The sequence below is a fragment of the Gadus morhua genome, chromosome 19 (assembly GCF_902167405.1).
Source record: "Gadus morhua chromosome 19, gadMor3.0, whole genome shotgun sequence".
Taxonomy (NCBI): domain Eukaryota; kingdom Metazoa; phylum Chordata; class Actinopteri; order Gadiformes; family Gadidae; genus Gadus; species Gadus morhua.
The window spans coordinates 861,703-933,791 of record NC_044066.1 but is presented as its reverse complement, the minus strand read 5'-3'; the positions used below and the strand labels follow the sequence as shown (position 1 = coordinate 933,791).

At 42.4% G+C, this 72,089-nt stretch overlaps 2 long non-coding RNA genes across 2 annotated transcripts; one reads left to right on the top strand and one right to left on the bottom strand.

Annotated features, from left to right (window-relative positions):
• Nucleotides 1-35,255: 35,255 nt before the first annotated feature.
• LOC115532573 (uncharacterized) lies at nt 35,256-39,999 on the bottom strand. The gene is made up of 3 exons (XR_003974072.1): nt 39,862-39,999; nt 38,377-38,379; nt 35,256-35,266 (listed from the first exon to the last, which is right to left on the bottom strand). It is a non-coding gene; the product is annotated as an uncharacterized LOC115532573 (long non-coding RNA).
• A 24,708-nt stretch (nt 40,000-64,707) lies between these two features.
• LOC115532417 (uncharacterized) lies at nt 64,708-65,414 on the top strand. Its single transcript, XR_003974025.1, has 3 exons — nt 64,708-64,825; nt 64,924-65,050; nt 65,351-65,414. It is a non-coding gene; the product is annotated as an uncharacterized LOC115532417 (long non-coding RNA).
• The last annotated feature ends 6,675 nt before the right edge of the window (nt 65,415-72,089 follow it).

The window sequence follows — 72,089 nt, the reverse complement described above, 5'->3', positions numbered from 1 at the left end:
GGGTATGAATAGGGTCCCATCCTGCTCTCAGCATCCTCTGAGGAAACCATGTGGTTACGCCAGGTGTTTAATGACAAATTATGCCGCTTTAATGCTGGTACCATATAAATAAACAGCCCTCTGCCAGTCGAGGTAGCAATGCACAGCCTGTCTAGGAGGGCGATCACAGATGCTCAAATGAGTTATGACATCGAGACATCTATCAAACAAAACCTAAAACATGGTTGGATTTGTTGTGTAGTCATGCTAGAATGTGTGTGTGTGTGTTCGTGTGTATGTGTGTGTCTGCCCGTGTATGTCCTCCCAAGGTGTGAGTGGTTTCAGGTGCTGAGGCTGATGAGTGACAGCAGGCATGTTCTGCTCTGATAATGAGGAGGTGTTTATTCACCCAGATTGTCATTGAAGATTAACTGCGCCCCACCCTCAGCTCCTAAACCAAAATCCACTGTACCCACCAGGTCCTTAATGAAATGTATCTGAATTCACTGTACCCACCTGGTCCTTAATGACATGAATCTGAATTCACTATACCCACCTGGTCCTTAATGAAATGAATCTGAATTCACCGTACCCACCTGGTCCTCAATGACATGTATCTGAATTCACTGTACCCACCTGGTCCTTAATGACATGTATCCGAAATTACTATAACTGCATAATAAACCTCATATATCTTTGCGTTCATTCTCCTGAATCTCACTATCCAGGCATTCTTTAACCAATTTTTACTTTCAATGTCCAAACAACTTAATGATGAGGTCAAGGATTGCACCGCACATCCCAACACGTCCCAGGGTTCAGTAATGATGGAGTCACAACTGATCCACACCATCAAAGGAGAGAAGGTCATTCAATACTGTCAAGAATATGAAAATGATACTTTCATGGATATATATTATATTTTAGAGTTCTTTGTCCCTGCCCTGAGGAAGGGAAGTATTCAGAGGAGAGGAGAGCATGCTGACCTATTTCATGGAATTACTTTTTATGATTTTTTTTATTTCTTGGTCTTAGATTATCGTCAAATGTGTTTCAAACTTTCATCTGCACTTAGAGGCGGCGACCAACCATGTACAGATGAAGTAACAAGAGTTATGGAGGCTGTACACACACATGCACGCACAATGGCATGGAAAAACACACAGACACGCACACACACACACGCACACACACACACACTCACACACACACACACATGCACATAAAAATAGTCACGCAGACAGGCACAAACACAACCTCCTGCACACACACACACAAACACACAGAAAACCACTTGTGAATGTGCTGGGAGCGATGCAAATCTCAGGTCTCATTTGATGATTCCTCCTTGTCTTACCCCACACACTGTCAGGAAACAACGACACACACACCCTTTCAGGGACGTCTCAGTGTTGAAACAGTACACACACTTGTTCTCCACTCGGTCCACACTTAACACAAACTGTGGACTAATTTACATTTGCTGACATCCTACTTTATATGTCAGCGGTTTGATAGATAGTCATAGATGCAGTGAGTGTCTTTGATGTTTTGTTATGCTAATAAGCTAGCTGCCGCAGGGTGCATATGCGTGCTATATGCAGGCATATGCACCCTGCGGCAGCAAGCCTATGAGCCTTTTAGTGTTGACAAACAAAGGCTAATTAGATAATTAGATTCATGGAAGCGTACACTGTCAACGCTTTTTCTTGGCGACTGGGTTGCCACAGCATTCATAATGGTTGCAAAACTATATGGTGAACCCTCCATGATGAAGAGGGTATAACTCAACGTGATCACCTCCGCTCAACACATGGCGACGATGACCTAAAGGAATACTGTTCGAATTTATAGCCAGCCATCTTCCTAGAAACACCAGTTTGAAGCAGTATTATAATTAACACAGCGACCCCTGAAACGCAGAGTGAGGGATCCCTCCTACCAGGGATGGTTCAGGGGGCAATGGGAACCATAATGGACACGTAGTATTACATGCAGACATTTTACAGTTTTTTTCAATTGCTTAAACACATTTTGCATGACTTGGCTCATTGTGCAAAACTCAACACACAAGCAAACGAGACACAACACTGAGAAATATACCATTCACATCTATGTCAAATTGAAACTCTTCTATCGAAACCTAACAATCCTTTGTCAAAATGTCACTCTGATGACAAAATGATGCACACTTGTATCATATGAATACACTTTCAGATCAGCAGCAACACACTAGTCTACTTTATATAGAGTACTGCAGTCTTCCATATTCACTGTTTTTATTCAGTTCCACAGAAGGCACGTTTTCACAACAACCAAAAAAAATACTGTACATTATAGTACAGTACTTTACAGTGCAGTAAATTCAGTTTAAGCAAAAATAAACCAAAAATAAACCAAAAATACACAACTGTACTGTAAACACAGAAAAACACTGCAATTGTGCGTGGGTGGGCTAATGGATCCTCGCCTTCTGTGCCAAATCCATCAATGGATTGACCTTACCTCAATGTCTCCGTAGGCCTGTTCCATTTCCTGCAGAAGAGGCATGCAGGCATGTGGTTGGCGGTCATAAACAGGCCATCCAGTAGCCGAAAAAACAACTTCTATAGGGTTTAGAAATGGCGAGTATACAACTTCAATTTGTTTATGGTTGGTGTACCAGTTCCAGACCAAAACAGCCCGATGGAAACTAACATTATCCCAGACAACAACAAACCTGGGCTGCTCTGATCTGTCCTGTTCAGTTGCATCATGAAGTGCATCTAGAAATGTGATGATTGGTTGGGTATTGTAGGGACCTATTCTTGCATGATGGTGCAGTTACCCTCAAAGGCTTATGGAGGCAAACATTGATATATTTCCCCCCGTGCTGCCCCGGGACGTGCACAATTGACCTTTGGCCTTTTTGTAGCTGGCTGATTGATGTTCAATTTTGTGAGGAAGTGATTTGTATTTTGAATAGATGTGTTTTCCCAATGGTACAATGAGATTTAATTTTTGAATGTATTATGTATGAAATAGTGTGCAGGTGCAAGTGTTACACAATTGCAAGTAAAGTTCAAAGCAGCGCTTCTGTTTAAGGTATGGTTACATGTGTTTAAGGTATAGTAACAAAAACTTCAAGTTGTGCTACTTTGTTCTAAGTGTCTATAGTACTAGTATGGTGTGTATGTGAAGTGGTGTGTGTGTGTGTGTGTGTGTGTGTGTGTGTGTGTGTGTGTGTGTGTGTGTGTGTGTGTGTGTGTGTGTGTGTGTGTGTGTGTGTGTGTGACATGGTGACATGACTGGAATAAAAACTGCTTCTCTCTCAGTGTGAGGTCTATAAGGTATTTTCCCTTTCTTTCCATCCTCCCTCTGAGTGTGAAGGTCTACAAGGTCTTTCCCACTTTCTGTCCATCCTCTCTCTGAGTATGAATGTCTTTAAGGTCCTTCTCCCTTTCTGTCCATCCTCTCTCTCATTGTGAATGTCTATAACGGGGCTGGCCAACCAGTCAGAGACTAAGAGCCACATTTTTTACTGTGTTACTGCAAAGAGCCACATCATACACACGGGTACACATGAACATCCCCCCATCCCTTCCTAACACACACACACACACACACACACACACACACACACACACACACACACACACACACACACACACACACACACACACACACACACACACACACACACACACACACACACACACACACACAAAGACACAGACACAGATCTCTGCTCAGCCAGATTTACTGTAAATGTCACACAACCAACATAATGACAGAAATGGACTCCTACAGTACCAAGACCACATTGTGTGCACTGCCTCACACACAAACTCTCAGTTCAACCAAGTCCACAAAAAAATATATAACAATTTCCAATAGCATTTTTCTCTATTATACATGTTACTTAGTGGGACTTCTGGCATTCCTTGCTTTGAACAATTTTAAACAATTTTCCACAGAAAACATTGTGTGCACTGTCTCACACACAAACTCTTAGTTCAACCAAGTCCAAAAACAAAAATATAAACATTTAAAATAGTGTTTTTCTCTTACTTTGCATGTTGCTTAGTGGGACTTCTGGCATTCCTTGCCTTGAACAATTCTCTTCAAATCTGGCTTGTATTCCGTTGTTGCCACTCGAAGCAATTCTCTCACATGCGTGTCAGTCAGAACAGAGTGATGCTTTGATTTCACGTGTTTAAGGGTAGAGAACACAGACTCGCAGACGTATGTTGACCCAAACATTGACATTATCTTGAGCGCAGCCCGTTTGACATTGGGATATTTTTCCAATGGCACACTTTTCCAGAACTCAATCTTTGGCCTTTTCAGTTGTAGATCACAGAACCGGGTCACAAAGCCTTCGTGCAGGTTTTCAACCAGTGTTGCATATCTGGCTTTTTGCTCTTTCAGGGCGGCGCAGCAGGTGTCTTGCCCGTTGGCTTTTAGCAGAGCGGGAAAATGCGTTAAATCTCCCCTTTGAATTTGCGTCTCGAACAGCTTCAGTTTGTTGACAAATGCAAACACACTTTGCACCAGGTCAGGCAGCATGTGTAACTTACCCTGCAGGGTCAGGTTCAGTATGTACAAGTGACACAGCATGTCGACGAGAAAGGCCAGATCCATAATCCACTTGGGGTCCGAGAGCTCGGGATAGTCCTTGTCCTTCTCAGTTTCACGGCATCCAAAAGCTCAAAGAAGCGAGAAAGTACCTTGCCTTTTGACAGCCACCTCACAGTGCAGTGCAGCTGCAGGTCACCTGGAAGCCCTTGGTCCAGCTCAGCGATGAGATTCTTGAATTGCCTGTGGTTAAGCTATGTGTGCAGATGTAGTTGACGATTTCCATCACAGGCCTCATGACGTTGTCTAAATTCAGTGATTTAGAGATGAGTTGCTCCCTGTGGATTATACAATGGAAATTCCAAAACTCTGGAAATGTGTGGTCAGCTTTGCACAGCCCCACAATTCAATTCAATTCAATTTTATTTGTATAGCCCTTAATCACCATTACAGTCTCAAAGGGCTTAACAGGCCAAATATTTGTGACACCCGACCCCACCCATGCCCCCACACGGGCAAGAAAAACTCCCTTGAATCAGCAAGGAAGAAATCTTGAGAAGAAACGCAGTGTAGGGGATCCCTTCTTCCAGGGATGGTCAGGAGTGCAATAGGTGCCACAATTGACATACAGGTAAATACATGCACATCATATTAAAATGGTGATGGGGTTCTGGCCGGTTATCCATGAGGAGAGTCCAGGCATCCAGTCCAGTACCCGCAACACGCTAGAACAGACAGAATAGTGAATTAGAACGGAAAAGTACATTGTGGGAATGTATAATGTAATAAGAAAAACACAAGCAAACAGAGTGGTCATCCCTTCGCATCTGTCGTTTTCACATTCCAAATGCAAGATTGTAGAGGTGCGTTTTGAACTTTCCTTTGAATAGCTCCACAGAGTCAGCTTCCCTGATCGCTGATGGCAGCCTATTCCATAGGAAGGGGGCTCGATAGACAAACACTCTGTGTTTGTCGATTTCTTTTTAACCTTCGGCAATGAAAGAATGCCGGCTCCCGAAGACCGGAGGGACCGAGAAGGACTATAAGGAATGATCAGGTCCTTCAGGTAGGATGGAGATAATCCATGCAAGGCTTTATAGGTTAGCAATAGCAACTTAAAGTCTGATCTGAAAGTTATTGGTAGCCAGTGTAGAGAGGCGAGAATAGGTGTGATATGATCAAACTTTCTCGTTCTGGTCAGCAGTCTAGCTGCCGCATTGTGTACCAGCTGCAGACTTTTTGTGGTAGAGTTCGGTAATCCCGAGAACAGTGCATTGCAATAGTCCAGTCTTGACGAAACAAATGCATGAATCAGTGTCTCTGCATCCGCTGCAGATAACATTGGTCTGATTCTTGCAATGTTTCTCAGATGGAAAAAGGCAATTCTAGTTATACTTCTTATATGTTGGTCAAAGCATAGTTGAGGGTCAAACAGGACACCAAGATTTTTGACGGACGCACTCTGTGGGATGGCAAGGCCATCCAACCACAGAGAGACATCCTCAAACTCTTCCCGGTCCTGCTTCGAGCCGATAATTATCAGCTCTGTCTTCCCAATGTTAAGCTGTAGGAAGTTTTGTGATATCCAGCCCTTCACAGCAGCCAGACAGGACTCGACCCTTTGAATCTGGGCCGAGTCCCCGGAATCTACAGGAATGTAGAGCTGGGTGTCATCCGCATAGCAATGGCAACTAATTCCGAAGCTGCGGATAACATCACCCAGGGGAAGCATGTAAATTGCAAAAAGTAATGGACCAAGGACCGACCCTTGTGGTACGCCAAAGCGTAATTTACAGTGCTTTGATTCTGAACCCTCATGAAGCACAAATTGGGTTCTATATGTGAGGTACGATTCAAGCCAACCAAGAGCCGTACCCCCGAAACCAACATAGTGCTCTAGACGGTGAAGAAGAGTGCTGTGGTCGATCGTGTCGAACGCAGCGCTCAGGTCCAGCAGCACAAGCATTGAGCTTGTATTTTTATCCAAAGCAAGAAGGATGTCATTTACAACTCTTGTAATAGCAGTTTCAGTTGAGTGGAAATTCCTGAACCCCGACTGGAAAGGTTCGAAGAGATTGTTCCTCGTCAGATAATCAACGATTTGCTTTGCTACAATCCTTTCCTGTACCTTGGACAGGAAGGGCAGATTCGATATAGGCCGATAGTTCCTGACTAATTCAGGATCTAGGCCAGGCTTTTTGAGTAGCGGTTTTAACACCGCAGCCTTGAAATTGGAGGGAACAATTCCTGTTGAAAACGAGAGATTCATAAGCGAGAGGATTGCAGGCCCCACCGTTGGAAGAAGTTCCTTCAGAACCCTGGACGGGAGAGGATCCAACATACAAGTTGTTGGCTTTGATGCCTTTGTCACCCTTTCTAGTTCCACCAAAGGAATTGCCTTGAACTCCACGAGAGTTGCGTCAGAGTTCACCATCCTACTTGGCAGGACCCCATCCTGCCCCACAGGATGTGTAGGACAAGCATCAATTTCCTCTCTAATTGATTGAATCTTATTCTCAAAGAAATCCATGAATTCACCTGCCACGATCGAGGAGCCTACGGTCTGAGTCTGTTTCAGAGTGAGACTCCTCACCGTGTCAAAAAGAAACTTGTTTCTCTATTCAAGTTGATAATACTGGAAAAGTAGGCGTTCCTGGCAATAGTCAGCGCACCCTTATAGGTGAGCAGACTGTTATGCCATGCAAGATGAAAGACCTCAAGTTTAGTCGAGCGCCATTTGCGTTCAAGGATCCTGCAGTTTCGCTTCAGAATGTGCGTTTCTGCATTAAACCAGGGGGCTGGTTTTTTCAATGTTCGTTTTTTAGTTACGTTCGGAGCAACTGAATCAATGGCAACAGACAAGGCAATGTTGAGGTCATCAGTAAGGCACTCCACAGAACCACTTTAGTTACAAAGAGGTGCAAGTGAACCAGATAACTTATCTGCCATAGCTGTAATGGTTGCAGGTGTGATGCGGCGACAGCTGAAAGTAGCTTGCTGATCGTAGCAGGGGCAGGATACCACCACCTGGAAAGTGAGCAAATGTGGTCTGATAAAGCTGAGGTGTAGGAGGAGACCACTAGCTGTGAAATGTCTACACCGCGGGTCAGAACGAGATCCAGCGTGTTTCCACCGATGTGGGTTGGGTGCTGGATGAGCTCTTTGAAGCCAAGCGTATCTGTAATGGACAGAAAAGCCCTTGCAAGGGCATCAGACGGGTTATTCACATGAATGTTGAAATCCCCAATAAGAAAAATATTGTCTGAGTATGTAGTCAGATCAGCTGCAAAGTCAGAAAACTTATCAACAAAAACTGAATACGGTCCTGGGGGACGGTATACTACAGCTATAACGAAAGAGTCTGGAACTCGTTTCGCTTCTCGGGGAGCTGAGGTGCAGAGCGCTAGCACCTCAAAGGATCTGAAAATATATCTATTCTTTGGCTTTAAATTAAGCTTAGAATTAGATATCAGGGCTACTCCACCACCTTTCTTAACTTCTCTAGATACTTGGGTGCTAACGTAATGGGGTGGAGTAGCTTTGTTCAGGCCCTTTCAAAGAGCCGATCATGGCAGGTGCTCCATCCGTAGCCATTGCAGTCAGTTTTGGTATTGGGAGACTTGCTTTCGCAAATGCAGCCACCATCGCTTCTTTTACATCTATTCCACGGGTTCGGTCCTTCAATGGCACAATGTCAAGGAGTTCTTCTCTGATATGACACTCACTTGATACCGACCGTGCAAATATTGCCAACTGTGGCTTGTCCTGAATGTCGCAAGACTCGTCCAATGCGACACTAAAATATTCGCATTCTTGAAGATCGGAGTGCAACTGCGATTCAATAGCCGTGTTAATGTCCGATATTCTGCGTTCAACAGTGTGGCGGGACAGTTGGACGTCTGACACCATTCGTTTTAGGTTGTCGTTTTCAGGAGACAAGATTTTAACAACGTCACTGAGGCATTTTATTGTATGGCTTTTCATTGTATGGCTTTTTAGCTTGTGCAATGTTCCAAGCCAGTTGATAAGATGCCAGCATTAGGGTCTCTGAGTGCATCGTAGAGTTTTGGAACATCTGTGTCTGCTTTTCTGCCTGCCTTTTCAAAGCGATTAACTTGTGCTTGCGAAGTTCAGTCCCTTTCCGAAATTCCTGGTCGACGTTAGCATGGAGTGAGCTGAAGTGGCGCTGAAGATTTGAAGCCTTGAATTGCGCTAATGACACCTGGCATATAAGGCAGAATGGCTTCCCATTACGTTCAACAAAAAAATGTAAACTCTCCCACTCTGTCAAATACGTCCTGTGTTCCTCTTCATATTTTCTTTTTGCTGTGCATTTTTTACCTGCCATTTTTGGAGCGTATCCTACTTGACGCAAATTGTTTACTCATGGGAAGGAGCTCCTCCAAGCTGAGCAGGCCGTTTTATGTTGCATCCACACCAAACGTTTGTGAACGTTATTTTGCGTCATCAATTAAAACGTTTGCAAACATGCACACACATACAAAAAGAGAAGAGAAAACTAGGCAACTAGGCAAAGAGCCGCATGCGGCTCGCGAGCCGCAGGTTGGCCACCCCTGGTCTATAAGGTCATTCACCCTTTCTGTCCATCCTCTCTCTCAGTCTGAAGGTCTATAACAGGCATCACCAAATGGCGGACCGGGGTCCGGGTCCGGACCCAGTGACGGTTCTGCCCGGACCCGTTAAAATTCTAATATTAAATAAAAAAAAGTGCATGCGCAGCTAATCTAGTTAATACGACAGGTGCGTCATCAATAGCCAAGCCAATCAAATCGATTGTTTACCTTCCCGCACGCGCTAGACTCGAGTGAGAGTGAGGAGATGAGAGATGGCTTGCTCAAAAGTGAGAAAAGTAGATGCTGAAAACCGAACTATTAAAGATGAATGGACAGAAAAATACACGTTCATTCTGCCTGCAGCCAGTTCTTGCTGTGTCTCATATGCTGCGAAACTGTGGCGTTAATAAAAAGTGGCAACGTTAAGGGTCACTATGAGACCAAACACGGGTCGTTTGAGGAAAGGTACCCACCGAAGTCCGCAGTGAGGGCAAGTAAAATGATCGAACTGAAAGCACAGTATGACAGGTCTACCCGTGTCCTCACGCATACATTTACAGGCCAGCAACGTGCAAATGAGTGTTCATTAAAGATTGCGTGGATTTTGGCTCAACACAAGAAAGCATTCAGCGATGGCACAGTTGTGAAGGAGTGCTTAAATGTGGCAGCAGAGACTTTACTTGACGGTCAACAAAAAGACGACATGTGTGGAAAAATCAAGCAAATACCATTTTCAGCTACAACAACAACCAGAAAATCTGAACTATTAGCAGAGGATGTACTGGCACAGCTTGATGCAGCTGTTCAGAACGCACTATGCATATCCTTAGCCATTGATGAATCCACAGACGTAACGGATAATGCCCAGCTTTTGGTGTATGTGAGATTTCTTCACAAAGAGAAGAAAGAGATGTGTGAAGACCTGTTGGGTTTAATGCCACTTGAGACAAACACAAGAGGAGAGGATATATATGAGGTGATAAAGGAGATGCTCACAAAAAGAAAGATTAATCTGAAGCAAGTAGTCTCAGTCACCACAGATGGTGCACCTGCCATGGTTGGGAGAGAGAAGGGGGCTGTGGCACGGATGAAACAAGACAACCCTGATCTCATAGCCTACCACTGTATCATCCACCAGACTGTTCTCTGTGCTATTCTGTGTGAAGGGTTTGCTGAAATAATGAATACCACGATGAAACTCATCAACTTCCTCAGGGCATCCTCATCCATTCAGCATCGACTGCTAAGAGAATTTCTGAAAGAAACGGAGGCAGATGCAAATGACCTACTGCTCCACAACAAAGATGGCTGAGCAAAGGGAATGCACTGGGACGCTTCTGGTCCATCCGAAAGGAAATAGCTGCTTTCTTACAGCAGCTCAAGAGTCAAAAAGCAACACAGTTTGCAAACTTTTTGCAAGATAAGCACAAGATGGATGTGGTGGCTTTTTTGGTGGACATCACAGGACACCTTAATGAGCTCAATTTAAAGCTGCAGGGTCAGAAAAATTCTGTCTGTGATTTGATGAAAAATGTCTGCTCCTTCCAGATGAAGCTGAACATTTTCACAGAAGATCTCCAAGGAGAGTGTGAGCACTTCCCACAAATGCGGGAACAAATTCAGGGTGAGGGAGACATTTCTCCTTACGTCGGCTTCATAGACAAGCTGATTGGAAACTTTAGTCAACGATTTGACAGCTTCAAACTTGGACACCAGCTCCTCCTGCTGATTGAGAATCCATTCCTTATCAGAGAAATCAGAGGATTTTCAAAGGAGGTTCAACAGACCTTCAAGTGGGCACATCCTGGATCTTTACAGTTAGAGCTCACTGATCTGCAAGCAGATATTGCTCTGAGAGAGCATTTTGAAGCAATTGACTCTGCCACTTCCTGGTTACAGATTGTGCCTGGAACGATGTTCCCTTGTCTAACCAAAATAGCACTTCACACCTTAACCATGTTTGGATCAACCTACAGCTGTGAGACAGCTTTCTCTACGATGAACATTATTAAAACAAAGTACCGTTCCAGGCTCACCAATGAGCATCTTCACATGAGCATGAGAATGGCACTTACCCCATTCAAGCCAAGATTCAAACTGCTGGCAGGACAGTTACATGCCCATTTCTCTCACTAGGAAAGGAATTTGGAAAGGGAGGAAGGTGAGGAGAAAAAGAGAGAGGAGAAAGGGAGCTGCTCAAAGCTCTGCACTTTTCTTTTATTCATTCTGCCCTGTTTTATTTTACTACAAATGTCGGCTTTAGCCTAAGGTCCCCGTGTTATTTTATTTGAAATGTAGTTAATACATGTAAAAAAAAAGGGGGTGGGCAGCTCAAAGGTCTTTTGTTAATTGTTTTTATTAAAGATGCACTTTTATTTTATTCAAAAGATTCTGAATTTTTTGCGTTACTTGAAATATAGGCCCTGAGTTCAGGCTGCCCAAAGCTGTTTGCACTTTCAAAAGATTCTGAATGTTTTGCGTTACTTGAAATATAGGCCCTGAGTTCAGGCTGCCCAATGCTGTGTTTGCACTTTCAAAAGATTCTGAATGTTTTCAGGCTTACTTGAACTATATTTTATTCAGAAGGAATTCAGTCTCTGTTGTCTGTTATTGATAAAAGTATATTACTTTGAAAACACTTGAAGTTTGACAATAAACTATGTAGAAATGTACGTACGTTGTTTTTTATTTACATCAGGGTACACTATTTCGAGAGACAATATAAGATTCAGACCTTTGCTGGGAGGAAATTTTAGTAACTGGACCTCTTTCAATTTGAATTGAATACCCCTGGTCTATAAGGTCTTCCTCTCTCTTCTTGCCTCATTAGGTGAGTGCTGCATGCAGCGCTCAACTATTGTTCTTCATAAGTTTTATTCTTTTCTTTCTTTATTATTCTCTACAAACTTTGGGACATATCTCCTTCCTCAATTTTTCACCAGAGACTCCATTTAAGTTTTTAAATATTCAGAATAGCTTGGAATTGCGCGCTTCTTTTCAGATTTTAAAATATTTTATTCTTTTTAAGATATTCTACTTTTAAAATATTATCTTTTTTTTAACATGGGATTCAATGGGAGGACGGCAGAGCCGTTCTCTGGTACCTCAAACTGTTTAAGATGTAACTAAATACATTTTCAACCGTTTATCTTCGTTCAAACCATTTAAAGGCCCACTATGCAAATTCGGGCATTTCTTCGCTGTTTTCTTGGTTTTGGCACGCACATTTCTCTACACAGCGCCCCCTACAGCTTCGTAGTAGATATTTCACAACACTGTCGTAACAACTCGTTGACGACCCTTCCCCATGCACTTCTACGCGAGCCATGTGCATTTGTTTTCAAATGCGTGGAGCCATGTCCGAAGTAGATGTTCATAAAGTGTAGGCAAGGTTATACATTTTTAAAATGGTGTATTTGTATTGCAATAAACATAAATCCATCCTTTTTTATAGTTGACGGGGAGAATTTATATCCTAGATTATAATTGTTTTATCTTAGGTTGAACAGAACAATCAGTGTAAGAGGTTTGGCCAACATAATAATCTAAATAAACAAGAACCTGGATTCGGGGATTCAGTCTGTATCTGGGGGACGAGACAGACGAACAGCAAAACACCCATGGAAACAAAGGTGTTTATATGGTTGCAACCAAGCAAGCTAGAAACATACAGGGCTCACAACAAAACGGTCGAGAAAACAATTTTTACAGGGCTCACAACAAAATGGTTGAGCCAACACATTTGTACAGAGACTATCAACATCAAGAATACCACGAAGACAAAGGCCACCCAAGGGTACTTTCAATTTCAAAAGCAACACGGCCGAATCGGCGTCTGATTTGCAGTCTTCTTTTTCTTTCAGTTCACGCTATTCCTGAAAAGCTTGCCCAACGTTTACTCGTGTCTGGCCTCTCTGTCGGTCAGTCTCCCTTTTCTCTTCTTCTGTTCCTCCGACATTGGGTTTCTCTGTCTCTTTTTAGTCGGCTGATCTATGATGAATATAACAATCCCTTAGTGACTTGTGTTTATATCGAGCCGGTTCTGTGTTTGGGGGTCTGTGTCGTAAAGCAATTCGTTACTTCGCGAGACCCGAGACTCCCGCGAGAGAGGGCGGCGGGTCGCCGGCAGAAACATATTCCTTTTCTCCGCCAAGATGCGCAAGGGTGAGTCGAAACAATGAACAATCGAACAAAAATGCATAATAGAACCATCGCAATGACTCTTAGCCTGTCATATTAAGGTAAATCAAGCCAAAAAAGTTGCATAGTTCCCCTTTCACTCGTGTCTGATCTCTTTTCTGGTCCATTCTTCTTTTGTTCCACCGACGGTCGCCTCTTGGGTCCCTTATCAGTCGATTGATCCATGATGAATGCAACAATTGCCTCGCAACTGGCTGTTTATATCTAGCCGGTGCCATGTTTGGGTGTGTGTCTGTGCCGTAAAGCATTTTCGAAACTACAATCTGACTACATTTTCGAGGATACTTCCGCGGCGTCTCATCCGGATTGTCTCGGTCCGAACAGATCAAGTTGGATATGCGCTTTTTCACTGGAGAGGCGACATGGGTAAATGACACACCCACCAATCGACCCAGAAATGGATGCAGAACCATCAGCATAACTCTCAACCTGCATACTTAATGTAATTTTGGCTAAAAAAGTTGCATAGTGGGCCATTAACAAACCTACACAATTGTATCTTCAATAATATTGTAACCGAGTTCCTGTTAGGGACTCTTATTTTGAAGGAGCAGAACGGAAGTGTCTGCGTGTGGGTCGCTGTTTTGACTGTGTGTTGGGAGCGCGAAAATAATAAATAGGATCGCCCCGCTCAGTGAGTGGAGTTGTTTGAGTCTTCTTTTATATATTGCCCAAATAGACACAACAATAAAACGCTCGGTTACAATATCCAAACGGGATTTCGATATCATTTAAACTTTCTTCAGAATCAAAGTTTTAGTTTCAAACCGTCATATTCTACCGTTGGTCCCATTGAAGCCGTCTGCCCATTCTTTCACAAAAATTACTAAGACATCGTAACTCGGTCAAATTTCAACCGTTTACCATCATTCAAACCGTTAAACAAATCTACACACTTGTATCTTCAATAATATCCTAACGGAATTTCGATATCATTTAAAGGCTGTGTTGCAGGGTTTATTTTCCAACTAATTTGTGCAGAGTACAACTGCAAGGACGATAATATCATCTTGGTGCAAAAAGAAAGATTGTTGTGCAAGTAAAATATTCAATGTGGATAATACTTGGTTAAAGTAAGTAAAGCCATGGAACACAGCGTAAGTGAAAGATAACATTTCCAACTGAAATAATTATCAGTTGGTCGTTATCAGTTGGTAGCGCTGTCTTACTATGAGAAACAAATAAAGGTAGATATCTTACAATTTTGACACTTGACACCTCTATTTATATACTAGACTATAGACTGCTTCCAGAGCAACGACTCGAGGCGGGTGTGGCAGGGGGTCCAGCACATGACCCACTTCAGAGCCAACAGGCTCTAAGCCGACGGGGATAACCCACAGCTTGCGGAAGAGCTGAACTCCTACGCACGGTTCGAGATGGGGCCGGGGAGGGGAAGCCACATCACAACCCCCACACCTACTTGCCCCCACCAGCCTCACCCTCACAGAACACGAGGTGAGACGCACGCTGAAGGCGGTGAACCCCAGAAAAGCAGCAGGGCCGGATGGGGTCCCAGGACGGGTGCTGAGGTGCTGACCAGCTGACCGGGGTCCTCTCCCAGATCTTTAATCGGTCCCTGTCCCAGGCCATCGTCCCACCCTGCCTGAAAACCTCTACAATCATCCCGGTCCCAAAGAAAGGCACTGTGAGCTGCCTCAACGACCACCGCCCGGTGACATGAAGTGCTTTGAGAAGCTAGTCCGTAGTCGCATCATCTCATCCATGCCGCCCAGACTAGACCCACACCAGTTTGCCTACCGAGCCAACAGGTCCGCAGAAGACGCCATCGCGACGGCTCTCCACTCCCCCCTGTCCCACCTGGAGGAGAGGAGTAGCTACGTCAGAATGCTCTTCGTGGATTTCAGCTCGGCGTTCAACTACCATACTTCCGGACAGGCTGGTGTTTAAACTGACAGACCTGGGACTACCACTCGACATCTGCACCTGGATTAAGGACTTCCTGTCTGACCGCCCCCAGAGGGTGCGGGTAGGCTCCCACACCTCCACAGCCCTCAGACTCAGCACCGGGTCCCCTCAGGGCTGCGTGTTGAGCCCCCTGCTCTACTCCCTCTATACTCACGACTTCATCCCCGTTCACCCCAGCAATGACATCATAAAGTATGCGGACAACTCCACCGTGGTGGGCCGCATCTTGGGGGGAGACGAGACTGCATTCCGGGACGAGGTGTAGCAGCTGAGCAAGCAGTGCAAGGCTAATAACCTGCTACTGAACCAGCTCAAAACCCGGGAGGTCACCATCGACTTCAGGAGGAAGAAGACCGCGATCCAGCCCCTGCTCATCGACGGTGGCTGCGTGGAGGGGGTCGCAGCATTCTGCTTCCTGGGGGTGCACATCCAGGAGGACCTGTCCTGGAGGACCAACACCACAGCCATCATTAAGAAGGCACAACCGTGACTCTATTTCCTGAGAGTCCTCAGGAACTACCACCTTAGGGAGGAGTTGCTTGTGACCTTCTACCGCTGTTCAGTTGAGGGCATCATCACCTACTGTATGTGTGGTTCTCCAGTTACACAGCGGCAGAGAGGAAGGCACTACAGCGGGTCGTTAACTCGGCCCAGAAGATCATCGGCTGCCCTCTCCCCTCTCTGGAGGAACAGTACAACACCCGCTGCCTCAAGAAGGCTACCAAGATCTCCAGGGATCCAACCCACCCGGGTAACGAACACTTTGTGCTGCTGCGCTCAGGGAAGTGGTTCAGGACTATGGCTGCACGGTCAAACTTATATCTAGTTTCTACCCCAGGGCCATACAGGCGTTGAACGCTTGCCAACACCTGACCTCGTACTATCACGCACACGCACATAACATGTGGCATCTACTGGGGAAATGTGCAATTCCCTACGAACCATCTATTTATTTATCTATTTATTTATATTATTATATTAAATATTTATTTATTTTTCTAATGACTAATTTTGGTTTCATGTTTTTTCAAGTCATTCAACTGCACTTTAACTCAGTTTTAGTTAGATTTATATTAGATGTGTCAGTTTTAGTTAGATTTATATTAGATTTATATTAGATGTATCAGTTTTAGTTAGATTTATATTAGATGTTAGATTTATATTAGATGTATCAGTTTTAGTTAGATATGTCTTTTTTATCATACTGTAAACATAGTTTATGTATGTTTACATATGTTTATGTATGTTCTAATATAAATCTCACAGATCATTGTGCATTCAGGATTTAATGATATTCAAAGAGAACAGTCAGAACTTCTGAAGAGGGATTACACTGATCTATTGGATACACTGGACAAAATACACATCAAGTCTTCCATCAGTGGACCCATACCAACAGTTGACAGGGGAATAAACAGATTCAGTCGTCTACTTGCACTGAATACATGGCTTTCCAGAGTCTGCAATGAAAGAGGAAGGGACTTTATTGACAATTTCAACTTATTCTGGGGGCGCAAATATCTTTTCAGAGCAGATGGCCTACACCCAAACAGGTTAGGCTCAAAACTGTTGAGGGACAATCTTCTCTTCTCGCTTTACGCACAGGCCACAATCTTGCCATGATCTGACGCACAGGCCACAATCAGAGCACAGGTTGAGAAGAAGCGAGACTACAGCCTCCCCCACACAACTACTCTGCCACTATCTGACACACAGATAGCAGACAGCCAACAGACCTTGAAGAGAGACAACAGCCCGCCCGACGCAATCAACACTGTGCCCTCCCCCATCGCTGATGCTGGCTTGGCGAGGAACGGCCACCCCCCTCCTCTGCATTCCCCCATCGACGATGACCTCCAGCCTCATCTCTCCCATAGCCACAACAACAACTCCAGCTCCGATGTCTCCCTTTGCGATTTTCCAGCCGAATTTAAGAAACTGGAATATGCTGGCATCAAACTTGCATCTGTGTCAATGATAGCATCGCCACGTCATGGCCGCAGGCTGCTAACACCCAGGAGGATGGCGCCCCACCCCCGCGCCCGTACTGATAGTAGTCCTGAGTATTACTGAGACAAAAAAGGGTTCAGCCGTAGACACAGTATAAAGGAAGTTTCACATAATCTGCTGAACCCAAGGTTGCCTACGTCAAAGCAGGGCAACTTTCGCATTCATGCTGTAACCACTAAGAGAGTAAACAAAGGGAAACTTAGACACACTGCTAACCTCACAAATCTCATATCTATTGCCTCCAAACCAAAAACAACCTTAAATCCTATCAACAGCACCATCAGGATGGCTCTACTTAATGTGAGGTCTCTTAATAACAAATCATTTTTAGTTAATGATTTTATTAACACTTCCAAACTGGATTTTATGTTTTTAACTGAAACATGGCTGGAACAAAATAACAACCGTTCTGATAGAGACAGCTCCTCCCGACTATAACTTTTTTGATGCATGTAGATCTGGAAAAAGAGGTGGAGGGGTTGCTGCTATATTTAAAAATGTATTTCAGGGGAAACAGATGTTATTTGGTGATTATCCATCGTTCGAATACCTTAGTGCTGTATTGAAATGCTCCCCCAGAGTTCTCCTATTAATTATTTACAGGCCACCCACATATTCTGCAAATTTTTTCGATGAATTCACAGAATTATTGTCTAGCATCTCCACAGAATTTGACTGTCTAGTTATAACTGGTGACTTCAATTTTCATACTGATGATTTGAATGACAAGTGTGCAAAAAAACATTTTACCATTTTTGACACATTTGAACTGTCTCAACATGTGAAAGAGGCTACTCATTGTAAGGGGCACACTCTAGACCTGGTTATCACAAAGGGCCTCAATGTTTCTGATCTCTCTGTGACTGATCCTTCCTTGTCTGACCACTTTTGTGTTTTCTTTAACATATCTTTTATTCCCGACATACAGACAAAATCAAACACTGTCAAAAAATGGTATATCAATGAAGATTCTAATGTACTTTTTAAAAAGGCCATCTCCTTGCTAGCACCTCTAAACCCATGTTCTGCTGATGATCTTGTAGAAAACTTTAATTTGAAAATTTTGAAAGTCATAGATGTCATTGCACCTTATAAGGTTAAAACGATTTCTGGAAAGCAAAAGGCACCCTGGAGAAAAGCTGCTTCTGTAACAGCACAGAAAAAGGAATGCAGGAAGGTTGAACGCATCTGGCGTAAAACCAAACTTCATATTCACCATGATATCTATAAAGAGAGCCTCCGTGCCTACAATTTAGACTTAAAAAATGCTAGAGAAACATTTTTCTCCAATATCATTAAAACCAACACTAATAATGCAAAAACCCTATTTGCAACTGTTGACAGACTGACCAACCCCCCAACAGAAATTCCACCTGATCTCCATTCCACACAGAAATGCAATGAGTTTGCAGCTTTTTATATTGATAAAATTGAAGGTATCAGACGCGCCATCAATATCTCCACGTCAAACAAAAATGTTGGACTACCACCCTGTTCAGGCAAAAACTACGTGGCAAGGATGGCATGCTTTAATGTTATAGACTCTCAAAATCTTGTGGAAACTGTGACACAACTAAAGCCATCCACCTGTTGCCTTGATACTATACCTACCAACCTCTTTAAGAATGTTTTCGACTGCCTAGCAGTAGACATATTGCAGATAGTTAACAACTCTCTCCAGTCAGGCAAGTTCCCAAAAGCTTTGAAAACTGCAGTTATTAAACCCCTTTTAAAAAAGCGGAGCCTAGATGCCTCTATTATTAACAACTACAGACCAATATCAAATCTACCCTTCATAAGTAAAATCATTGAGAAAGTTGTCCTCCAGCAACTAAATCACTTCCTGGCATCAACTGGTTGCTATGACACCTTCCAATCAGGATTTCGACCCCTGCACAGCACTGAGACCGCCCTTATTAAAGTTGTAAACGACATCCGTCTTAACACAGACTCTGGCAAAACCTCAATACTAATGCTACTTGACCTCAGTGCTGCATTCGACACTGTAGACCAGCGTTACTCATTGCACGGCTCACGAGTCACATGCGGCTCGTCAAGCTATAATTGGTGGCTCGCATGGTAGCTTCCTATGTGGTAACACAGCCAATACATTTTTTCAAATGTGCTTCATAAACGTACAACATTGCACTACAAAAACGCAAACATCTGAATTATACTTGTCCCTTCACCCAAATAATGAAGGAGAAATTAAAAGTATTAAGCCTTAATGGTGATCCCTAAAGGGGGAATTGTCAACCTGTCAAACCTGGCAACGCAGCCCGCAAGCGTGTGGCATTGTTTACAACACGTGACCTCTCAAAATTTAAAGGCGGGCTACGTAAGCTCCGCTAGCTCCGCACGCTCCGCTTGCCAGCTGAAATATGAAATGGACCGGTTTTTAATAAAAAAGGGACAGAAAAGAACTCAAAAACCAGACGAACAGACAGACAGTGTTGCTAGTGGAGTGGATGAGGGAAATAAGTCTGAGCACAAAAATCAGCAGGAAGACATCGGAGAGGGGACGGGCAGAGAAACGGCAGGTGTAATTAAAAAACGAAAAATAAGAAGCATACAAGATGAGCACAGAAAATTTCAAGAGAAGTGGACGGACGAATTCCTGTTTGTTTTGCACGGTATGAACCCTCTATGTTTGATTTGCAAACAAACCCGTGCCGGTTTCAAACGAAGCAATCTGGAGCGCCATTTCAAAACGGCGCATCCAAAATTCAATGAAATTTACCCGCCTGGCAGTGAACTAAGAATTAAGAAAACTGCACAGCTCACTGCTTCACTGTGTGAGCAGCAAAATATAATCCACCGCACAACCTCCACTGCAGAGCGCTTAACAGAGGCGTCTTATGAGATAGCGTGGATTCTGGTGCGGGCTAAAAAACCTTTCTCCGACTCAGAAATAGTGAAAGACTGTTTTTTGGCTTCAGCAGAAATACTGTTCACAGACTTTGACAACAAGGACGCCATCCTTAAACAAATAAAAGGGTTACAGCTGTCAGATTCAACAATAATGAGGCGGATGGAAGACATCGGAAAGGACATACGTGACCAGTTGTTGGCTGATCTGCGCGCTGCATCGTGTTTCAGCATCGCAGTGGACGAAAGCACAGACGTCACTGACGTTGCTCAGCTGTGCACTTGGGTGAGGTTCCCAAAAGAAAACTGTTTTCAAGAGGAAATGTTGTGCTTACTACCACTCCATGGCCAAACAAGAGGTGAGGATATTCTGAATGCACTTTTAGTATTTTTTGAGGAAAATAATCTCAGCTGGTCCAAACTTGCAAGTGTGTGTACTGATGGTGCTCCAAGCATGAGAGGCAAAGAGAAGGGTCTTGTTGGCCTCATGAAAAAAAGAGATGACATTCCCAATTTCATCAGCTTCCATTGCATCATTCATCAGGAGGCACTGGTATCAAAGCTCAGAAACAGTGAATTCCAAAATGTGATGCAAAGGGTTGTGCATGTGGTCAATTATATTGTTTCAAGAGCACTAAACCACAGACAATTCAGACAGTTAATCCAGGACTATGACACAGAGTACAGCGATTTAGTGTTGCACAGTGAAGTAAGATGGTTGTCCCGTGGAAGGGTGCTGGAGCGATTTCTGAGCCTCCTTCCTGAAATCAACAGTTTCTTGGACAGCAAGGGGAAACACGAGCCAGAGCTGAAAGACCCACACTGGATCATACAGCTGGCCCTCCTTACTGACATTACCTGTCACCTGAACACTCTCAACTTGCAGCTCCAAGGAAGAGACAAGCTTCCAAGTGACATGCTGAGGGCAGTCAGAGCATTCCAAAACAAAATAACTGCTCTGTGGATACCTGACAGAGAACTCATCCACTTCCCTAAACTCAGAGCAACAACCAGAAGTGACCCATCTCTGCAGCAGCATTTCAGCTACAGCAGATTTGTTGAAGTTTTGGAGGAGCTGAAGGGTGAGTTTGAATCCAGGTTCAGTGATGTGACTGAATATAAGGAGATTTTCAATTTTATTGAAAACCCCTTCCATGTGGATGTGTCCTCCCTCACGTCAAACATCACACAGCTCTGCCCTGGTGATCGTGCTGCTCTGGAGAGTGAAATAATTGAGCTGCAAACAAACAACATTCTCCAAGTTGAACTCAGAGCAGGTGTTGGCCACTTCTGGAGTTTGGTTTCTGAAGCAGACTTTCCCACTTTGAAACCACTTGCACAGAAAGTGATGTCTTTCTTCATGAGCACATACACCTGTGAGTCAACATTTTCGACCATGAACACTATCAAGGGAAAACAGAGAAACCGACTGACCCATGGTCATCTTGAATGCCTCACTGTGATTGCAACAACCAAATACAAATACAACATGAAGAAAGTCAAGGACATGCATGCCAGCTTCCGCTCATCACAGTATTAAGTTAAATCTGGTCTTAAATGAAAATCCATTGTTATTACTTTTTTGTTGTTTTGTTGTTACGGCCTGTGGGCCGATGCCTGCAGTTCGGTTGGTTCAGTGTGTCACTTCCTTGCAGTGGTAAGGGTGAGCTGTGTGTTTTAAGCCTTGATGTCTCCCTTTCAGTGGAAAGGTGACTGTGGCCAGGGAATCTTTTAACATTGTTCTGTTGGTTTCCTGGTTCTTTTTTGGAGGCCGGTATTTTGTGTTAACCGATTGCATGACTGACTATCCTGGTACCTTTTTGCAGGCCAGCGTTTTGAGTTCAACCTGACGGTGTTGTTAATATAATAAACTCCTGTTTTTTAACAAGGCACATGTCTCTTTTTCCTCTCTTTCGCTGACCAGTCCTGGGAATAACATAATTGTATTACTCCCCTCATCCCCTTAAGTCTGGGACGTAACACCAATTTATGTGAAAAAATGCACATTTGCAAAGGTGACTTAGCATGTTGTCATAAAAGTGGCTCTCCTTTTGATTTTGCAATGCCAATGTGGCTCTTGTCAAAAAAATAGTGAGGATCACTGCTGTAGACCATACATTACTTCTGGAAAGGTTAGAAAACTGGGTGGGGCTTTCAGGCACTGTCTTAAATTGGTTCAGGTCCTACCTACAAAATAGGAACTACTTTGTTTCCATTGGCGACTTTGTATCAGAATCAACCAACGTGACATGTGGAGTCCCACAAGGTTCGATCTTCGGACCCTCTTTATTCAACATCTACATGCTCCCACTAGGGCAAATCATGCAAAATAACAATATTGACCATCATTGCTATGCTGATGACATGCAAATCTATGTATCGCTATCACCAAATGACTATCAGCCCATAGATCTGCTGTGCCAGTGCATTGAGCACTGTGAAGGAATGGATGTGCCGAAATTTCCTTCAACTAAATGAGGACAAAACAGAGATAATTGTATTTGGTTCTAAAACGGAAAGGCTTAAAGTAACCCAACACCTTCACTCTCTGTCCCTGAAAACCTCAATCAAAGCCAGAAATCTAGGGGTTATCATGGATTCAGATTTACATTTTGACAGTCACATCAAATCAGTTACAAAATCGGCATATTATCACCTTAAAAATGTAGCAAGACTTAGAGGGCTCATGTCCACCGAAGACTTACAAAAACGTATACATGCCTTTATCACTAGTAAGCTTAATTACTGCAATGGTCTCCTCACAGGTCTCCCAAAACAAACTCTGAGGAAGCTTCAGCTTGTTCAGAATGCTGCTGCTAGAGTTCTAACAAAGACCAAAAAATTTGATCATATTACACCAATTCTGAAATCGTTACATTGCCTTCCCGTAGGTCAGAGAATTGATTTTAAAATCATGTTGCTAACCTATAAATCCCTACATGGTTTAGGACCAAAATATTTAACTGATATGCTTCCACTACATCAGCCTTCTAGACCACTAAGATCCTGAGACCAATCTGTTAATTATCCCCAGAGTAAACACAAAACATGGGAAAGCAGGATTTAGTTACTATGCAACAAATAGCTGGAATAAACTCCCAGAGGATTTAAAACTTGCCCCAACTCTGAGCACCTTTAAAACAAGACTGAAGACTTTTATGTTTGCTATAGCTTTCTGCTAAAATCTTAAATACATTGCACTTTCTAAAAAGCTTTTTTAACTTTGCCTTTATTTTCTATTTTAATAAAATGCCTTTTTCTATTTTACCCATTTCTTTGCATATGTTTTTCTTTTACTTATCTATTATTTTATTTTATTGTATGACAATGTTTATATGTGAAGCACTTTGAGTCTGCCTTGTGTATGAAAAGTGCTATATCAATAAAGTTGCCTTGCCTTGCCTTGCCTTGCCTATGTTCCTTGTCCTCTTTTACTTTAAGCACCAGGAGGGAGCTCGGTAACACTTTAGTTTGATAGTCCACTGTTGACACTCAACAAGCCATCAGTAGATATGCAGTTGCATGTCAACAGTGAATGAGTTGACATTCAACCGAACTATCTCAACTGATAAGCAACATGTATTCAACTAACTGTAAGTTAACTATAAGTTGCACTATTAGTAGATGGTTAGTTGATATTTGACAGAGCTTGTTCAACAGATAAGAAACATGGATTCAACTAACTGTCTGTTAACTATAAGTTGCGCTATTAGTAGATGTTGTTTTGTACACGTAGCATGCATTCAACTGTCAGTTAACTATTAGTTGCATTATTAGTAGATGGTTAGTTGATAATCAACAAAGCTTTCAACAGATAAGAAACAAGCATTCAACTAACTAAGTTAACTACACGTTGCATTATTAGCTGGCGTTTAGTTGATATTCAACAGTGAGTTAGTTGATACTCTACAGAGCTTGTCAACAAATATGTAACATGCATTCAACTAAGTGTTAGTTGACTATAGTATATTTTTATTTCGTTCATTTATTTTTACAAAAACAGTCTGCAACAGACATTGTGCTTTTTACTACATGTTCTTTACAAATATTCAACTATCAGTTGAGTGTCAACTTCTAGTAAGTTGACTATCAACTGCTGTTATTAACCAATTCTCAACTTACGTTTCATATGGATCAACTTACCCTCCACTCACAAGGAACACATCTAATGAATGAACATTCAACCCTCTGTTGATCAGATATGTTCATTGTAAAATAAAGATGAGAATATTTTATCAATCAATAGGCACCCTGTGTAGGTGACAACCTGTTGATTGTCATATGACTGTCGACAAACTATCAGTCAATATTCAACTAAGCATTAGTAGAGAGGTCTTAGGACTGTCAAATTAAAGTGAAAACAGTTTAGTGTCTACACACTATTAACAGCAAAACAGAGAAAATAGTTGATTCTCAACAAACTATCAGTCGATGTTCAACTAAGCATTAGTAGAGAGGTCTTAGGACTGTCAAATTAAAGTGAAAACAGTTTAGTGTCTACACACTATTAACAGAGCAAAACAGAGAAAATAGTTGATTCTCAACAAACTATCAGTCGATGTTCAACTAAGCATTAGTAGAGGTCTTAGGACTGTCAAATTAAAGTGAAACTGGATGACCGCAAAGTGAAATAAACAACACATAAGCAGCATATCAGAGAAGAAAGCAACTTTATTATTTTAAAAAAACTAAGAGTCAAAAGAAACAAGAATACTATATACCGTTTGAACAAATAAAACAAAAACATTTTTTTTTTTTTAAATAAACTAAGAGTCAAAAGAAACAAGAATACTATAAACCGTTTGAACAAATAAAACAAAAACATTTTTTTTTTTTTTAAATATATGAAAACACTCTCCCCTTTCTCCTCTGTCCATTTCAGCCTCAGCCTCTTTTGGTGAATGGTATCAGTTTCTTTTTCTTTTTAAGTTCTTCAATCTTCAAAGAAAGCTCTCCAATTATTTTTGAGTCGCAGACCTTTGATAAATGGAGGAGCGTCTTTTTGCCCTTTATCTCCTCCAGGACACTTCTGTCAGCTATGTAGAGTTCCGCGATTGCGGCGGTGTCCTTCACAGCATTTCTTGAGACGCCTGCCTTTGCGAATGCCCTTGACATTGTGTGTCCCCTTTCCATTATTCGAAGGACCTGGCGGTACCGCTTCACCACATCCGATATGGTTGTCACTGAAAATGGAAAAAAAATCCATTTCATCACTCAATTTGGCCCACCTGATTGTGTTTACCTGCTCGATACTGCTCAACAGTTGGCAAATCATTTGTTTGATCTGTTTTAACAATTGATTTCCGGAAAAGAAAAATGTTGAATTGATAAACAATTCGGTTATTTCAAAAAAAAGTACTGGTATTGATAAAAAATGAGTTAATAATGGTTAAACACAATACAATTCCAAAATGGTCAAGGGGTTCACAAACTTTCAAGCAGCACTGTATATGTAATTTCTGAACCTAAAGAAATACAGGACAATTATATAATTTACTTTACCACGATATCCTTTGGCCTTTGACTTCTTCGACTTCTTCGACTTTTTGCTCCTTTTTTTTGCTTTTTTCTTGTGCTTCCTCTTTTTTTTTCGGCCATCAGAGGAGGAAGAGCTGCTGCTGCTGGAATCTGAGTCTGTGCTGGAGCTGCTACTTGCGTCAGTGTTTGACTCTGGTTCGGGGTCAGTGTTGTCCACTGTGTCACCTAGGAAATGACGAAAAGCAGAAAAAAGCACTTAAAACAACTTTTAAGGGTAACTTTACCCCCAGTCTCAGCATAACTTGTCACACTGCACAATTTTGAAAAATGCGTTCTGACCAAGGTTCTGACGGCTCAGTTAGGAAGGAGGTGGCTGTAAAGGACACTGGGTTAATCTAGCTGTCACTCAGGAAGATCTAAATGATATAACTTCCTTGAAAAGCAGAGTGACAGAGAGTCTAAGGGCGCTATCGCTACACGATGTGAGCTCATATGTCACACAGATGTGTTGTTTGAGGTGGAGGATTTTTCTGATTTTAAATTGTTGGAGGGCAATTCGGAAGTAGATGATGTATCTTGATAGTAGTGTTATGAGACAGAGTAGCCTGAGTGAGTGAGCGAGAATGGCAGTGTGTTGTTGTTTGAGGGATTTCAGTGAGTGAATGGACGAGCGAGGAGAGCGAGTGGTAGCATGTGTCTGGGTGTGTGAATGCAAGCGAGAGAAAGCAGCATAAGCTAATGCAACCAACTGTAAAGTGAGTGCAACGGGAATAAAGTAAGCCTGTCAAGAATCGGTGTCCTCCTCATTCCGAACCACTGCCGGTAGAGTTAAGGGTGTTACCGTAACAGTTGTGTAATTTTTAAAAGAGCGCAGCTGGCTGGCTTTGCAGCGTTCACCTGTAAGGCGCAGGTGTGAATAGTGCCCACCTGATATGCTGATGTCTATCAGATGTTGTGACGTAGAGTGACCCTCATACAATGGGTGAACTCCAATATTGTGGTTGTTGTAGTGAAGCCACATACATTAGTTTTTTTTCGATCGCTAACCTGAAAAAAACCCACATTGAGCTCCAGTTGTGGGCACAACTGGAGCTCAATGTGCAAAAATCTAACTACAGTCTGCACTACCAACAGTCACTGGAGCTGAACAGTTCACATCACCTGCAAAATAGGCTCAGAGCAGTAAACACTATGAACCAGCCTCATCGCGATGACACATGTCACTCAGAACACATCCACACTCTCACTGCCACTCTTCTCCCTCCACCAACCTTTCTTCCTTGGTCCATTTCCAAAAGAAAGTATTTTTGCACTTTCAAGTCTCACAAGTCACTCACAAGTCTAAAACAAGACACCTTGTGTTTCAGTTGAAATAGCAATCCACAGTAGGGCTTTGACTTTTGCCCAAAAGTCATATTCGAAGTTCGTTTGTTTATTAATATTAATATTTGAATATATTCGAATATTTATTAATAGTATTTTAACCATTTAATGCCTTCAGTAAGACCTGGGCTGAATCCAAATACTTAGTACATACTATTTCTGTTCAGTGTCTACTGAACAGAAGCGTTCTACGCATAGCTGAAGACCATACTACACTGTCAAGTGTAGTACGGTCTACAGCTATGTGTAGAACGCTTCTGAAAGCTTCCGAACACCGCCGAAACTCCACCGGATGTTTGGAGATGACGTATCTCCCCTCAGATGCCGGCAAAACTACCTTGATAAGTTACCTGTTTTCCGTCTTGTCATCGTTGCTATAAAATTAAAAATGTCTCTTTTTACTTGATGACTTACTTTACTTTTTTACTCTTTTTAATGACTCTTTTTTCGCCGCTTTCTACGACGTCTTTCTAAGCCGCTGTTGGTAGTGTCGGGTCAGCCATCACTTCTTCGTTCGTTACCAGACTCCGGTTGCATTGTGGGATAGCGTAGTGACCTACCGTTGTATACTGTGGCGGTAGTACCAATGGGTAGTACGCATTCTTTAACGTTTTCTGTACTACACAATGCGTACTGAGCATTCGGACGCGCTATATTTGTGGCGTACTACAAAATGCATACTATAAGTATGAGTATTCGGATTCAGCCCTGGATTGGGTTTTGCAAGGTTTGTTTACTGGCGTTGCTATGGTTACCGGTCTTGTGTGTTTATTGGGTTTCTGATAAATCGCTGTCTAATCAATACTTCATTCACTACCTCTTCCGTGGTCATTACAATATTATGAATAGACTGCGTCGGGTTCTCCGACGTCTCTCCTCTTGGCCTGCCGATAACAGGTTTGAATATTAAGGGCTGCCTAATATTCGTTGATTTATTTTTTGATATTCGAATTACCGGTATATTCCAATTACGAAGTTCGAAATCAAAGCCCTAATCCACAGTGTTTAAAATGCACCAGGATGAAGTCCATTCTGTTTTGAATGTGTGGTTTACAGTTGTGACAGCAGTGTGTTAGCATTTGATCAAAGTGCTGAAAATCCACAGTGTTGTGCAGGTTGTGATATAAGCCATGAGATAAGTGTGTAGAGTTCTGAAAATTGTGTTTAAGCAATGAAAAATTAGCTAGTGGTTGGTCCACAGGAACTGTGGTTAAGCGATCATAAAAAACTGTATTTAAGTCCTCAGGTAATACTATACTCTAGCTTTACAAACCTTGCTCTGCTGAAGGCCTTTGCTCAAGCTGCTGCTTCAGTAAAGCATTCTCCTCCTCCAGCAACTCGATCCGGGTCTGCAGCTCTTCTGACCGCTTCTTCCATTGGACTTTGCCTAGTTGAAAAATAATATTTTCCATATTAACAACTGCAACATATGACATGATAGATAACAAATTCATGTTAGTAGAGTATATGAGGCAAACTTGTAGGAAAAGTAAAATGTTGATCTATAAAACATACTAGGGATCGACCGATATATCGGTCGGCCGATATTATCGGCCGATATTCGCGTTTTTTACGTGTATCGGTATCGGCCGATACGCGGCCGATTTTCGCCGATTTTTTTTTTTTTTTACTTGTTCTACCTCACCTGTTTTTACTATTTGTTAAATATAGTTTTTTATATTGAAGTTCAATAAATGTTCCTTTTTTTTAATTGAGACTTGTAACATTTGTTATCAGTGTAATTTTTATGATTGAGGGAGCAAAATAATAAAAAAATAAAATAAAATAAAAAAAAGTAGTATCGGCTCTAAATATCGGTATCGGCGTATCGGCGTATCGGCTAAGGCTGATGAAAAAATATCGGTATCGTATCGGCCCTAAAAAATCCGTATCGGTCGATCCCTAAAACATACTACTGAAGTCTCGACTGGACACACTGACAAGCATAGAAGAAATTCAAATCTCCGCATGAAGCACATGACTCTGCACCTGCCACTGTCAGGCAACTCGGAGTCCAACAAAAATAATCCCACACAAGGATCAATTCTTCCCCACCATAATATGTGTTAAGGTGTGTTTTTCTGCACAATCCTCCTCTCTCTGGATGTGTTTTACATAGCGTGGTTCCAGAGTACGCCTGTTTTAGGCACCTGAATACTGTGGATATTGTCTTTAATAATCGTGATTACACTGTCAATCAAAATAATCGTGATTATGATTATGATTTTTGCCATAATGCACATGCTGATATGTTCAGCGATCAGATGGAGAGGAGCGTCTCCCGTAGCCTACAGTGCCAACAGGTTCACGCTGCGCTTTGCATGAAGTGTGTGTGTTTTTATTTTTCTTCCCAACGGGACCGTCAATACTGTCCCAGTGTCAGTTTGGAGCTGAACTGCTCCGAACTGACACCCAGCTGATACACAGCTAAATCAGCTGTGTTTCAGCTTGAGCCTATTCTTCTCGCGAGCCGCGCGTCCAGCAGCAAAAATACAGTAGGCTATACATTATGTTTCACATCGTAGGCTACAAACCACATAACGTGGCATTGACATAGGGCTACATATTATAAACATATGAAACAACAATAATTAGATGTTTTTCTTCTTTATTTATAGGCTAGATGTAGGCATTTTTATTATTTTTAACCCCATATTATATCAATGATATATTTCGCAGTTTTTATTTCGATCTTCCTGCTTCTCTCCACCCCAGAATGTCTGTCCAATGAATGAATGACCTCAGATCACGTGTGGTTTTGCTTCGTAATGCTGGTTCACTTGCAAAAGGGGCAGTATGAAAGTGGACCACACCAAACAAAAAAAATCTAAATTCTATTTGGTCTGGACCAAAGCAAGTGAACCAACGGACTTTCCATGTGTGAATACACCTTAAGTCACACCACTAAATGCATGAGTAATACCATCTGATGACACTAAAATGCGCCTTCATAGGCGCTCATAGGCGCACAGGTCACACGAGACAAAAACCTGCAAAAATTATGTAGATAAATATCACTGGTAAGGGCTTCTGTTTTTGGTGAAATACAGTTGCTTATTTGCAGCTGAATTATTACTTTGAAAAGTAGTCTAGCCACCGTCTCGCAATTAAACGCTTGTGGTGGCGTTAATAAAAAGTCCCACAATTTTATGGTTCATGGTCTAAAGCTAATTATGAGCCTTTGGTTGATATCCAGACAATCCTCTATTATTCAGTTGGCAATGACCACCCGCAACACTGCTACATGCGCCAAAGTATGTGAATATCGAGACGGGAAGAAAAGTCTACGATGTCGCCAAGCAGCTATTAACGTCGTCACCCCCCAGCTAAGCAAAGCTAACGTTACTAGCTCTTGCCGAGCCCGGCCAGAAACGGTTTGAGTATTACAATAACTTTACAAATGTGTCAACCCAACTTACCAGCAGTAGGCATATCGGAGCTTTCTCCTTCATTCCCCCGCTGTCCTTTTGCCCGGGTAGAGCGCTCAGCAGGCCTTTCCACCATAGGCAGATTCATATTTCCAGGCGTGGCAGATCTTAACTGGTGAAAAATCATATGCTGGTATTGAAACAAGAGATAGGCCAAACATAAGTGGTTCACACATACAAGTAATGGCGCCTGCTTTCGAAATAAAACAATAACTGTTGAGAGAGGGTTGATACTTACCATAGCGACAAGATCCAATTTATTTTGCGCGGACTAATAGCTTCTTTCAACGGCACCGAGTTGGCGGTGCGGCTTAGCCAATCGGACGGTAGAAGCGCTTGATTATTATGATTGAGTCAGGCATCAACCAGGGAATCAGCCCAACCTTTGCGGTGGGAGGTGTTTCGATGTAAAAATCAAGCGTACCTCCACATATTGAACTAATAACAGAAAAGTGCGCCAGATTTTCAAATCAGGGCCAGTAACATCAGTTATTTCCTCTGACCACCGGTGCTATGGCTTCGCTTGTGGGAACACTTTTGAGAAAAGTGAATGTCAAGGAGTCAAAAAAAACATCATTCAAGTTGATAACATGGTTGCAAAAGAAAAGGTTGCTGCAAAGAAAAGTGAAATGCAAAAACTGCAGACACAAAATGAAGATGGTCTACTACACACAGTCCACAGATCTCCACATCTGGTAAGTGTGCTAATGTTATTAATTATTGTTAACTCATGGGCCCATCAGTTGTTTGGCAATCGGCACAACCATTTAGGTTGGAATATGATATTATTGCGAGTTTCCGCGCCTCCACCGCGCAGCAGCTGGTCGCCTCCCTTCATTTCAAAGAGGGAACGCGGCAGAGGGGAGGCGGTTGCCCTACCGCTCAGCTTTCCCAAACTGTTCTCTCGACTTTATTATTGGTAAAAGCTCATACAGAGACTATTACACCGGTATACATGTTTTAAAAGAGCAATACATGTGATGAATTTCTGGTCAAGCTATCCCAACGAGGATGATTTTTTAAAAAGTCACTTTTCGCTTTTCGTGTTTTGATTTCCAAACGGATATGGATTGAACGGAAGATACACTGATTTTGGGGCCATAGGATTTGGGGCTGTCACGTTAAAAATTGTACCGGGGGCGAAAATTGTACCGGCCTACGTCATCCATAGTAATCCATTCCAAACCTGCCTGGCAACAGACGATCGCAATGGGGGATCGCGTCGAATGACGTGGAAGGTTCTTGAACATTCGCGAACTCGTTCATTGAGAGCGACAAGACAGATAACACTTATTTTACAAATAACATTTATTAGCGTTCCTAACTTTATATTTGTATTGTATTGCATTTTATTTATCTATTTCCCTACACAGTAATAGCTAAATGTTATGGGGATAACGTGAATAATAATAATAAAAAACAGTTAGTAAATGCCTGCTCACCTATCTACCTATCTATCTATCTATTAGCTATCTATTACCTATAATCTATTCTCTAAATTTAATTAAGGAAATTAAATTAACACAAGCTAGCTAGACTATGAACACATTAAACACTTAGTTTACTAGCTAAATTCGATTAAACAATTAAATGCAATACAAATATAAAGTAAAAACAAGTATTATCTAGCGCGATCCGTTATCTGTATTATATTATTTCGTCTTCGGCAACATGAGCGCAATTGAAACCTGCCTGGCAACGAACAACCCCTTACGTAATCTGTTGTGAAGACGTAGGCCGGTACAATTTTCGCCCCCGGTACAATTTTAACGTGACACCGCCCCAAAAAAACAAATGCTGATATTGAAATATTTGTATGGTAGCCCTTATTAACAATTCCCATTTTAATCTAATATATGTAAGTAATGAATCAAATGCTAATGAATGGTTTGATTGATTCAATGTTATTATTTCAGACATATCAAAAAAACAAAATGAAATGAAAAGCATGAAAATACAATAGACAAAAATTATGTTCAAATCAATTCACAAAAATAAAAGAAATTAGATATATTTAATTGATATGCCTGAAACAAGTAGGAAGAACTATACACTTAATCCTACCCCTTTGTAATGCATGATTGAAATGATGAATAAGCTTGTACACAGCGAATAGCCGGAAGCATGTAGCTTGATATGTAGTATCAAGCTAGTTTAAGTTTTAAGATATCTATTTGATCAAGTTATAATTTATGACATGATCGTCAATAAGGGTTATTTACATCGCCACAATGTTTTAGGCTGAGCAGTTTGTAGACAATGTATGTATGTATATGTCAAACTTATAGCCATCATTTAAATTTCCAATTTGTTTGCAATTTTCAGGGAGTGCCGTCGTAAAAGATGTGGACGTTTGAGGAGAAGTGTAAGGACCAAGTCTCTTTTCTCAAACTCACACTGTAGTCTCTTCACATGGATGAAGTACATTCACAGGTAATCATTTTAGGTTTTCTCCAACTCCAGTATTTCACAGATTACAGCTCTAGGTTCAGAGTGTGAAATGTTTGTACAATTTAAGCTGAAACTATAGTTGCAAGTTGCAACAGTAGTTTTTCAGTAGAAAAAGCTTTGTGACAAAAGTAGACTTACGGATTGATCAAACAAGCACATATTTTCTTTGTTTATGTAAACAGTTCTGATTAAATCTTTGTTTTCTTTGTAGATTTGCACAGGGTTTGCAGCTACGGCAGGTAGACATGCTTCAGGATGGCATCACTAAAAGCACTGCTACACTCTCAATGATGTCTAAAAAACTGCGAAGAATTTGCCTAAAAAGCCTTAAAAGGCACAGGAAAGAAAAAGGCCAGAAAATCGGTGGAGTTAACGCTATCGTCCACATTGACGAGAGCAAGTTCTGCCATAAGCGCAAGGTATATTTGTAATATAATTCACTAAATATGGGGTCATTCAATTTCAACTCATCAAAAACCTGATCTTTCCTCAGTTCTTGTTTTGGATTTTATTATAAACTTAATGTTGAAATATCAATTGTCTTCAAGAGAAATCTTTAAGCTTTACTTTTAGATTAATTATTGTGGAAGTTTGGCTCTATGAACATAATTTCTGAATTTTCGGAATTTGTATTTAAAGCCTCACCATTCAAAATATTTTCCCTGGAATGGTTTTAACCACACTTGAAAAAAAATATTAATTTAAGTACTTGATGATGTCAATGCAATCAAATAAATAGCACTATGTACTGTATTCACATGCAAATCGGCATATTGGAGGGGCCGATGAAAAGTTACAAGGTCATGACTTGTGTGCTGTATGCATCTTTCAAGAAGTATGGAAGAAGCCTCGGAGTGTTTTGATACTATTTGCTATAACCAATATATGCCTTAAGAAAACATGGGCTACATTATAGTTTTTTCAGGTAGAGCAAGTTGAAATAAGAAATAAAATTAGACCGTATGCTATATCATATCAAGGTAATCATGCAACTTCTAGGTAACTGTCAGGTAGTTCAATGCATGAAAGAGTTATCAACTCATTCACTGTTGACATGTAACAACACATACTAATAATAATATGCATTCCAAACTTAAAAAAACAAAAGTTTTTATATTACTCCATTATTTATATCATTTGGAAATTAGCATAATCATCCTACTTCTCACTGGCAGTAATATAACATTGATTATGTATATGTTTGACTGTAGGGTATTATTTATTTTATAACATTAATATTGTGTTTTGGCAGTACGGAAGAGGGCGCTTCGGGAACAGCTGGAGGAGAAAAAGGACATGGGTCTTTGGAATGCTCCAAATCAAACGGTCTGACAGGCGTCCTATTCTTCGCCTCGCGCAGAGACGAAATAAGGAGACCCTTGTTCCTATCATCAAAAAGCATGTGAAGCATCACAGTCTCGTCGTAAGTGATGAGTGGAGAGCGTATGCCAGTCTCGCCACAGAGGGCTACAGGCATGTCAGGGTGAACCACAGCCAACATTATGTTGACCCTCAGACAGGACTCCATACTCAGAACCTCGAGAGAGCGTGGCAGACCTATAAAAAGGAAATTTGGAGAATGCGGGGGAATCGGTCGGAGAAGGCCTTGAAAGAGCAGCTCTGCTTTATTGAGTGGACCTACTGGTTAGCGAGGAAAAATTCAGAAGGTGTCCTTGGCAGGCTTGTCAAGGACATAAGGCGCTCCTATCAGAAATAGGAAGCAGAGCTTGGCATTGATCAAAATAAGCTGAAATGGACAGAGGAGAAAGGGGAGTGTTTTAATTTATTTTTAAAAGAAAAGTTTTTGTTGTATATGTTCAAACGGTTTATAGTATTCTTGGTTCTTTTGACTCTTCAAACTCTTCCTTTGTAAAAAGAGTTCTGTTAAAGATTCGTTTTTTTTTAATAATAAAGTTGTTTATTTCACTTTGCGGTCATCCAGTGTTACTGATCAGTTGAGCAAAACTTGTCTCTATTTTGTACAGTTACTAGTTTGTAGTTTGTCTACTGTTCTCATCTGTTTTCACTTTAATTTGAAAGTCCTAAGACCTCTCTACTAATACTTGGTTGAATATCGACTGATAGTTTGTTGAGAATCAACTATTTTCTCTGGTTTGCTCTGTTAATAGTTTGCACTCACCAAACTGTTTTCACTTTAATTTGACAGTCCTAAGACCTGTCTACTAATGCTTAATTGAATATCGACTGATAGTTTGTTGAGAATCAACTGATAGTCAACTATTTTCTCTGTTTTGCTCTGTTAATAGTGTGCAGACACTAAACTGTTTTCACTTTAATTTGACAGTCCTAAGACCTGTCTACTAATGCTTAATTGAATATCGACTGATAGTTAGTTGAGAATCAACTATTTTCTCTGTTTTGCTCTGTTAATAGTTTGCACACACTAAACTGTTTTCACTTTAATTTGACAGTCCGAAGACCTGTCTACTTATGCTTAATTGAATATCGACTGATAGTTTGTTGAGAATCAACTGATAGTCAACTATTTTCTCTGTTTTGCTCTGTTAATAGTGTGTAGACACTAAACTGTTTTCACTTTAATTTGACAGTCCTAAGACCTCTCTACTAATGCTTAGTTGAATATTGACTGATAGTTTGTCGACAGTCATATGACAATCAACAGGTTGTCACCTACACAGGGTGCCTATTGATTGATAAAATATTCTCATCTTTATTTTACAATGAACATATATGATCAACAGAGGGTTGAATGTTCATTCATTAGATGTGTTCCTTGTGAGTGGAGGGTAAGTTGATCCATATGAAACGTAAGTTGAGAATTGGTTAATAACAGCAGTTGATAGTCAACTTACTAGAAGTTGACACTCAACTGATAGTTGAATATTTGTAAAGAACATGTAGTAAAAAGCACAATGTCTGTTGCAGACTGTTTTTGTAAAAATAAATGAACGAAATAAAAATACTATAGTTAACTAACACTTAGTTGAATACATGTTACATATTTGTTGACAAGCTCTGTAGAATATCAACTAAACACCAGCTAATAGTGCAACGTGTAGTTAAATTAGTTAGTTGAATGCTTGTTTCTTATCTGTTGAAAGCTTTGTTGATTATCAACTAACCATCTACTAATAATGCATCTAATAGTTAACTGACAGTTAGTTGAATGCATGCTACGTGTACAAAACAACATCTACTAATAGCGCAACTTATAATTAACAGACAGTTGAATCCATGTTTCTTGTTCAACAGATGTTTCTTATCTGTTGAACAAGCTCTGTCAAATATCAACTAACCATCTACTAATAGTGCAAGTTATAGTTAACTTACAGTTAGTTGAATACATGTTGCTTAGTTAGTTGAATCCATGTTTCTTATCTGTTGAACAAGCACTGTCAAATATCAACTAACCATCTACTAATATAAGTGCAATAAGTGCAACTTATAGTTAACTTACAGTTAGTTGAATACATGTTGCTTATCAGTTGAGATAGTTCGGTTGAATGTCAACTCATTCACTGTTGACATTCAACTGAATATCTACTGATGGCTTGTTGAGTGTCAACAGTGGACTATCAAACTAAAGTGTTACCGGGAGCTCTTCCAAATTTCGATTTACCTGTACCTGTACCTGAACTTTGACAATAAAGATCCTTCATTCATTAAAGTTCAGGGCGAATATAATCGAATGATACCGAACAAAACACTCGCAAATACACATATGGCCACTAGATTGCGCTGAAGAACACGTGTTCTGATTAAAGGTAATTTCCCGTTTTCCTAATAAACCTTCTCTTAGTCATTGATTGTAAACACCATGTTGAGTTGCAAAATTAGGCCCAGACACTGGATTATCTTTTTATGGTTGTTTTATGCGATCAGAATCAACTTTGTGGACAAAAATCACAAAGGTACAACATTTTTAGTTGTTCAAATAAAAGGGGACGTTTCTTCTTAAGTTATTTGCGAGTTTTAGTCACAGAATGATATGGTTTGGACTGTCGGAATAAGTAGATGCTCAGCTTTCATATAATGTATAGTTTGTGAGGGTCCAATTTCGTGAAAAAAATCGCTATTGCTGTGCATGAGCACAGTTATGAAACCCAAAACCGTGTTCTTGCATATGACTTTCCTTGGTAAATTGCCTCAATCTAAAGTACTTCCAAACCGCACTCCTCCATCACTACTCCATTTTCCTTCTCTTCCTAAACCGGTCGCGGAGGCGCTGCACTTGAGATGCTAGCTGTGTTGGCTATCCTTTAGCTAACACCGTCGAATCACTGCCAGAGACCGCACTGCGAGTGAGTGACCGAAGGCGGGGCTATATTTGCACTGAAGCGATGCGTGTCTGTTAACTCGCTGTCCGAGAGAAGAGAAGACAGCGCGCTGATCAATTGCAAATGCATCTATTTTCTGCGATTTTGCGGAACAAAAGGTTGTTCTGCAGTTTTTACACTTGAATAAATAGCCTTTATATTAACATCCACCCAAAATCCACTTGCCTGTTCGGGCAACCAGATATCAATCTCAACTTGGCCACATATTACTTTTAGTTGCCCCGGGCAGTGTCAACCCCTGGCGGTGGGCCATCATAAATGTTATTTGTGGTTCTTGCCACCTCTTAGTCGCCGTAGTTCTAGTACTAGGCTGAGGAGGCTACCTTCCACCGCGTCTCCCCAACGTGACGTCATCGCCGAATGGCTTAGAAAACATCCGTTACTGCCAAAAACGCCCAAAACTGGGCTTTAACACTATTTTGGAGACATTTTATAAATTATACACATATTTTGAGGGTTTTATGTACCCATTCATCAAAACTTCCGGTTAACCTGCACGTAGGCCTTTAAACTTTATTCAGAATCACAGTTTTAGTTTCATACCGGCTTCGTTTTCAGTTGGTCTCATTGATTTACGTTGACGCTGGAGCGTGAGGAGCATGACGCTGGAGCAGTGTTGCCCGATTGGGCGGTTTTTCTCGCTGGATTGGGCTACTTTTGGAGGACGTTCAGGCATTGTTGCCAAATTGGCTGTTTTCCTCACTCTATTGAGCTACTTTTAATCACGCACGGCTCGCTATTCTCTTAAAGACACACACACGCACGCACGCACGCACGCACGCACGCACGCACGCACGCACACACACACACACACACACACCAGCAATGCAGGGCAATACATTTGACCTTTTACATCTCTGCATTTGTAGCAATGCTTTGCGCTTTTCATTCAGCTGTCACTTTATTTGTTTCCAACCATTTACTTTTTCTAAAATGGTGAGAAAATGATGTTTACATTGTTTACTCCATTTAGACTTTTGAACTTTTGTTCAAATCTCTTCACTTGATTTAAGCCTATTAACGTTTCTTTAAGTCTTAATCTATGTGTCTTTATTAAAAAATATTTCCAACCTCACTTTGTACTACAACACTCACCGCATTTTCTGCAGGTGCAGAGTGCTGTAATTCAATTTTTTTCAATTTTTCCTTTGACTCACTTGTTAAACAGGCCGTTTTCACCGTCTTATTAAACCTATTTACAGCCTGGTCCAAAAAAACGTTCTAGTCAATATGTTTTGTTCATATCTCCATGACAACACTGAGGGGGGTTAATTCTTTTTTGCAGGCTAGTTTTTATTTGCCTCTCCTGGAACCGTCACCTTATCGTGGTGGAGAGGTTTGCGTGTCCCTGTGAACCTGAGGGCTGTGTTGTCTGGAGCCTTGTGCTCCTGGTATGGTCTCTCATGGCAGAGTGGTCTCAGGTGAGGGGCCAGACTAAGAATGGTTCAAAAATCCTCAATGAATATCGTAAAAAGAGGAGAAGTGACCCGGCCCGGAGGAAGCCCGGGGCCCCCGTCTGGAGCCAGGCCCAGACGGAGGGCTCGATGGCGAGCGCCTGGTGGCCGGGTTTGCCACGGAGCCCGGTCGGGCACAGCCCGAACAAACTACGTGGCACCCCCCCTCTCTTCATCTCATGGGCCCACCACCTGTGGGAAGACCCGTTGGGGTCGGGTGCGCAGCCACATGGGTGGCAGCGAAGGTCAGGGGTCTCGACGGACCAGACCCGGGCGGCAGAAGCTGGCTCTGGGGACGTGGAACGTCACCTCGCTGTGGGGAAAGGAACCGGAGCTTGTGAGGGAGGTGGAGCGCTATCAGTTAGATCTGGTGGGGCTTACCTCCACGCACAGGCTCAGCTCTGGTACCGTACTCCTGGATAAGGGTTGGACTCTATTCTTCTCCGGAGTTGCCAAGGGCGTGAGGCGCCGGGCGGGTGTGGGGATACTCATAAATCCCCGGCTGAGCACCGCAGTGTTGGAGTTTACCCCGGTAGACGAGAGGGTTGCCTCCCTGCGCCTAAGGGTTGTAGGGGGGAAAACTCTGACTGTTGTTTGTGCGTATGCACCAAACAGCAGCTCAGAGTACTCTGCCTTCTTGGAGACCCTGAATGGAGTCCTGTATGGGGCTCTAGTAGGGGACTCCGTAGTTCTGCTGGGTGACTTCAACGCCCACGTGGGCAACGATGGAGACACCTGGAGAGGCGTGGTGGGGAGGAACGGCCTCCCTGATCTAAACCCGAGCGGTCGTTTGTTATTGGACTTCTGTGCTAGTCATGGATTATCCATAACAAACACCATGTTCGAACATAAGGTTGCTCATAAGTGTACCTGGTACCAGAGTACCCTAGGCCGAAGATCAATGATCGATTTTGTGATCGTGTCATCTGATCTGAGGCCGCATGTTTTGGACACTCGGGTAAAGAGAGGTGCGGAACTGTCAACCGACCACCATCTGGTTGTGAGTTGGATCAGGGAATGGGAGAAATTTCCGGATAGACCTGGTAAGCCCAAACGAGTAGTGCGGGTGAACTGGGAACGTCTGGAGGAGGCCCCCGTCCTAGGTATCTTCAACTCACACCTCCGGCGGAGTTTTTCCGGCATTCCTGTGGAGGTTGGGGGCATTGAGCCGGAGTGGGCGGCAGTGTTGTTTTCGTCAGGCAAGACGAAAACGAAAATGACGTCGTCAGACCTCGCTCGCGCGCAGCTGCGCCTGCACGCACACGGCACACACACACTCATACACTACAGAGAGAGGCTGGTGGACGAGGCACACACACACTCATACACTACAGAGAGAGGCTGGTGGACGAGGCACACACACACACACACCATGGCAGCAGCAGCGGTGCCGGGTGCGGGTGGTCGTAAAAAGAGGGAGTCGGATTTGGTGTATCGGACTAAAACTAGACTAAAACCTTTGGAGTTTTCGTCGGACTAAAACTAGACTAAAACCTTTTAAGTTTTCGTCAGACTAAAACTAGACTAAAACTTTCAAAGATAGAAATGACTAAAATGGGACCAAACTAAGAAGCATTTCGTCAAAAAGACTAAGACTAAAACTAAATCTAAAATGCCTGCCAAAAACAACACTGGTGGGCGGTGTTCAAAGCCTCCATTGCTGAAGCTGCGGTGGCTAGCTGTGGCCTCAGGGTCTTAGGCTCCTCAAGGGGCGGTAACCCTCGGACACCGTGGTGGACACCGGTGGTCAGGGAAGCCGTCCGATTGAAGAAGGAGGCCTTCCGGGATATGATATCCTGGAGGACTCCTGACTCGGTTGCAGGGTACCGACAGGCCCGAAGGGCTGCAGCTGCTGCCGTGTCGGAGGCTAAGCAGCGGGTGTGGGAGAAGTTCGGAGAGGCCATCGAGAAGGACTTTCGGTCGGCACCAAAGTGTTTCTGGAAGACTATCCGGCACCTCAGGAGGGGGAAACGGGGAACTATCCAAGCTGTGTACAGTAAGGATGGGACTCTGTTGACCTCAACTGAGGAGGTCGTCGGACGTTGGATGGAACACTTTGAGGAACTCCTGAATCCGAATAACACGCCCTCTATGTTGGAGGCAGAGCTCGAGGTTGATGGTGTTTCGTCGTCAATTTCCCTGGTGGAGGTCACTGAGGTAGTCAAACATCTCTGCAGTGGCAAAGCCCCAAGGATTGATGAGATCCAGCCAGAAATGCTAAAGGCTCTGGGTGTTGAGGGGCTGTCATGGTTGACACGCCTATTCAACATCGCGTGGGAGTCGGGTACAGTGCCAAAGGAGTGGCAAACCGGGGTGGTGGTTCCCCTGTTCAAAAAGGGGGACCAGAGAGTGTGTGCCAATTACCGGGGTATCACATTTCTCAGCCTCCCTGGTAAAGTCTACTCCAAGGTGCTGGAAAGGAGGGTTCGGCCGATCGTCGAACCTCAGATTGAAGAGGAACAATGCGGTTTTCGCCCCGGACGTGGAACTACGGACCAGCTCTTCACTCTCGCAAGGATCCTGGAGGGGGCCTGGGAGTATGCCCATCCGGTCTACATGTGTTTTGTGGATCTGGAGAAGGCGTATGACCGGGTCCCCCGGGAGAAACTGTGGGAGGTGCTGCGGGAGTATGGGGTAAGGGGGTCTATCCTCAGGACCATCCAATCCCTGTACTCCCAAAGCGAGAGCTGTGTTCGCGTCCTCGGCAGCCAGTCAGTTTCGTTCTCAGTGGGTGCTGGTCTCAGATGATGAGACCAGCAGATGATGTGGTCCTTTATGCAGATGATGTGGTCCTCATGGGATCATCGGCCTGTGACCTTCAGCACTCACTGGATCGGCTGGCGGCCGAGTGTGAAGCGGCTGGGATGAGGATCAGCACCGCTAAATCTGAGGCCATGACTCTTAGCAGGAAACCGATAGATTGCTTACTCCGGGTAGGAAATGAGTCCTTAGCCCAAGTGAAGGAGTTCAAGTACCTCGGGGTCTTGTTCGCGAGTGAGGGTACTTTGGAGCGTGAGATTGGCCGGAGAATCGGAGCAGCGGGGGCGGTATTGCGTTTACCGCATCGTTGTAACGAAGAGAGCTGAGCCGCAAGGCAAAGCTCTCGATCTACCGGTCGATCTTCGTTCCTATCCTCACCTATGGTCATGAGGGCTGGGTGATGACCGAAAGGACGAGATCGCGGGTACAAGCGGCCGAGATGAGTTTTCTCAGAAGGGTGGCTGGCGTCTCCCTTAGGGATAGGGTGAGAAGCTCAGCCATCCGTGAGGAACCCAGAATAGAGCCGCTGCTCCTTTACTTAGAAAGGAGTCAGCTGAGGTGGTTCGGGCATCTGGTAAGGATGCCCAATGGGCGCCGTCCTTGGGAGGTGTTTCAGGCACGTCCAGTGGGGAGGAGACCTCGGGGAAGACCCAGGACTAGGTGGAGAGATTATATCTCAACACTGGCCTGGGAACGCCTCCGGATCCCCCCGTCAGAGCTGGTCAATGTGGCCCGGGAAAGGGAAGTCTGGGGCCCCCTGCTTGAGCTGCTCCCCCCGCGACCCGACCCCGGATAAGCGGACGAAAATGAGATGAGAGATGAGATGAGAGACGAAATGTAAACCCATTCTAACCTTATTTGATTTGAGGTTAGAATGTATGAATAATTAGGGGCGGGGCCTCTTGAGTGACAGCTAGCCACTGACCCTCACCTTGCCTCGGAGGCTAGTTTTCAGGATAAGCATGCTATCTCCGTCATCTTGTCCTCGGCTGCGTTCATTCCTATTGTTCATTCCGGTGCCAAGATGCCTTGCTCTGCGGTGAACTGTACCAACCGATGGTTTAAAAACGAATGAGCTACGAGCTAATTCGGTGTACGTCACCTAGATGGGCGTATCTCCCTCCTGCCGACGTCACATCAATGCCCTTTTTTGGTTGAGGGAATGAGGAGGAGTCAAACTATGACAAGATGGCGACGCTCATAAGCCAAGAGAATTGGATGCAGTTGGAATAACTGAGTTCTGCCCGGATGCTACATCCATTTTATATACTATCTATGATATGGACGGAGCGAAACAGTAGAGAAACCGAACATGGGTCTATGCAGAGGCAGAAAGTGGTGTCCTCCCAGCCTCATTGGACTCTGCTCTTGCGGGGAATATCACAGGGAATTAGACTGTGATATTCCCCACGATATGTATATTTACATATATATATAGACCCTGACTGCAGCTCTGATCGCCTTAGAGAGAGACCCACATTAAAGTTGAAAGACCTCCTAATAATGACTCCCCCTTGAAGCGATGCGAGAAGGAAGAGGTGAGGATTGAGGGGTGGGGGGGTGGTGGAGTGAGGGGTGGGGGGCTTGGGGAGTGAGGGGTGGGGGGTTTTAGGGGTGAAGGGTTGGGGGGAGGAGGGGGTGGAGGATTGAAGGTTCGGGGTAGGAGGAGTGACGGCTGGGGGGATGGAGGAGTGAGGGGTGGGGGGGTAAAGGAGTCTGTGGTGGGCAGTTGGAGAGAGGGGTGTGGGGTGCAGGAGTGAGGGGTGGAGGAGTGAAGGGTGGGCGCGTGGAGGAGTGAGGGGTGGGGGGGCTGGAGAGAGTGGTGGGGGGGGTTGAAGGAGTGGGGGTGGGGGGATGGTTGGAGAGAGTGAGATGGGGGTGGAGTGAGGGGTGGAGGAGTGAGTGGTAGGGGGGAGGAGTGAGTGATGGGGTGGAGTAGTGAGTGGTGGGGGGATGGGTGGAGAGAGAGGGTGGATTGGTATAGAGCGACCCGGCAACCTTCCTGACGGCCCCCCTTTGACTACAGATGGCGGCGTCTGGACCAGGGTGGTGGATGATGGTCCGGTGCAAAACAACCACCGTGGGAATGCGGCGGGGCTTCCAGTCATGGGCGTAGCGGTCGTCGACGTGGGTTATGCCCATCTTCTAAAGCTGAAAACATCAGGGCGAGGCACTCCCACTCTGACCTACCTGCTAGGTTCTCTGGAAATAAAACATGATCATAATATATAATAATAATAATAATAATAATAATAATAATAATAATAATAATAATAATATGGTAGAAGGTGGACAGCTTCTCTCTGGCGAAATCAGTACGGGCGTCTGACTGAAGGAGTTCAACGGTGATGAGGGTTAAACTGGTCAAGAATTCAACGGTTAAACGCTGTAAGACATGATGGATGGCACATGAGTACTAATACAACATTACACTTAACCACACACACACAGACAGTCACACAGATAGACAGACACAAACACAGACAGACAGACAGACAGACCGACAGGTAGAAAGGCAGGCACACACACACACACACACTCACACACAGACGCAGGCACACACACACATACGCACATATAGAATCACACACACACATACACAGAGCAATGGGAACCTTGGCAGAATGCTGGGAGATATACAGAGAAATTCTTGATGGACTGGACCAATATGTGATGACACAAAAATGTTCTGAACAATATTTGTGTCAGGCTGAATAAATTAATAGATTCTGCGCCAAGCCTAACCCCATGTGAGTCTCATCTTCACACAGACCGATGAAAGACAGAGGAGCTCTTTTGAACGGAGCGGATGAGCAGGAGGAGAAGGAGAAGGGGAGGAGAGGAAGAGGAGGACAGGATGAGGAAGACAGGAGGAGGAGGAAGAGGAGAGGGTTAGAGATATAGAGAGACCGAGAGGGGGGTGGGGGGGTAGAGTGGGAGGGGTCGGAGAGACAGCGAGACTGGGGAGGGAGCGAAAGGCGGGATTGTGAGAAAGCAAGAGATAGGGAAATAGAGAGAGAGAAAGAGAGGGAGAGGGAGAGGGAGAGAGAGATAAAGGGAGAGAGTGAAACAGAGCGAAAGAGATAGAGAGAGAGAGAGAGAGAGAGAGAGAGAGAGAGAGAGAGAGAGAGAGAGAGAGAGAGAGAAAGAGAGAGAGAGAGAGAGACAGGCAATTACAGTTCCAGTGTGTCCTCTCAGCGACTGGGACCCCTGCTGGGACAGTAATCCTTGGCCCCTGCCAAACGGACAGCACAAAAACGACACACTGGCACAAAACTGACACAAAACTACACACTGACACAAAACTGACACTAGCCGCAGACACATCGGCTGAGATGGACAGAGCCATTACATAACAAAGTATGATACGACACAGCACAGCATAACATAGCATCACATAGCATAATGTACCATGACAGAGCAGCACGTGACATACCTGCCCCTTATGCAACATAACATACGATAACATGAAACCACTCAACATATTGAATAACCAATGCTAACCCATGGACTGAGATTGAGACTGATTGGCTGAGGTTAAACAGCCAGCTCGATGACATCACATACCATGACATCACATCACATCACATGAGGTCAAGATTATAGAGCAAAACAGAATGGAATGGAATGGAATATAATAAACATGACATTCCATGACATCACACAACATCCAATGATAGAATGTAGTAGAATATGACACAGCATCACGATGCAGAGTTATAGTAGAACCGAATATGTAAGGAATGAGCGACAGTAACACACCATGTCATTTTCTGGTGTAAAGCGACCTCGGCGTTGCCCCTTTTTTCCCAAATTATTTTCCAATAAGATGAGAGCCGAGAGTGATTTATTCCAGTCCACATTAACCGGCAATGATCAGATATCAATTAATATTTATGGGAGCCAGAATTGCTTCGGCTGTCAAAGCAGTCAAGTGGCTACTTAAACAAACCCCACCTGACTGGAGGCCGAATATGCTTCCATGAACACTGGATACGTCGCATTTCAACGTAAAATGGCGTGTTATACCTACATTATCCACGTGTGCCGCTGTGGATAATGGGATTTGGGTTTCACGGGGTTCGCGCCAAATTGTGGACACGATTGTTGAGGGGGGGGGGAGGTAGACTGTTGTTGACCGGGGAGGGGGGGGGGAAGACACATTTGTTGAGGGGGGGGGGGGGGTGACATGTTTGTAGGGGGGGGGGAACACGTTAGTTGAGGGGGGGGGAGACACGTTTGTTGAGGGGGGGGGGGGGGGGGGACACGTTTGTAGGGGGGGGGACACGTTAGTTGAGGGGGGGGGAGACACGTTTGTTGAGGGGGTGGGGGGGGGACACGTTTGTTGAGGGGGGGACAAAGAGAGTTGGTTTTTATTGAACGCTCGACAACGAGAGTTGGTTTTTATTGAACGAGACTTCAACACGTAACAGCTGCCCAAAACAATGGACACGTCACTCTCGGTGACGGTGTCGACATCAATGAACACATGAACAATGAACATGTTAATAGAACAACACGCAACCACAAAACATCCCGAACCCATTAACCCCACTTAAACCTAACAACAAAACAAGTTAACAAAAGCCCCTTTTGTCAACTGACAACCCCAACCCCCAGAATCCCCCGCGGCTCCGTAACACGGCGTCCACACCCATGGTCGCCACAATATATATATTTTTTCATTTTACATTCCCCTCTGCCTTGGAGTGACCCTGAACACGTTTTCTTCTCCATTCAAAATGAATGGGGGAATAGCACCAACAGGGGGCCATACGTTCTCCTGGCATTTGGTGAAATTGTTACGTAGCCTATATAAATCTTTATTATCTGAATGGGAAATGCAATATTTTAGGACCGATTCACCGTTAAACGCGTTTCTGATAACATTTCTAGCGAGAAATATACTTTTTACTTGCATAATCTTCAGTCAGTGATTGTGTCTGATCTTTAGTTTTATAGTTATTAGGATTAGTTATTAGGACGATTTTTTTGCAGAGGGATAACGTATGTTGGCCAACCCGGAAGTGAGCGTCGCCCTGGGTTCCCTTGACAAATAGCCAACGGGTTTTCCATTGGATTTTGGATTATTGCAGAAAAATTTGCACCTTTGAAGCACCTCCTCAAAAATTGAAAATAAATAAATAAATAAAAATAACCGTGCTCCAAAGAACGAAATGTAAACCAATGCATTCTGAATGGGAGTGTTTCTCCGATTTTTCCATGCTACACATAACGAAATGTAAACCCATGCAAATAAAGGCTGCATGGTCATAATAATTTAAATATCATTAATCTCCTGAGTGTGTAGGGTGGTGTATTTTTTTCAACGGGGCTGCATCCAGTCACTTGACCGTCATGGTTGCTATGGTGGTTGCTATCGACCGCCCCCTCTAATCCTTACATGGCTCTAAAAACCACGCAGCAAAGGAGCTGCCGTCAATTGTGTTGTTTTTGTCGTAAACTGGGGTCCGACGGTTAAAAAATAGACAGATATTCCGAGGTATCCTTAAAAGTCAGCTTGGATGTTTTTATTTTCTGCAGTTTAGAATTCTTCTATAACCTATTTTTGAAAGTAATACACCAAGCTCATTGATTTAACGAGGCAGGGTTATTTGAAACAATTTATTCAATAAATATTTGTGAGAGGTCATTCCTTCTCCTGAGTTTGCTTCCTATTTATGTCTAGTGTACACCCCTACTTGTTTAAATTTTGGTTTAAATTTCGTTCTTTGGAGCACGGTTATTTTTATTTATTTATTTATTTTCAGTTTTTGAGGAGGTGCTTCAAAGATGCAAATTTTTCTGCAATAATCCAAAATCCAATGGAAAACCCATTGGCTATTTGTCAAGGGAACCCAGGGCGACGCTCACTTCCGGGTTGGCCAAAATACGTCATCCCTCCACCACTCTACTGTAAAAACAAATGTTCAAGTTTAATGATAATGCGTGAATTTATTCTTTATTCTGCCATAGTATTTATTTAGGGGGGGGTGGATGGTGGATCCAGATCTGTTCCGGAGTATTTCAGCACCTCGGGCAACAGCGCAGGGTTGCCAGGTCCTGCAAAAAACTTGCTGCCCACATACCGTTCAAAATCCACCCAAAATGTCCTAGAAGCATCCCAAATAAAAAAGATATTCCATTTTGGCCAATGTTTTGAAAGTAATAATATTTACTTTCAAACTTGACACGTTTGTAGGGGGGGGGGACACGTTTGTAGGGGGGGGGAACACGTTTCTTGAGGGGGTGGGGGGGGGACACGTTTGTTGAGGGGGGGGACACGCTCGACAACGAGAGTTGGTTTTTATTGAACGCTCGACAACGAGAGTTGTTTTTTATTGAACGAGACTTCAACACGTAACAGCTGCCCGAAACGATGGACACGTCACTCTCGGTGACGGAACATGTTGATAGAACAACACACAACCGTATAACATCCCGAACCCATTAACCCCACTTAAACCTAACAACAAAACAAGTTAACAAAAGCCCCTTTAGTCAACTGACAACCCCAATTCCCAGAATCCCCTTCAGCTCCGGAACACGGCGTCCACACCCGTGATCGCCACAATATATATATTTTTTCATTTTACATTCCCCTCTGCCTTGGAGCAAAGCGTGACCCTGAACACGTTTTCTTCTCCATTCGAAATGAATGGGGGAATAGCACCACCAGGGGGCCATACGTTATCCTAGCATTTGGTGAAATTGTTACATAGCCTATATTAATCTTTATTATCTGAATGGGAAATGCAATATTTTAGGACAGATACACCATTAAACGCGTTTCTAATGACATTTCTAGCGAGAAATGTACATTTTCCTTGCATAATTTTCAGTCAGTGAATGTATGATCTTCCATACACAACCCAGTCGCCAAAAGCATACATTGACAGTATACGTTTTCGTGAACACTGGATTACGTCGCATTTCAACATAAAATAGCGTGTTATACACACACACACGCACACACAGGCACACACACACACACACACACACGCACACGGTGCATTTCGCTGCTAAAAAAAAAAAATGTATTACAAATATCATTACTTTCAAAACATTGGCCAAAATGGAATATCTTTTTTATTTGGATTACAATGGATTTGACAATGGAATTGTTTTAGGAAATTAATTACACAAATATATTGCAATATAGTTAATCATAATGCAGTTAATAGTTTAATATTCGACAAAAATAGACTGAACTATATTTGAAATTATTAATTGCATCCCGTTTAACAATAATGCAATATATTAGCAAAGTTACCTGCAGTATGTAGCAGCCCACCATTGGCAACTACTACTACAATCAGGTGACAAAATGTATTTTTTTGTGATTTTTATGATTTATTTCCAGAAACAATTCCATGGTAACGTCTCTGCCACCAGTCGGTGAGTCTAATTTGCTGACGGTCCATAAAACAGGTAGCAGCCAGAACGTAAATGATGTTGTTGCACAGACATCGATGGCGCCACCATGTGTTTGTGATTTTTCGCGATACGGTGTCCTAAACCGTCCTCAACATACTAAGCCCGTAATGTATTGCACTTATGTTGATGAATCCGATTGGGTGGTAAACCGAATATCCGGCGAATATCTAACCGGAGGCTAACTTGCACCTGTTGAGGTGGCATGCTCCGGTAGAGCTGCTCTTTAGCATCGCGCTAACCGGGGCTAACAGAGCCTGTCTCTTCCCGTCCTATTAACTGTACTTATGGGAGAGAGCCCGATTAAATCCGGATATTTTAATAAATTGGGTGTTATAGGTTTTAAACAACATGTCTGAGTTATTTGAATGACAGAAGCTCCACTAGCTCGATTCTAAAGTGCTAACCGGAGCTAACAGCCTGTCCCCTCCCGTCCTATTAACTGTATTTATGGCTATGCCTTTTTCTCTTTTCAATATGACCAAACACAATTGCCAGAGGACCAGCATCCTTTTTTAACTGATAAACAAAATAATCTTTGAGTTCTACATGTTCTAGAAATGTTCATTAATTGATAGTCCTAATGTTTATTTTCTTGTCTTCTGATTCTTTATTACAGTATGGAAGGGGAGATTTGGATGTACCTGGTCAGGTCTTGGTCAGCCTTCAAATCCCAGATGTGGAGACTGCAGGGATACCTCACAGAGAAGACACTAAAGAGTCATCTCTCATTCATCGAGTGGACTCATTGGTTTGCGAATGACCACAAAGATGCTCCCATAGGCAGATTGCTGCATGGCATTCACCACTTATTCAAATTGAAGAGGTTGAAGCAGTCTTCCTTGTGGTCACTTGCCATAACAATGTCATGTGTTTTATGAAAACACCATCAGTAACATTTAAATTGAGTTGATGTGGACGGCTCTTTTTTTGTCCGATTTCTTCAGTGTTCAGTGCCTGTTTGTGAGATATGCATTGTTTGAAAGATAAGCCTTTGATTTTGTTTAATTTTAATATGCCTTTCATCAACAGTGGTTTGGGGTTTTATAACAACAATTAAAGTGCTTAACTACTGGTGAACGATGTTGCAGAACATATATGGTTTGTGTTGATTGCATGGAAAAGGGAAAAACCAGTCACAACTTATATGGTAAGAGCCTGGTAATACCATGGAAACAAACTAGGCTTCCTTTTACAGTACAGTTTCAGCTTACTTACTGGGTAAATTGTCGTGTTTTACTTGGTAACGTCGCAGAACGTACATGGTACAAGTTTGTGTTGACTGCATGGAAAAGGGAATAATGTATTACAAATTATATGGTAAGAACCTGGTAATACCATGGAAATAAACAAGGCTTCCTTTTACAGTACAGTTTCAGCTTAATTACTGGGTAAATTGTCGTGTTTCACTTGGTAACGTCGCAGAACGTACATGGTACAAGTTTGTGTTGACTGCATGGAAAAGGGAATAATGTATTACAAATTATATGGTAAGAACCTGGTAATACCATGGAAACAAACGAGGCTTCCTTTTACAGTACAGTTTCAGCTTAATTACTGGGTAAATTGTCGTGTTTTACTTGGTAACGTCGCAGAACATACATGGTACAAGTTTGTGTTGACTGCATGGAAAAGGGAATAATGTATTACAAATTATATGGTAAGAACCTGGTAATACCATGGAAATAAACGAGGCTTCCTTTTACAGTACAGTTTCAGCTTACTTACTGGGTAAATAGTCGTGTTTTACTTGGTAACGTCGCAGAACGTACTTGGTACAAGTTTGTGTTGACTGCATGGATAATGAAATGTATTATAAATTATATGGTAAGAACCTGGTAATACCATGGAAACAAACGGCTTCGTACCCAGTATTTAAGAAGATGTACCATAACACTAGAGGAAAACTGTTCCTGCAGAGGTTGTTACCAGGTAAGTAATTCCATAGTGGTAAATCGAATAAACCCTTCACTCTAAACCCGAATAAGTTAGCAGTACTCAAAAAAAGTTAGGTAATCAGTTGCCACAATTATTTTGAGTTCATAAACTCAAACATTTGAGTATATCAGAGCTTATATATTTGGAGTTTATGGTAAATGTAATTTTAAATTATAATGAAATTAAATTTACTGATTAAGTCAACTCAAATATTTTCAGGTTCTGCTACTCAGAATTTTTATTTATCTTTCTTATTGCAATAACTGAAGTGAACTTAATAATTTCAAGCACGAAAACTCAGGATTTTTAAGTTTCATTAACTTAACATTTATTCGTTTTTTCAATCAATCTTTTGATTACTCATAACTCATTGCAATAACTGAAGTGAACTTAATAATTTCAAGCACGAAAACCCAGGATTTTTAAGTTTCAATAACTTAACATTTATTAGTTTTTTCAATCAATCTTTTGATTACTCATAACTCAAAAACATAGACTTGCACAAATCAAAATCATTTACCTCCAAACGTAAAATATTTGTGGCAACTGATTGCCTTAAACATAATAAGTACACTTGACTTAAAAGTCAAACAAAAGAAACCCACATCAAATTAAACGGTTTTTTTTTCTATTCAGATGTTTAGTATAAACTTTTCTTGCCCAGTCTCTAAAAAAACATAAATAAAAAAAAATATTTGTCGCAAATAGCTTATAAACTGTTGATACAACATTAGCAGCGGGGCATCAGCAAGTCTTGGGTGGTGACCAAAAATTTGAGTTTAGAAAGATTATTTGCCAACACCCGTGCCTTTTAGCACAAAATGAAAACAATATTTGAAAGACAGTAATAGCAAAAAAGAGAATTAAAGAAACAATTACAAAGGCACACTTGTGGACATCTGCTTGTAAACTTGCAGTGCAGCAATGTATAAACTAATTGCTTATAAATTCTTCACAACTAGAACTGCTAAAATTTCAAAACTGTACATTTACATGTACAAAGGCAGTGTGTAGCCTTCTTTGGCTATCTGGTTCAAATCTAGCAACTTCAGTGTGCACTGTATAGCTTTAGAAAAGTAATTCAAACTCGAAAATCAGAATAAAAAATATTAAGACAATAAAAACGTGTTATTTGATCCATTTCCATAACAGAATAAACATCCCATCCTCAGAAGAAAATAAAGTCACTATAACACTGCTTCCATCTAGAAAGGTGGCTACTTTACTGAAGTAAAGCAGCCTGAAACTCTGAGTTGTTTATTTATTTATGAAAATGTATAAATGAAGAACTTTATTTTCTGATAAAGAATTATTTCCCAGAACTATATAGTACACATTTTAAAAACAAAATGCCATAGTGTATAAACACTTAATTTAACCCTGCATTTCAGTTAAACAAAAAAATTTACATTAACCAGTACGAAGACAGTGTGTACTTTGTGCCATTTGGCTAAAAACAAGTTGAGTAGAACAGCAACTTTAACATCTACAGTTGAACAGTAGTCAACATGGACCTGACATATTCTCATTGTGGACTGTGCTTTAACAGAGTGAGCCATCAGAATCCACCACTCCTTATTGTATCTTGAGTTACACATACAACATCAGGTCATTTTTAAGAGTCTGCAGCTTAGGTGACAGTTTAGAGTCATCAAGACCAAGTAAGATTTTCTGTGTGAACTCAAAGGTGTTTGTCAGTCCCTCGGGATAACTGAGATGTAGTGCATAGATCAGGCCGAATATTACCAGGAAGGCATCTGCAAGCCTGGGGAGGATGACAACCACATCACCCTCTAGGACGACAGAGACTCTCACTGGGTGGTAGTGAACTGGGCTTGTTGCATCATCGCTGACAGTTGTAAGGAGGACCACTGATGCATCCCGCAGGTCTGGCTCATCCATATCATCCTAAAAAATGAAAAGGAGATCATATAATCACATTTACTGAAACTATGGCTGTGGCCATTTTGATTACAGTTGGAGGTCATATAAATAACAAGAAATACACAAGTCTGAAAGACTCCTGTTCATTCTGTTGCGTTGTGCTCTCATTGCTGAGAAAGTGAGATGACTTTTATGTGTTCCACTGTTAGGCTAATGAATGCTACTTTTCTTTGCAGTTGATTTTTTTTGATGCCGTAATGGGCCCAAAATGACACTTCACACTTATGAACATCTTGCCAGAGGTTTGAAGTTGAAATACAGGTACATATACAGGAATTCTAGTGTGTTGGAAATGAAATGAAAATATGAACTGGTTAATTTACAGTATAATAGGCATGATATCTCTTTACTTGGACTTACCACACATGTTCTGAAAAATCCAGAGACTTCCTCACGTAGATACACAGGAAGGGCATGGAGAACAGTGGTACGCCTTGTGTGGACATCATGTAATTCCTAAGAAGATTAAAATAGTGTTGTGACAAGTTTACAATTCTAACCCAATGCCAAACAGTCCCAACTAATTATTAGTTAATTAAATTCCAGTATCTGCACATAAATCCACTAATAATCTGCTGACTCATCTGGTGCAATTACGGAATTTAAAAGCTTATTTGAAGCATTAAACTCCCAACATTACACTAAGACTCTACCTCTGAAATGTACTGTATAATCACCTGTGTATCATGGACTTGTCTGCCAAAGCATCTGCCGTCTGTCCAGTTTTGGAGGCTTTCTGCCTAAATAAGGCCATCAAACGAGGAGTGTGGCGATCAAGCTCCGCGTAGAAAGTGTTAGGTAGGTTCTGGTTAGTTATCCGTTGGAACTCTGCATACACCTGCATTGTAGAAAGGACAGTAACAGCAATTATTTATTTTATGATGAATGAAATTAGGCAACATTACAGACAATGTCATCAATGACATACAGTAGCAAAGATAAAAACTGAAAAATAACCTACAAAATGAATTTATTTATTAAATTTATTTAGCAAAGATAAAAACAGATGAAAGAGTTGACCCATATTACTTCAGACTCCATATGAAGAGCAGGCCAGAGGTCCATTAGCTCTTTCACCGCAGGACTCGTCATCACAATGGTCTGGCGTCACAAAGCAAACGTGTTCTGCATCATTTTACTAATAAGGGGTAGGTTTCTATCAGTCTTCTTTACTTCCTCAACAATAGCCTGCCTCAAAAGGTCAAGACTTGAGGGATTCTCTCCTTGAGGAAAGTTAGGCAGGAAGTTGACCTCTGCACGCTTAGGTCTTTTGATATGTGAGTGTGAAGGTTCATTCTCAGGGTTTTTTCGGCTCCTTTTCCCAGCATTTACAGCACCCTCCTGACATCCGGCTCTTCTCATCTTGGTCCTGTAATTGCCCATTTTAAACTTGATGCTGTTCTTCCAGCCATTCCATCCATTGTCAGATCCTGCTTCTTTTAAACAGGGGTGTTTCCTTACAAGAGCTTCAGCCACCATTGCTACCTCTTTATCACTGGGGTATGCCTTAAAACCATATATGGTGGATGCCAGTTTGTCTAAAATATTGTGCTTCTGGTCCCTTGACAACTGAAGAGGTCTTTCATTCTTTTCAAATTCAGCATTCCTATCTCTAAGTGTCAGCTCAACGTCAAACGCAAATGTAGGAATTTGAAAAGGACCTGGAGGCCATCTGCTCAGACGTTCTGGGGATGACACATCTGAAAGGGTATCAGTTAATGCACAAGAACTGGAATCCCGTGTAAGTGAAATATGAACACAGGCTTTTTGTGGTAACTCCTGGATGTCAACAAGGCACTTGAGTTTTCCATCGAAGTCTGGATCTTCGTATTGCAAACTGAAGTCACAGTCCAGTTCCAGTTGTCCTTTTAAAATCTCAATCAGTGCATCAACAGAGGCTGGACGGGAGCTGAGTTTTAATTTTCTTACACGGTCTGCCTCGATGACACGAAGGATCATGTTTTGTGGGGCTTCAGCTGCCATCACTTTAATAAATGAAGAGATTCTAAGGTTAAAAACACATCAGCACACAGACATAGTGCATTTATAAGTCTTACTAATTGTTTATAATCATTAATGACAACCTCCAATGTGTTCAGCATTCATAATGCTTTATACCTCCAGGCCAAAGTGACTGTGTTTGAAAGAAAAATCTGAGACCTGGGTTCAGTACATGATGTCACAGTACATTATGTCTACCATGACATTGGCCAGTTATATTTGTGCTTTTAATGCATTATAGACATGTTCTTTAGAATGTGTTACCAAAGAGTGCAATTCCAAAATGCAGGTAATGTATGTTGATGTAGCTATATAATGATTGGTTATACTGAGCACATTTTCCAATAAATGAACAATTAATGATTTATGAAGAATTACTCACCATAGAGTGGTCTTAACTTTGTCTCACTTGTATGAACTTCTTGGGAGTCAACAGCAGCAAGCCATCAATCTTGTATGCAGAGAGTGGGGTTGTATCATTGAAGTCAGACTGCAGGTGGATAGACTGGCTTCCCTGTGTGGCTGACAGCTCATAGGATCGAAGATGCTCTTTATACCAGGAGTCAAAATCACAACAGAGAAAATAAACCATGTGATTCACAAGGTAGATCTGTGTTAGTCTGCAAAATTTTGACAGTCCCCCACTGTTTCCAACTGACACAAACATGCCACTAGTATAGTCTGTGCCATCAATGGTCACCTTTGATGTACAATAGACAGTGTCACTAGTTGTTTGTCCTCTAATGTGAGCCTGAGCTACGTCTGGTAGAGCTGAAACCAGAACAGAGTCAACCCTGGATGTTTGTGTTTTTGGTTTGAAAAATGATGGTGAACCAAGGTGAAATGCCATCATGTTTTGGTGTGTGATTGCCAGTGTCTTCAAGATATTTTTGAAGTTTTGAGCATCATGCACCACTCTCTTAAAGAAACGATGTTTACCTTCAAATCGCATGGTCCAAACATGCACCAGGGGCCCGAAGCACTTAATTAAGGTTGGATAGTGCTCCACATAGTGATGCTTAGGACGAAGCCTCAACTCAGGGAAACCCTCTTGTAGGATCTGTCTGTGGTCACTGATTTTGCAAACAAAATAGTCCAATGTTTCATCAGAAAATGATGGGCACAATGCTAATTCCACCAACTCTTTCAAGTCCATCAAAACCTCCCATGCAACATTACCCTCTGGTACTTTACTGCCTACAAGTAACGGAAGTAGTCTTAACAGCGTAGCATTTTCATTCCCGTTGCCTCCTATTGTTCCCCGGGTCATGAATGTTTTGGGAACTGGATGAGGTTTTTTTACTTTATCAGTGTTCTGATATGGGAATGATGTGATCCTTTGGTTCAAATACTCTAAAGTGAAGTACTTAAGCAGAATCATTTCTCTAATGCAAAGTGCCAGTTCAACTGGAACGATTCCTTCCAAAAAAATCGTGTAGTAGATCTGGAGGAAAACCTGTGATAGGGTGGAAGTGCTCAAGTGACTCACGCAAGACACAATCAGCTTTAACCCCAAATTGGCTCCTTGAACTCTCATCTTGGAGGACATTTTGTACATGAATGTCATGACTCGCTTTGGTTCTCTGTACAAATTCCTCCTTTTTTACCTCAGTTGTTTAAACTGTTCACTTGTGGCCATGCAGAATCTGCAAACATAACCTGCTCTGATTGACTCCAAAAAGCCACCTAACCCATGTGCAGCCAGATTGTCAGCAGAAACACAGAAGATGGTGCCTTTCACATTCTGACCAACAGATTCAATGAAAACACCATCCTGTTCAAGTGTGTGAATATCACGAACCAGTGGAGCAAGTACAGCTGCATATCCATATTTCTTGAGGTCTGTCACTTTAGCTAGCATGGCCAACTGTATAGTGTGCATTGCTGATCTATACTTGGGCGGCACATTTGCTAGGACCCAGTATACAGCACAAAGTTTGTGAACTTTACGTGATGTGCCGAGAGGGTTAGCGATTTCAAGATCGTCAATGTATAGCTGTATTGCTAGGTGTAGATCTTCTGTTGAGAGCAATTCATTTTCCTGGAAATGAGAGCCATCACGATATGACACATAATAACCAGGCTCAGTGTTTGGTTCTCTGCTCTTGCTCAGGATATCTGTGTTTTTAAACAGCTCCTGAATCATTTGAAGGATTGGAACATACATCATGGTATGACCAGGTGCTTCTAAATGGTACTCTACTGGCATTACCAATGGATAGTTGCGCTCTATAAATGTCTTTCTTCGCTTACAAGAGGACAACTCTGCACCTTTGGAGGTAGCACTAAAAACAACATTAGAGTCCATGACAGCACTGACAACTTCATCGAGTGTGGAATCTGTTATATTGTGACCATGTCCCTGCAATACATCGTTAATTGCATCCTTGATCAGTGGCTGAGATAAAGAGAAGATCTGATTCAAGTGATCAACTATTTCTTGTGTAGCTGTGTTTGACACATGAAGGATAGTTTGCATCTTTAGAAATAAAGATGCTGCATTAAGTTTGAGCTGATCTTTTAGCTTTGAAGTATCATCCTGCATTTCTGTGCTCTGAACTGGACACTCTTCATCCAAATCAATAGTGACGTTAGAGCTGGTGGCTTTGAGATTCTGATTATGCTCATAGACAATGTCACTACCAAAGTCTGACGCAAGACTCGCTTGATGCACTCTACTTTTATGGGTGTTAAAGGAAGAGTATACATTTGTGCTATAGTTGCAACCTTTGTATGGACATACCACTGTCTCATGCTTTTTTAAGTGTGTTCTTATGTGACTGAGGAGTACAGACTCAGAAAAAGGTTGCTGAAATGTGCATAAAGGACACTTGAAAGTCACAAGTTCCTGAATCTCCTTTGCACTGCTGTTATGTTCTTGTGTATGATATCTTGACAGATGAGTACTCAGTAGGGCTGAACGATTTCAGGAAAAAATCGAATTGCGATTTTTCTGGCAGAAATTGCGATTTCGATTTTCTTCACGATTTTCTTCAAATCAAGCTTCAGTGCAATATTCCCAATGTACAGTAATATTTACAAACATGACATCTTACAATTAAAACATTACATGCCATTACTCTAATGCAAGAATGAAAACTAAAGTTAAGAATTGATTTCAAATGTATTTATTAAGAAACATGCATGTAAACTCAAGTCCTTGACCAACGGCAGTTGTTACAACTGAAGAACTAAAATAAATATCTTTGACTATCTTAACTTAAAGTAGAGCTAAACAAAATACAAAAGAAACCTTACGGTAAATGAAATTGAAAAGTAATGGTAATAAAATAAACTCTTACTAAAATAAAATGACCCTACCTGTTCCCTTCTGGAAAATATGTTAGACATAATAGGCGGGCTATGGCTCAACAACACATATTCTGTAAACAACATTGCATTAAACATAGCAAAACTAGCAAATCCTTTTTGAACAAAGTGCAGAACAAATATAATCTCAAAAGTAATAAATCAACAATAACACTGGCTTCCCTGACATCTCTACATCACTCTTTACAGATTTTTCGTCAAGAAAACCAGCATGTCAACCTTTGATGGTTTTAGACATGAGCGCTGACATGTGACAATATTGCCACTAGCACTAAACAATCTCTCTGATGGCGAACTGGTAGCTGGTATGCATAGGAATTTACGAGCCAGTTTGCTCAGCCGTGGAAAGTTAACATTGTGCATTCTCCACCAGGCCAGTGGATCTTCCTCTCCATCAATAGTAGGAGTCATCAGGTAGTTGTCCAGTTCAGCTTTGATGGAATCTTCCAACTGCGTCGTGGAAGAAGGAGGGACAGCCTTGCTCTTGAAGAAGCTGCCCAATGACCGCTTTCCCTTCCCTGTGGTGCATGGCTCTGCCTCTGCTGCACCCTGGGGCATGGGATCTGTGGTGCTGACACGAGCCCTCTTTTCCTGAAAAACACAGATAAGAGCTGTCAAAGTTTTGAAGTCTGATGTGATATAGAGCAATTGGGCCTTCTATATAAACGTTAAAAAATGACAGTAAAAAATATATCACTTGTATTGATGTGGCATTTTGTATTACTAAACTACACAAAGAAAGAGGACAAGTTACCTTTCGTGCCACCTGTTCCATTTCAATCTTCACCCTTTCTTTGATGTCTCGGACATTCTCTGCACTTACGTAGTCAGTCTTGAATCTAGGATCAAGGAAAGAGGTAATGTCCAGTAGCTCCTGTGTGGCTGGGTCGCTGTATTTGTCTTCAATGTAGCCAAGAGCTCTTGTTTTGATTTCCTTGGTAAGATTTGTGTCAACATCACTTTCAGTCAGGGGTTGATGTTCTCAGGAGATGGAGCACTGGCTTCAGGTATGACACACTCACATAGGCTTCACCGGACAGGGCATCTGTAAACTCCTGTAGAGGACCAAGGGCGTTGTTGATCGATTCGAGGACATCCGTGTCCTGCCAAGTGGGGACCAGGTGACGTGTCTTCTTGTCTTTAGACAGAACCTGAGACAACGCCTTGCTCTGCTCCAACACCCTACCAATCATTTTTTGCCTTGAGCCCCATCTCGTTGGACACTCTGTTATCAGTGAGTGCTCTGGTAAATTTGATTCTTGCTGTGCCTGTTTCAGTGCCGACTTCTTTTTCCAGCTGTGAGAGAAGACACCAACCATCTGTTTGCACAGTCCTGTTGCCCGTTTCACTCTTGCGTCATCTTTAACAGCATTTTCTGGACAAAAAAAGAACATAACGTTAAATAAGAATTATAGGCTGAAAATGTAAGGATAATGGTAAACTTTTCTAGCAAGAGTAAAAAGTAAATCCAAGTAAGGAAAGGAAAGCACATAACATAGTATTCATTATCCACCATTGATGATAAATAATCTGTTATATTAATTATTCAAACTAGGTATTTGTAATGGCTTCAAAAAAAAACTATGCAGACTATACTGAAGACAATACACACAAATTAAATCCGAATGAATGACTGAATTAAGAAAAACACACACAAACGCACATACTCGCACAAATTTACAGAAACACACACTCTGACACTTACCAATTGCAAGATGCAGCCTGTGTCCAAAACATTGAAGCCTGGTCCATTGATTAAGCTCCATAGCTTTGATGAGGTTTGCTGCATTGTCGGTTGTGATGCACGTCTGGTCCTCTTCTTTCAGACCCCAGTTTGACAGACACTCTCTCAATCCCAGCGCAATATTCTCTCCGGTGTGGTCAGTGGGAAAGTATGCTGTCTGCAGGCAGCGACTTTTTAACTCAAAGTTGTCATTTATGAAATGCACAGTCAGGCTAAGATACGGCTCGGTCGTTCTGCTTGACCACATATCGGTAGTTGTGGCATAATACTCCACATCCCTTAGCTCTGTTAGCACTTTTTCTTTACACTCCGCATACAGCTGTGGGATGGCAACCTGACTGAAGTAGGTGCGGGAGGGGATCGCGTATCTTCTGTCCAGCGTGCGGAGGAGATTTTTAAATCCGTCTTTGGTGACCGTGTTAATGGACACCATGTCCTTGGCAAGATAGTATGTTATGGCAGTCGTTATCTCCCGGTGTATTCGGCTGCCCTTATCATACGGCGTTACACTGGCAAAAGAAGCTGTAATTGTAGTCTGTTGGCTACTATGGGCCTGCGTATCCTTTCCGCTAGACTTTTCACCTGACTTTTTCGTCATGCACCTGTCGTGCAAATGCCTGTGGTGATTTTTCAAGTGCCGGTACAAATTGGTTGTGTTTCCGCTGGATGTTGCAATTTTAGCGCGACAGGTTTTGCACAGTACGTGTTTCTGGTGCACGTCGGCAGCCTCAAACCCGAAACACTCCCAAATGACCGACGTGCTTTTTTTCTTCGGGATTAAATCCCCTAACTCCGCTTCTCGTTCAGCTGAAGCCATTTCAGAAATGAAGGAGAGCGTGGAGCAGGTTATACTGATTGGTTAGCGTCACTGTCCTAGAGCAGCATGCTGCTTCTGATTGGTTGGGAAGAGTGTAGGGGGACGGCATGCAGCCCACGTGTAAAATAGTTGACGACAGATCTCGGGTCAGTCAGGAACACGGAAAAAAACGCGGCTTTGGCGATTGCGTCACTACAATTATATTATATTAATTCCCGTCTCTACGTTGACGTGTGAATGCACAGTAAAACCGAAAAAAACGTGGCTTTGGCGATCCCGAGATCGCGTTGTCTGAAATCGCGATTTCGATCAGAAAACGATAAATCGTTCAGCCCTAGTACTCAGTGCACTATAGGGCTGTCAAAATTGCTCAAAAATGACATTCGAATGTTCGTTTGGAAAAAAATCACGAATTCGAACTATTCGAATATCTGGTTGCCTATTTTACGCAGTTGCCGTCAATATGTCAATAATGCGACAAAACCATGGTTCAAATTAGTGGGATATATATATCATATAAACAGCCCAGTAACGTGGAGGCCTAATCATGAAAAGCCACAACTTTGTATCGCTTGCATTTCACCACCACACCTGCAAGCGCGCAAACTATAGTAATCTGAAGAAGACGCCCGCTTCTGAATGTTACAAAGTATGCTAGTGGTAACGTTCCTTGCTTTGCTTACCATTTATCGAGAAGGCCTATTAAAATCGATAAAGAAAAAAATGCATGTCGCCTACGTCTTCCACCATGCCAGCGAATGGGCCAGCACTACGCACCGTTCGGATTCATGAAAAAAAAGCTGTCTCGGACTTTGCCGAGAACATTGCGTTATAGCAGCTTTCACCAGCCAGACTACTAGCTCCCTGAGCTCTACTTCGGATGCTTATTGAATGGCATAGCCGAGCTGGAATACCTATATCCAAGTACGGAAACCCCGAGGGGATAAAATACATTCGCTCTTCACAATACTAGTCTGTTACACTTGTACCGCGGGAGTGTTTTTTCACATTCGAATATTATGAGGGACATCGCGAACAGACAGAGGCTCATTCACAAAGCAGATAGAGGCGCTTGTACCGCGGGAGTGTTTTTTCACATTCGAATATTAATTTTCAGGTTCGAATTCGCGTTTTTGGATACATTTCGAACGAATATTCGAACTTCGAATATTCGTTGACAGCCCTAGTGCACTAAGTGTCTGAAATGTGCACATACAATCATCATGGAGGCATGGGAGTGGGCTACTTTTTGAAAAGTGGCTGTGCTGCAGTCTACAGTGTTTAAATAAATATGTTCTAGTTGTAAAAGAAGCTGAACACAACTTACAGTGCCAAGTCATATTTGTCGCAGCAACCTGAAAACACATACAATTTTTATTTTATTTTACAGGACACCCGTCATGAAATTTAAACCTCCATCAGAACTATCAGAAACGGCAGTCATATTCTTCATAAGAGTACAACAATACACCAACATTGAATAAAACAAAGTAGATGTTTAAGATGCCTGATAGACTATTCAAAACATTTCATTACACAAATAAGTCAAAGCTAGGTAAAGTTGGGTTGGTAGCACTCATAAATTCTTATCCTAGCAATAACAACAACAACAACAACAACAAAAATCACACACACAAAAAAAACAGAATGAATGAATGACTTTCAGCTAGTCTAATGGTGCGTTCAGACCAAAAGCGTCTGACGGACCAAAAAAGTTTGAGAACCCCTGGTCAAAGACGTGTGAAACAGTTACGGCCGAACCGGTAGGCTCTGGCGTTAACTGGGGTGTGGGGAGAAAACAGCCGTCTTTAGTAAAGAGGTGTTTCCCGCTGTCACACGCTTCTCCCTCGCCCCGTAATAGCCGGCGCTTGTTGGGCGGGACATCGCCCCATGAGCCCGCTGCCCGAGGCCATTGCTGGCCGCTCGCCGCGGCCTGCGATGGAGGCGGGCGGGGCTGATTAGCCGGGCGAGGTTGCCTTTCAAAAGGCAACGAAGGGCTGGCACGATCAATAATACGAGGTTTATGGTCGGCCTGCCTATATGTAGCGGGAGATGCGCGCGAAACAGTTATGGCCGAGCCGATAGGCTCCGGCTTTAACTGGGACACGTGGAGTTAGCTTCTGCTTTCAGAAGCTAACTCCATGCTAGCTTGCTAACCTAACGGTTAACCGTTTTACATTGCAAACGTGACTCACTTCGTCCGTTTTAAAAACACGTTGAACCTCCAGAAACAAACATTCAAGAAAGTTTTATGTTGACTACTTACATTCACAACTCAGTGTTACCGTGCTCCAGTCGGTTAGTCACCCGCTCTTCTCCTCCTGGGCTCCGGTGACGGTCAGAGGAAGTGCACGCAAATACTAAAAAATAAAATATGTGAGCGCTTCCGGTGGAAGACTCACATATTTTTTTTTATTTATTTATAGCCAACCTTGTTACATGCAAACTAATAACAATGAATTATTTATAAACGTATTTAATAACGTGTGTGTGATAATTTATTCAAATCTATCTGATGCAATTGATTTATTTCTTAATTTGTTCTTGATTTTTCTTTATTTATTTGTTCTTTCAAAATAAGACATAAATTCATGTTTAATCCATGTAGTTTTAAGTAACACTGAGTTAATAATTTTAAGCAGTTACATAAAAATGCAAAAAGTTCTGATTAATCAAAGATTTCAAGTTTGACAAACTCAAAAATAAGCAAATTGCTACTGTCACTCAATTTCTTTAAAGGGCATGGTGCAGGTTTCTATTTTCTTCTTTTCTGGCAATTTTCTAGTTGGTAATAAACATTTAAACAATTATCCATTGTATTTGATGTTGTAGGGTATCACAAAATATAAATATTAGGAAAAGTAGGTGATATAGAGAGAGAGAGCGAGAGAGAGAGAGAGAGAGAGAGAGAGAGAGAGAGAGAGAGAGAGAGAGAGAGAGAGAGTAGATATATAAGTAGATAACATGGTTTTCTACTGTATTTGTGGCGGGTGCAACAACTCCAGCAAAAGTGGACATAGGGTCCATTGCTTCCCCAAGGACAAAGGGATTCTCCGAAGCTGGGTGCAATTTGTCAAGTTTAGGCGGGCAGATTTTTCAGCTAGCTCTGCTACCACGTACTCCAGAATATGCAGCGCGCATTTCAAGGAGGAGGATTACCATCAGGGGATGCCAAGATGGTCTCACTTGGTTTAAAGAGTAAGAGGACGGCGAAGTTAATTCCTACCGCCGTGCCGTCTGTGCATGCAAACCACTCTGCCTGCCCTGTCCCGAGGTCGAGAGACACCGTCTGCCGCAAGCGAGAGATTGCCACGGTAAGCATCATGCTATAGCTGCTAATTACAAGCTGCGCGTTAGCTAGCTCTGTGTATTTTGCATACCGTGTTCCCTTTGACACAGCCTCATCTACAAGCATGATCAGTCTGACATTAGAAGAGCATATTTCGTGATTCACGAATATGAGCCAAAACAAAATTGCCCTGAAGTAAATGTCCATATCGTCATGAAAGCTTCATGGCTAGTGTTTGGATCAGTGATCGTCAACATCAAGCGGCTTTCACAACAGTGTGTTTGCGTTTTGTGTTAGTGCTAGACTGCTACGGTTCTCTTTCACATATACTGTATTTGACCGTGACCTTTTATATACTTATATATACTATACTTTATACTAATATACTTTTTTGTATTTGTTTTCGCAAGATGTTGACAGACGCCTCACAGCAGGAGACCGTGGCCAGTGTAGACACTGTGGAGAGTGTCGATACTGGGGATCAGCCCTTGCCCTCCTCCACTTCTGACGCTGGGACACAATGTTTTTTGAAGCCCCCCCGATGGTCTCACGGTAAATCTTTGGTATTTTAAGGGGAAGATATTATGTCTAAAACATTGCAAGTAGGACATTTCCATACACATTGATGAAATGAATACATAGCCTACACCAAAACATAGCCGCCGATTTGCCATGATTGTCATATGTTTGGGTATGTTTACTGCCTCTGCCACAGCAGTGCAGGTTAACCTGAAGCCCAAGATGGTTAGCGTGGGCACACAGACTTCAATCAGCCCACAAACCTCCACTCCCCTCGCTAGTCCTGAACAGACAGTTGACAACGACGATGATGATAATGCCACTGTCATCAGTGACTTGTCGTGGGTGCCCGAAGAGCCGATGGATGAGGAGGAATTGTTTGATGAGGAGCCACCTTACACGTGTGACCCCCACCACAAGTGAGATAATCTAAAACCAACATAGACCATATTGAATGCTCAATGCTTTGTTAGTTTGAATGACACCGCCCCCTCCCCCTCATTTTTTGTTGTTGTAGTTGCATTGACAAATTCATTGTTTGCCAAGAGGAGCTGATGGGCCTTTTTGCCATCTGTCCGGCCTGTTGTGAGAGGTCGGATAGTAGCATCGTGCAGCAGGAAGGAACTTTTGTTAAGATCAAGCAGGTACAGTTTTGTTTATGCAGTTTTGTTTACGTGGCCATCTGATTAGAAAATCTGAATATCTAATTACAATCTGATAGCTCTGACTGTCTTGCCAGTTAATTTACAATGTATGTACCAGGCTGGCTTAAGTCTGCTGGTTTGTGATGCCATCATATTTGAGTGTTATACTGTATTGGTCATGTGTGTTTCATTGAAAATATGAAACCTTTGACCAGTAATGTACAGTACTTACTCTATATTGAATCCTGATATACTGTTGATTACGGTACAATGTTTTATTTTATTTTCTTACATATCTAGGTCTGTGCATCATGTGGCTACCACCGTTTCTGGCAAAACCAGCCAATGCTCCACAGGAACATGCGCTGCATTATAATCACAATGCCAATCGCGAGACAGCACGGAGAAGTGACGGGACAGAGAAGTACTGCGTGCGGTATCCGCGCTTCAGAAAAGGTGCCCATGTGGTGCGTCCCATCAAAGAGGCAGCCTCATACGGTAAGCAGTGTCAGGCAGTTCTATCATATTTTGAGATGGCGCACGAGTGATCAGTGACAATGATCTTTATAAAGTAATGTTATTATTATTATGTCTGCAGGTTATGCAACATCATTAATGAAGGCCCTTCGGGAGAGCTACGCCAATTCACCCGCGGTTCTTCGAGAGGTTGGCGCCAATTTGTCCTCCGATGCACCCGCCCCCATCGCCAAATCCTTCGAACAGATTCCTAAGGAGGAGGCCATCGGCCTCTACCTAGCCCGGCAGTCACGCTTTGAGAAAACCTAATTTCACATTATTATTTTTTTCCACGGACAAGTCCAATGATTTAGTTGTTATTTGCATGAAATTTCTTTGTATGTAATTCAAAATAATTCGGTAATCATTTTACCTGTGCCTTGTCAACCTCTGTGTGCGGTGTTGTCTGGGCTCACTGTGTGTCTGCTTGATGTGCTTTTGCATGTATCACTGCATGAAATAGTGTGTGTGTGTGTGTGTGTGTGTGTGAGAGAAAGAGAACCATCAACTGACCCTCGGGTATGACTACACTATTGCAGAATTTATTAGAATTAGAATTAAACATTGCGGGTCTAGCCCTTCATCAGTGTTCCTTGTATGTTTTGTGCCTAACCATTTTTTTATATAGATTTAATTCCAACCTGTGTCTTTGTTCAGTAACCATTACAAGCAATGCCAATCAACTTTTTTTATCCAAAATGCATGTGTTCTGTGTACTTTATAACATTTTAAGGGCAATTGAATGATCACAACAGAATAAGCATAACTATTATTTTTATTCATTTTAATCCAAACAAGGCCATTGAAAGCCCTGATAGGTCTGGTCACCATTCTGGAATTGCTGTCTGATGGTTGAAACCACACAAGAGGGTAGAGGCTTCCTTATACTCCTCCCTAAAACGCCATAAGCCCAGCGTATAGCTTGCCTGTACGCAGTGTACCGGTATTGCCTAGGGATAAGTAGGAAAGATTCTTAAGTTTAAAACTGTAAGTAGGTTGGAAACGTCATTTTAAGCCTGTTTCTTATGCATGTTTATTGTGTATGCAACACATCTCCTGTCACCTATAACTGTTGGTTCAAATGACTCAGTGTAAAAAGATTTGTAAAGTAAACATAAACCATGAACATACTCGTGCGTGCTGGCTTGAAGGGGACCATGAGTGTGTGTATGCTATTTTTAGCACAAACGGATTCAGGCAGCATGCCTCAAATCCAGGATGCTGCGTTAGGCACGTCACATCTGCTGGCCGCGGGGTGAGCTCCTCGACCAGCGACCAAAACGCGCTCACCTCCCTACAACACAAGCTCTCCACCACAGTTTCCATGGGACGACACCGCCCACACAGACACCTGCCAAACACAGCGACACAGACACGCTTACTGCTCTCTCCCGGTAAGCGGTACCCTGACAGTTTCAATGACAATCAATCACGAGGAAAACGAGTTAGCACTATCAAAAATAATCACACTGAAGACATAACCAGCCTACTCGGCGTCGGCTACGTTTGCAAACAACATTTTCACCGGAGAAAGGTAAAAGCTTAGAATAAACACTAGGGGTTCACAGGTGGGACTGTCAAGCTAGCCCATATTTAGAATAAATAGAAGGCATAATATGCCTTCTATTTCTGGATCTTCTGACTAAGTTTAGGGTACTTATCTGAGCCAATGACATAATCACTGTCACTAGATATAAAGAAAACGTTGACTTTCATTCGATGCTATTCACTGACAGTAAAAGAAAATAAGTTATTGTATGCACTGCTGTTCATAGACTACTAGCTCCAGCGCTCCTTGCTGCGTTTCTAAATGGTAGCAACTCACCAGGACACTTCACCAACTCTCCACTCATTCTCCTCTGACCATGCATTTATTTGTCTTTGACGGCCATCGGCTCTCGGGATTTCCTCATTTCCCCTCATACGCCTAACCGGTTCGAAATTATATGGCTGTGGGCCATCATAAATGTTGACAGTGGGTCTTGCTACCTCTTCCTCATCCCCGTCCGCCATAATGCTAGTTCTAATGCGTCTACCCTATGTGACGTCATCGCCAAATTGCGTAAAAAATAACCGTTACTAACCAAAAACTACAAAAACTGGACTTTAACACCATTTTGGAGACATTTCTAACTTTATATACATATTTTGAGTGCTTTATGTACCCATTAATCAAAACTTCCGGTTAACCTGCACCATGGGCTTTAAGTAACAACAACTTTTAGGAAGATTTTGAGTTTAAACTACTCATTCCAATTAATTATTTTGAGCATTCGGGTTTACAGTGTTTCTAAATGGGTGTAGCTATGAATAATAACTAAGATAAAGTATTTTATTGGAAAGCACTATGCTAATTTCTAGATAGTACATCATTAAATTTGGGCTGTTACCAACATAAACCTTGGATAATAGGTGTTTATAAGAATTGGTTGCCTAATTTCCTAGGAAGTACACAATATCGGTGTTATTACCAACCTAAAACAGATACAACTACATGCTACTTAGTTGAGTTGATGGGTAATAGTGGAGGTTTTACTTGGTACATCAGCTGTAATTCCTCTGTATTTACCTTCTTATTACCAATGGTAATTACACAGTAATACACTATAATTTACCGGATAATTCCTCTGTATTTACCTTCTTATTACCAGTGGTAATTACCCAGTAATACACTATGATTTACCATGTATGTACCGGGTAAATACCTAGTAATTAGGGGACTGTAAAAGGAAGGGTTACCGTTTTTATTACATTATATAAGATGTACCTTAATCCCAGAAGGGATAAATACATTGTAAAAATATATAAGAAATAAATGTAGTTACAGTAGTTATATTGTAGAGTTATGTAATCTGTAAACATTTTTACACTGACAAATATGCCCGTCTCATGCCTGCCTTTTTCATGGTCCGCGAGTTCAAACTGACCGAGGTTATTTACCGGCTTGATTTTGCACCCCAATTTACCCTCTCGGACCTTACACATATTGGGGGTTTAATTTTGCAGACGGCTTTGCGGTTACAGGAGCGGGACTATGGTAGAATTGTTGCTGTGTTGTCTCTACAACAGAGACACGCAACAATATCCACATGAGCAGTTCTAACTGGAGAGACGGTGAAATCCGCGAGCTGCTAACCATCATGGGAGAGAAGGTCATGCAGTTTCATTTAACGAAGATGTGGAATGATGGTGCAATCTACAAGAGAGTACCAGAGGAACTTTATTTACGAGGCACTTGTTGTAAATAGTTAATCGCGTTTGTAGCCTGCACGCGATATATACTCGTACTTGCATGCGAGTGTCTTGAATCATAAAAAATATAAACATTCAGAGTATGCAAATTATTCTAAAGAGGTCTACTCTCTGTGCGGTTCACCTTCTCCAGTGAACCAAAAAAGCCGGCTCCTTGACAAAGGCGGATTATACACCCGTACTGGCCTGGCAGTGTAAAAATGCCTAGCATTGCATTAATATAGTTTAGTTATGATGTTCATGCTAAAGTTATGAATAAACAGAACAGAATATGTTAAATTGTGGAGCCGTAGTTCTACATCTCTGCCAACTCATTCCCTTCTCTCTTATATCAAAAAGTAAACCACCAACACAATCAAATGAAACGCTGGCCATCTCACGGATTCCCAGGCTCCGAAGAGACAAACTGGTCCTCAAACAAGGCGTGGAAAGACTCCAGTGTTCTGAGGGTAAACTTCACCCTACACAGAGACATTAACATTCAGAGGCAGCGACGCAGGCTCCTGTACCAGGGAGGGCTAAGCTATCAGCCCTCAGCAGACAGCCCAGGTACATTCAAGGACAGAGGAGGTGTTTGTCTACATGCAGGAGCAGCTGGAGGTCTGCAGGGAGAGGAGGAGGTCTGTGGAGACCAGGTTCACAGGAAGAGGTTCCCAGCTTTAAGGAGCCACCCAGACACCAGCTAGTGCATCGCTGGTGAACATGGCTCGATGTACGCAGAGGGGTTCAAGGGATTAGTTCATGGGAAATTAAGTTATTAACTAAATCTGAAGAATAAATAAAATTAATGAACAGTGTCTTACTGACAGAGGTAGGAAAGGAGAGGAGGAGATGTCTTGTCTGAACATGCAGTGATAGAGTGTAGAGAGATGGAGGGATAGAGGATAAAGGGATGGAGGGATAGAGGATAGAGGGATGGAGGGTGGAGAGATAGAGTGATGGCGGGTGGAGGGATAGAGGATGGAGGGATAGAGGATAGAGTGATGGCGGTTGGAGGGAAGAGGAAAGAGGGATAGAGTATAGAGGGATGGAGGGTGGAGAGATAGAGGATAGAGGGATGGAGGGTGGAGGCAGTAGCGATTTGAGAGTCGGTTGGGGCCCTAGGCAAAAATTCCTAGGGTGCCCCTCCAACCAACGTTCATCACCATTATGGTATTAATAATCTGACCAAAACAGTAAGTGTTCATCTACGCATGAAGCCTTTATTGTGCGTATGCTGTTTCACATGCCATGGCTAGTGCTGCTATGTACTCACATCAAAAGACATTGAATATTGCACTCCACTGAAAATGTGTGCAATGTGTTCACATTAATTTGATAGTACTACATTAATACAAGGTCATTAAACCCACATGACAATTCCAGTGCTCATCAAAACCCTTAAAGGAGCTAGATATGATATTCTGAACATTAATATAACAACAAACAAACTACAAATGCTGTTTGCAGGGCCTTTTCTAGGGAAAATGCTTGCCCTAGCTCAGGGGTGCCAGCACCTTTTCGGCCTGCGATCTTGTTTTCAAAATGATCTCCTTACATGAAAAAGTGCTATAGATAAACATATATTTATTTATTTAAATATTGAGTACATACTCTGATGACTTGCACTGGATGGAGTCAGCCAGGGTTGTATAGTCGGGACAGAAGCTGCTGGAAGCTAGTCTCAAGCAGGCTTCCAAATGACCATCAGTGATGGTGGAACGGTATTTTGACTTACTAATATGAGGGAAAAGGCGGACTGGCATTGATGAGTGAAGCCAAATAATGCAGTCAGGCTGGTAGCACATTTCCTCATGTTTGGATAATTTTCCTTTGTGAGTAGGTTCCCAAATTGTCCATGAGCCCTTGACTTAAGCTAATTATCAGCTTGTTCTGTCAAAATCGTAACTTCCACAGCATACGTGTTCAGATGAAGCAATGTTGAATTATTTATTTTTTTAGCACATCAATTTAGCGATTGGCTCGACTAAAGCAAAGTCTTGAACCTTTTGTCAAAGTCTGGGGGATAATTTTCATCAATTAGGTGGTAAATGCCATTGTGATGATGCATTTTTTTCTTTCTTGGGGGCCCTAAGCAGTTGCCTGCCTTTCCCGTTCACAAGCTGCGCCTCTGGGTGGAGGAGGGGGGAGCTCTGTTGGGATCAGGAGTTAGCCCCTTCAATCCTTTTATGGTCCTTTTATTTCCCTATAATTTCATTTTCTTTTCATTCATTAATTTCTTTGAATTATTTTGTCACAAAAAAGAGGGGTGGTGCGCACATCCAAAGATAATCCACAGGTGCTAGACAATAGTATTGAATATAATACGTTTCGATCTCTCAGGCATTAAAAACAATGCCAGATGAAGGCATTGTTTTCTAATGGCGCGTTTCACCAGCAGGTGCGGTTCGGCTCAGCATGAATAGGTGCGACACGGTTCGCGTTTCCACCGCCAAAAGCGTGAAGGTCCGGCCTTAGCTCTCGGTACTTATCTCTCAGTACTCCTCTGTTGGGGTACCAAGGCGTCTGAAAGGGTGCCAACAAGTTCAAGCTACACACGCCGTCCGTTGATTGGTCAACAGAATCGTCAATCAGTGCGACAGAAACAAATACAGTTCCCGCAAGGTATTTCTGGACAACGTCGAAAGCTTTGTTTATTGAAGAAATTGTTGCGCAAAAGTTTGCCGTCCTTCTTGGACGTCCTTCATTGTTGCTCTTTGTTTGTTGTGTCGCGTTCTTCTGTTTCCTTGGATATACTAGCAGACTACACTGTATCTGGCTGCTATGAGGTCATTGTTATGGATGTTGAGTGTGTTACGTTACGTTACGTTCTAGTGTTATGTTACGTTATGCTGAAGCCCATAAGGCAGTGCGCGTTTGATGTGTATTCATTCATTAAAAGCTTGAACTGAAACATGGCGTCAGAAGTGGGATAGTTGACAAAGTTAACTAGAATAATATGGCGAACTCGAGCAATATGATTCCGGCACCAGAGGGCATGCAGATGTCCGGGGATCTGGCGAAGAACTGGGAAGTTTTCCGTGCGGAATTCGAGGACTTTGTGTTAGCTACGGGCCTTAATGAAAAGGCAGAAGAAGTGCAGGCAGCCGCGCTAAGACGGCTAATGGGTAGCGAGTGCCGTCATATCTATATGCACAATGTGATTTTGGATGACGACCAAAAGAAAGACCCAACCGCCATCCTAGATGCTCTCGGAGAATATTTTAAGCCGGAAAAAAATGTGATTTATGAGAGATATAAGTTTGGATGCTGCAAGCAGGAGACTGATGAG